Genomic DNA, 72,089 nt, shown 5'->3' on the forward strand with positions numbered 1-72,089 from the left:
TACTTGTCAATTTACGAATCAAGATAGAATTAATTTTAAAAATTATTTTACCCTTAAATCAAATCAATTCTTTTTTAAAGTACAAATACAGTAACGTCCACAAATGTTCCTGCATTAATGATCTTTGTTACTGATGGATAAACATACATAGAGTGTATTAAAAAGTAAAAATAGGTTAATTAGTAAAAACACCCTTCTTATTTATGATTTCTTAATTTGGTAGAACATAGAGATTGTGAATACACTAGAGATAGCAACATCAAAAAGTAAATTTATTATGAGAATTTGTAGCCATTCATTTAACTTTTAACATCAAAATTATGGTTCAAATATAAATGGTGACCGTTTAGGGCTAGCAAAACAATAACGACTTCTCTTGCTATGAGCTTAGATAAATACTTTTAACTGTTGACAACAGCAGAATACACTGTTCTCTTTCCAATTGAACAAAATTGCCTTCCATCTACAGGAGAAAAAGAGGTAAGGCCACACCATGTATATACATCTCAACAAGAGGCTATTCTTTCTATGCTACAAAGGTCCTAAATAATCAGCTACAAAACTATCGCCAATACTCTCAGATTTCCGAGCTCTGTGCACAAGTCTTAAGTAGGGAAAACATGGAATAGTCCCACGATGAGTGTCCAGTTTGTCCGGTCCTGCCAAGTGCTGTATATGTGCCCTGATATCTCCGTATTTCGGGCTAGGAAGGGAAGAATGCTGCAAGGTGCTCATTACCTTTCAAAACAAGAAGGCCTCAGAAGGCAAAATCTCTGCGCTACACACCCTTGAGGAAGATGCTTCTATAGATTCACAATTAAGTTCAGAGATATTGCCGTAAGCTTTCACCACTCATCGATTCCATCTCCTTGAGAATTTCTTGTGCAAGAGACTTGACAGGAAGCTCAACATCTTCAAGCAGCTCCCCAAGGAAGGGAATGGTCTCGGCCAATAAGACCAGATATTCTTCTTTCAGATTCTCCACCATATACTTGACAATTCTCAAACCCAGAATTCGAGAGCGCAACTTCTCACTACGAGTTTGCATCAGCACCTGTATAGATAGTGTGAGCAGTCAAAATCTCTTTATTGAAAAACTACATGGTTTTTGAAGCACATCAAAAGAGCAAATGAATGATCTAAGTGGGAAGAGATACAGGTAGGGTAGAAGGCGTGTAAATTGATTAACGCCAAAAAATAAACAACTACAACTTCATGCATTTATCCAATTTGGCAAGGTCACAACTAGTAATGAATCAGGTGCAAATTGCAATGAAGAGGAGAATTTGATGATTAAACAGAATTGAGAAACTATACCTAAAATCTTGCCAGGATGAGCAGGCAGACTCAAATTCATTTGGTAACTCCCACAACATAGAAGCATGGGTTTACCTTGCCCTTCATATTGTATTTAGTATTATTCTCAAATGCAAAAAATGAACTAACCAAATGAAAAATAAGAATTTGGATGCCATTAGTTCAAACAAATTGCATAGAAGAAAAAACTGTATCTTATAGCGGCCCAACTGACATGATACAACCCACTTAGCTCAGCAGAGTTCATTAAAAGAAGTACCGAATTGATCTTAGATATCGGCTGGAGAGGACAACAAGAAATCATACACAGAATCTATAGTTCGTCTCATTCTCCTCAACAGAGAGATTCCGGGGGAGTCATTATGGTAGGAGTTTATACAGATAAATATACATGAAACATATTTAATCCCAGGAATTTATCCACTGTGATCATAAAACTGAAAATAGATAATAGTAAGCAATAAACGTTGTAAAAGTAAATTTAGTAGTCACCTCATGGTTTAGTGGCTTCCAGAGGAGGTCAGAACCAGCAGTTACAGCCATCCGACCAACACATGCAACTAATAAATCATCAACTTCTTCCACTGATGGCACATTGGGGTATTGCATCAGCGCAACTGGTGGGTCTGTTACAAGCTGCAACACTATCGGTTTTAAAAGAACCTAATGAAACACAGAATGTCAGTCGAATAAGGGAACTACAAAACAGTTGGAAATTCTTATGGCACTTTCATCTGTACAGCTACAAGAACCTTACTTCTGCTCATACAACCTTTATTGAGTACAACACACTTTTTACACCTTATATGACCAATCACATTTTCAATTTTTGCTTGTATGCAGAGCAACTTGCATCCAGCAAAATCATAAATCAAAATTAAGACAAACAATGTTGGAAGAAACAAATAACCACTGACATCACCCAACTAAAGTACCTACTCTGACATTTACGATAAACCTCTGTTTCAGTTAAATTTGTAACAAACAGGAGATACTCATGAATCCCCCAGCCACCCTAACCCACATACCTTTGTCAAAAAAAAAAAAAAGAGTTGTAGAACTTTAACAGAACATATCCCCAAGTTTGCATATCAAGATTCATTGTTGAGTAAGAAAAAATAACAAGATATGCTATAGGATATGTTAAGATATGATGTATTTAACTGCATAATTTAACTTAGCTTATTAGGCATAAAAATGATTATGTGTCGGTTTTGTATGCAACCCCAGCATCTATTCCTGAACACTATTAATGAAGTCCACAAGAATTCTTCGTTATACTTCTTTTTGGATGACTGAGAAATACATCCAGAACCAACCTAGCTTTCGAAACTCAGGGATAACGGACCCGCTCAATACCTTCTCCGTTTAAATACTAGACTTACCTCGCATGCACAGGGCTCGAAGGTGCGATTCAAGTCACGAGTCCCTCAACCTTTGCTACTTCAACTAAACCCATGGGAGAATTCTTCTTCTATACTTTTTCGCATAGTACCAAAACCCCTACAGTCTTGGAAGAGACTAAAAAATAGCTTCTGCAAAGCATAAAACTAGCTTCTTCTTTTTTCCTTTCTTTTCAAGCAACCTAATGTCGCTTATCTCTTCGGCGACCATATGGGCTCCATTTTATGATTATTCACGTGTTTTCTTATCCAGTGACCGGAGACATCCCTCTCTACAACGACCTACTCTTTGCTCTCTAGAGCGACCAACACCTTCCTCTACACCTGGAACGTTTGGTCATTGTTCCACCAATTCAAGCTACAATGATCATTTATTGCTGGGATTTTCAACACTATACCTCTTTTTTGGGTGACAGAGGTCAGATTATAGATTTTGGTCCAACAATGTAGATATATTGGACATCTATTTCAAAAAAATGTATATATGTTGGACATTTTGAGGCAATAATAGATCTTGGATGGCAATTCTGATTGGTCAATAGCAATCGATTTCAATGCTATTTCTTTTTTTGTTTTATATGAGTATGCTTGAGTAGTGCAAGAAGCACAATCTTCTATTGTGCAGTTGGTCACTTGAAAAAATTCAACAGAGTTTTCATTTTAGTGATTCTACTCTATTTCGACACACTATTTTTATGTTTAAAAATAAGCAAACTCAAATGAGATTTCTCACATTGAGTTTGAGACACATGTTGAATGATAGAGAAGAAAGAGGAAAGAGCTAATATCTCAACAAAAGACAAATTTAAGAGTTATTACAGCAAAAGCCACCAGCCTTGCATCTATTGCCATAAATATTTCCAACTATTCAAACTACAACAGCGAATAATTTCAAGAAATTCAAACTAAAAAGAACAAGGACAAAAAATATTACGAGAATTCACAAATGAAAAGAGTAACACGTAGTATGTTTGATTACCTAAAAACTTGCAAATTATAGAAAAGTTTAGGACGACTGAAATTGGTAAATGAAGTTTTTTTGAAGATAGGATTTTAAGATTTGAATATATAATTCAACGATAGAACGGATTAATTGTTAATGTTTGCAGGTTCCAATTTGATTGTTAAGGGTCACAGATCATCAGATCTATTGCAGAAATCTAATCCAAATGGATCTTTGCTTAGTTGGAAGAGTTTCTTCTTTTTGAAGGAGAAGTCCAGGGATCAAGTCTTGTTGCCATTTGTAGTTTGATGACACTAAAAGTTTAAAAACCAAGATATGGTCAGGGAGTTGGTGTCATCACTGTCTATTTATCTTATATTATATTCTGCATATTATTTACCTTCATACAAGTGATTTTTTTCAGAGACCAAAGCAGCGTTGGATGACACCGCTTGTATTTACATGCGTCAACCCCCGCCCTACACACCTGACTAAATCCTCATAAAACAAAGTAATCATGCGACAAGCCAGATTGAAGGCACTGTTTTTCATTCTGTCATAGAAAGTCGATCTGGGTGTATTAAGCAAGCAGCTGACAATTAAGACTGAGCAATCCATACTCCCAATAATAAGTGAAGCTAGCTTACAAACACAAAACCAAGGGATAATCTATCAACATTAGTGGCATTCATGTGTTGAATAAGGACGTACTTTGCAATAGAAAACAAACTTATTCATTGAGGTCCCCCCTACATAAACGTATAGGCAGAAAATGAAACAGATGGAAAATGGTAAGAGAAGAATATCACATATTATCAAGAATGAAAAACAACTTGTTTTACCGATCGAACAGTAAACGAATAATGATAAGCTTCTCAAATATGCAAATTAATAGAGAAAAGGCATAGGGAGTACAACTTGCCTGAAAATTTGCTGAGTCTAGAAACTTCAGTGTCCCAGTGTCATACAGGAAAGATTTATGCAGGGAGGACAAAATCAAAGCTCTCAGATGCCACAAACCAATGGACAAACCACGATCGGTATCCTTCTTCTTGCTGTTGCTTTCCTGAAGCTTCACCTTTTTCTTCTTGTGCTTTAGAGCTGATCCTGCATCTTCAGCATCCATGAGATGTCTCACACAGCCATCAAGCAAGTGCTTGAAATTTGGTACAAACAACGACCTGAGGTGAAACATAAACATTAATATTCTAGTTCTCTCTGAAATATTCCAACAAATAAGCATCACTTTAAGAGTCCGTTTGGATTGACTTAAAAAAAGTAACTTTTAAAAAGTAACTTTTTAAAGTGCTGGAACTTATTTTAAAAATAAGTAGTTATGTGTTTGGATAAAAGTGTTGCAATTGGAAAAAAAGTTGTTGATGTGTTTGGCAAATAAGTGCTGGTAAACATTTTTTTTTATCAAAATGTATGAAATACCCTTTAAGCTGTTAACATGATAAAAAGTTGATTAATTTAAGGTTTTTATACTTAAAAAAAAAATTAAAACAAAATTAATTTATGTTTTACATTCATAAGTAATAATATTTTTCTATCATTCACATATTTCTTTACCACCTTATAAGAGGAATATAAATTCATATTTCAGAAATAATAATAATAAAATAATAATAATAATAAATAATAATAATAATAGTAATAGTAATAATAATAGTAATAGTAATAGTAATAGTAATAGTAATAATAATAATAATATTTATAATAACAATAATAATAATAAACATAATAATAATAATAATAATAAACATAATAATAATAATAATATAATAATAATAATAAAATAATAATAATAATAATAGTAATAGCAATAATAATAATAATAATAATTATTATTATTATAATTATAATAATTATTATAATAATAATAATAATAAAATAATAATAATAAATAATAATAATAATAGTAATAATAATAATAATAATAGTTATAATAATTATTATAATAATAATACACATAATAATAAGAATTATTATTATTATAATAATAAACATAATAATCATATAATAATTTAATAATAATAATAATTAATAATAGTAATAGTAATAATAATAATAATAATAATAGTAATAGTAATAATAATATAATAATAATATAATAATAATAATAATTCAATATGGGCAATTTGGAAATTGTATAAAAGAATTAAGGGCAAAAAGGTAATATACTTAGTCAACATAAAAGGGCTTTTAAGTTAAAAAAAAAAAAAAGCTCCCCTCCCCTAGCTTTTAGCTTTTGGCTTAAAATAAGTCATTTTTGACTTAAAATAAGTCACTTTGATAATTGCCAAACACTCTAATAAGTCAAAAACTGGCTTTTAAGCCAGTTTGACCAGCTTAAAAGCCCATCCAAACAGGCTCTAAGAGTATGGTTGCAATAATCTCAAACTTCTCCTAGAAAATAAGCATTAGTTTTATAAGAGTGCAGTTGCAATAATCTTTTTTTTTTCCCGAGATAGTTGCTCAACCAGAAAAAACTCACATAGGATCCAGGATGATATAATAAACAAGGAGTTCCACGCCTATTGGTGCCTCAGAGAGGGAAAGACTAGCGCAATGAAAGAAAGGAAAAGAAACACAGAAGAGTGTAGAGTCATAAAAACAACTTTAGCATGGATGAATGCCTAACAATGGCAGAGTTCTCCTGGCATCCTAAGCTTGTGGTGGGCGGTCAAAAAACAAACTGAACCTTGTAGCCCGTCAGCTAAAACTACTATTTCAGGTATCAGTCTCAGTTTGTAGAACACCTCTTATAATGAGTTGCTGAAATTTCTGAGCCTACTACCGAAGTCTAAGCAAAAGCACCACCTTCACCTATCAAAAGTGCTTGGGTGGGAGGGGGGGGAATAGGATTAGGTGGTATGCCAAATGCCTCCACTGAATGATACAGTGTCGCTCAGTATCTGGTCCCGGATATTTCAACCATTCCAAGTTTTTATCCACATGAGATCTACAACAACTCGCAAAATTGTACTGGCTGTGTCTCATAACTAAATCAAATCACAAGACTAAGTAAAAATGGATTTGGAAAAGAAAAAAAAGATGCTGATGACTCACCTTTGGCTGTCAGCTAGACTGTTAACCAAGCCATAGAAGGCAATAGATCGATCTATACTTTTGGTCCCTACATTTTCATTTTCTTCAACGATCGACTCTGACCATTCAATACTCCTCATGAAAAGAGGTTTGAACATTTTCTCTGTAAGTTTCATGGTAAGCGCCACCACTGTATTGATGACATTCTTCTCGACAGCATCAACATTTTTAACAGCAGCAGGGTGCTGACGACGCAGGTCAAGACCTTGTAAGCATACGTCAAAAATTCTTACATGATACGCACCAACCGATGATCTATCCATAGCAGCCACAAGGTTTTGTATCATTTCAAAAGCAACCGATACACTAGAATCCCCACAAGTAATTGCATCAGAATATACCCTCAGCAATGGAGAAAGTAAAAGACGAACCTGCTCAATCAAGGAGTAGAAGGAGTTCAAAGTACTGCACATATAAATCATACCATACAAAGATATGCACTAGATGAAACTTACAGGGACTCTTTCAGCGATTAGCTTTCGTACAGAATCAGCTTTCAGCTTCAGTTTTAGTTCTGACGTGGAAGTGTACTGAGGCTTCAATAACATAAGTTCCAAAATATCACCAAGATATGGATTTAAAAAGCCACCAAGCTTGTTTACAACTGCCTCTAGGGCGAGCAAAATAGACATCAAGACAGAATCATTCTGAATTGATGAAACTGTGGGAGCATCACCATCAGTTGGTTTGGTTTCTGCTGTTACAGTTGACAAATCATTGTGAGATTGCCTAATCATGCCTTCCATGACAAAAGGTAGCTGAGGGAGCGCCTTTGGTCCTAGCACATTAATCAAGGCACCAGCTGTACGAAGGCAACTAGAAGAGAGGGCAGAATTGTCCGTACAGATGCTTTTACTAACAGAATCTAAGCATGCACTAAATACTGAATTATCTGAAGGAAACCTGTTTGCTAAAACTTCCAGCGTTGACACTGCTGCCAGTTTCAAAGAACTACTTGATTCACTCTGTGAGTTTACTAATTTTAATATCTCAAGACACAAAGTGTCCAGTGATTGCAAAGAATTCTCGTCCAGATGAAACCACGAAATTCTTGAACTCAAAGCTGGACCCCTCTTTTCATGCTTTAAGCCAACAAACCCAGTATCCTTCACTGTCTCAGACAAAGTTCCAAGAGCCTGTTTATAAAAGACAAAAACAGTATCACCACAATAAAACTGAAGTAACACCAAAATAGCTTAACAGGAAAAATTCCAACAAGATCTCTTTCATATGCCACATGCTTACACATTTTTTTCAAAGAATGAGAGTGCATCGACTAGACAATTTCCAACAGGAAATAGGCCCAAATGCTGAAATTGTTTTAAATTTAGTCGCATACAGAAAGAAAAAAAATTGAGAAGTGTAAAACTAACAGCTTTATCAAATGCACCTTGAAAGACGTGTGAGGTGCTTAAGCTCCCAAAGATAGCAGGTGTCACAAGTGTAAATAACTTTCTGAATAACAATGGCAAGGATAAGTGTCTACATTACCTTTCTTCTCACACATTTATCTACATGACCCAGCAATTGAACAATTGCTTTGAAGTATACAGAGGGTGTAAGTCGTTTCGTAACAGCACTTAAAACAGTATTCATATATTCCTTTAGCTCCTTCCGGAAAACAGAAAGAACACCTATCTGCTTTCTTTTGGAGTCAACAAGTTGGAGATGACGAACAATTTCCTTCATGATTACCCCAACTGTCAGCTGCACCAGCAATAGAATTAAATGGGTTAAAGAAAAGAATTATGCAAATGCACAAGAAAAAACAGCAGCAAAAGTCGTCATGCCATTTAAATGATCAATTCTCAGTATTAAAGGCATTTTATCTCTGTATAAGTTGAGTCACTGCAATCATACATCTATAGAAAGCTAGAATTTAGTCGTCATTTCAGAAGTTTGGTTTAAAAGACAAATCTTGAAGGACCCAATTAGGGAAAAGAAACTCAAGAGTATTATTAGGTTAGAACATCAGGCATGGTGTCATGCAAAGATAATCTCCAACTATGGAAAGCAACAAAAGGAGCAGTTCGTGTATGTCACAATAACAAACAGAAAAAGACAAGTAACTGCAAGTATTTATATTACTATACAGCCAAGCACAAGCAAGAAATATTGTGATTTTGTAGAAAAGCTTTAAAGGCACTCCTAAAATTTCTGGATTACTCCATGTTTTGCTGGATATTAGATCAAGATCGCAAATGAAATTCGAAAAACTTATCATAGGATGGTAAGCAAGATCATAAAACAATTATCTGCATATGAACCCAAAATATATTATTACAAGGATACCAAAGAAAAGAGAAGGCTGTTGGACAGAATAAAATATCCATTTGCATACAAACCCGAAAAAGTTTGATGTAAGAATACAAGAAGAGGATCATTCCTCACTACTTCATAAATAAATAAAATAAAAAAAAAGAGGATCATTCCTCACATTATGAAGCACTCATGCACTATTCATCTTTCAAGTGATCAGGATAACTATCATACATTTACTAAACAGTAGTTCAAAAGAAATGACAACGCATACAAACCTGAATGTTGTCTGAATCTTCCCCTGAATCAAGCTTAAAAGCAATTTCAGGATCTTGGAGTTTGTTTGAGATGAAATGCATTGCAACTAGCTGCTCCATGAAGAGTGTTGCATCACTGTCGCTAACTACTATTTGCTGAAGAAGAAGCAAAATTGAGGGAAGCCATACTGTACACGAATATTTTTCCAACAAATCTACAGCGAATAAATATTCCCACTGCGTAGTTATGAGGGAAATTGAGTAACTGAAAGATGGATCACTTCTGTCACACAAGGAGGAGCAGTTTCTCGCAACTAGCGAACGAAATAGGAGGTAGAGCAATGATCCTAAACTAACACTTTCACCCAGATGCCTGCAAGAGAATCGTATTAAAGAAAAATGATGCAGCCAGAGAACATATTACAGCTCAAAATTTGAATTCTATACCTCAAAACGTGCACAATCATTGAAATCCTCTGGTGTTCAGAGACCTGAGGCAGAATACTTACAAAGATCTGGAGAAGTAAAGATTTACAGCATCAGTACAAAGTTCCATGAGTTATGGCATCTATTAGTGGATGATGTCCGTATTTTTTATTTTATTATTGTAAGGGGGATGCTGCCCATATTACCTGAAGCAACGCGTCTGCACTGTCAGTTTTAGACAACCAACATGGTACAACCGCAGATATGAGGTCCTCATATATATGTTGAAAATTGCTGTCCCACTGTAGAAAGAGAACTTAAAGATGTAAAATCTCTCGGTAGAGATGACATAAATATACACACTCAATACCATAAATGCAGTGTTCAATTTTTAAATTGTTGGAACTTCTAGTTTCAACATGCAGACTGGTATGTGACTTGTGTGACATGGTGTTCAATTATCATTAGTCAAATTTGACGCATAAATTCAAAACAGTTATCGCAACACAGGAGTACTGAAAAACAAAGAGCGGCAAAAGGAAAAGGAAAAAAATTCATATGCTCAAAGAAAGACCTGAGTGACAGCAGATTCCCCAATGACAACAAGAATTTCCAAGATATGGTCTAAAACTTCATCTGGCTTAGCTCTGGAAATAGCAGATAACAATGAGAAAATTTGATTGCGTGTGACCATATTGCTTGCAGAACGGGCACACTTAATGAGGAGCTCCACATCAAAGTTCATAGAATTTTTATCCTGACAAAATGCATAAGTAAATGTGGATAAGGAAACCCAAAATAACTCAGTATATTTAAACAAAAAGGCCCCCTAATAAAACCTCAGATGTGACACTAGCAGTAATGTCTTCCAAGATAAGGAGCAACTCTTGTTGGATGTGAACAGCGGCATCAGCAATGATTTGAGAGTTTCCAGATGAAGAATGATAATGTAAATCACTCTGGTTGGCAGCCACATGAATCCACTCATTATCAATGAAGGCATTTTGAAGAAGCTTGAACAAGGGACAAATGAGAGAACCTCTACAAAATGATTAATTGATATCATCAATAGTCAAAAAACAAGGGTATCTATAGGCATAGGTTAGTCATATTGCTGCACTAATCGTGGACAAGTCAATAAGATGGTAGCATGACAAGTCCAACTGACCTGTTTTCCATGTCTTTTTTCAACAGCAACACATCAAGCAGAGAACCAACAAAAGCAACAATGTTTCCACCTCCCGGAATAATATCAAGGCAAACATCACGATTATTGCAGGCACTTCTTTTCTTTCTTTTCTTTTCTTGCTTTGACCCATTTGACCAAACTTTCTGCTCACAAATGAAACCAAGTATCCGACTAACAATCGAGCAAGTGATCTGGAAGAAAAATTAAGTCAGTCACCACTAGCTTTATTTGGAGGAATGACTCCCTTGTCCAAGAACAGCATTGTGTGCTATTCCTCCCCACTAAAAGAGCGATTTAGAGAGTACAAGGATTTTTTTTTAAATCCAGATATTTATACCATTGAGGTTCACCAGGTCAGTAAAGCAATGTGGATTTTCTTTTACCATAAGACAATGATTTTATGTATTTATAAAATATTTTCAAATTTAAGCAAGAATACTTGAGCCCCATAATGGGACACTGAATCAAGAAAATCAACCTGAGAAAGAAAAACAGAACCAAACACCGACAATCAAATAAACTGGACTGAGTACCAAAAACCGAACCAATTGAGTGAACACAGTCCAATACATTCACAATCTAGAAAGAGCAGTGTTATTAAAAGCAAAAAGCGCAAAAAAGCTCTAAGGTCCGTGGGGGCTTTAAGTGCAAAGCGCAAATAAAGCGTGGGATTTAATGAAAAAAGGCGCAAAGGGAGAAAAAAAAAAATGTGTATGTTTAGTCCAAGACTAATAATTATAAACATGAATGAATATATGACCAAAGAAATTGAAAAAAATTTATGATAAAGTGAAATATCAATTGTTAAGTGTCACTTCTTCATAAGAGGCTCATTGACAAGGAAAAGTTTGTCTTAGAACTTTGATGACGACACTGAAGCGCACATAAAGCGAGGCGAAGCACTCAACACGTTTTGAGCCTCACTTTAGGGCTTAAGCGCGCTTAAAGCGCTCCTTTGGTAACACTGAGAAAGAGATGTGACTTTGTTTCACTACCTCCCTAGCACATGATACACAACTTAGGGCGTATGGACTTGTATGGTTTTCTCAACTGCAATTGGTAATTAGTGTTGAACATAAGCTAGAGCGTAAAGACAATATGAAAGCCTTAAATTTTTGCAAGTTCCAGATCAAAGCGAAATGCACTCTAGCATTATTGGAATGATCTGCACGTGAACACACGGACAGATTCCAAAGTCTATTGTTTATTACTGCAAGGTTTCTCACCTATGTGTTTTGGATACAACCAACTAACTTGTCACGTATGTGCTTCAGATTAGATATAGACACAGAGCACAAAGTGAGTATGTGTGTAGGCAAAAGAACGATTTATAACTCAGAGAACACTCTAGATACAATTTTGCTCATTTCAATGAGCTATATTAGTTTCACATAGACTTCTTATAACAAATACATGTAAATTGGTGCTAGATGTTCTGGAACTTGGAACATGCTTAGACAGTGAATAATCACTGCATATCAGATGAGAAGAAAGTTAGGAACATACATTAATGCGAAGCAAGGCCTCTCTTGTGGCTTTTTGTATATCCCCGTTGGCACTGCGAAACAAGAGCACAAGATGCCGAAAGACAAGATCCTGAAAGTTCAAACCATGATCAATGACATTCACAAATACAAGTTTTCAAGAAAAATACTTAGTTAAAAGAAGAAATTCAAGTTCATGCACTCTACTCACAAAAAGAAGAATGAGAATAGCAGCAAAGTAATCAAAGAAGTCTAGATAACATTCATATAAAAAAAAAAAAAGAAGTTCAGATAGTATGAAGAGTGAAGCATCCAATTATTAAGAAATTGATAATAGAGATACATTGTCCTGTCAGGCATCCACGCACCACCTACGTATTAAAGAATTTAGTAGTAGCAGAAGCAGAAAAAAAAAGCTAACACAGCATGAGAAGCAAGAAGACAAGACAGCATAAAATAGGAAAACCTATGACAAGAATATTTTTATCATTAAGCAATTGAGAATAGAACCTATGGAATTGAGGATAGAATTTATGGGTGACAGAGAACTTTCTACCGCTTAAACGTTTATTCGCTCTTTTCCACAAGAACAAGAGAATGCCAGAAATCAACTTTTTCTATAGCCTTCTTATCCTGATCTAAAGGAAGCTGACTTGAAGAGGCCAACTACATGCTATAGACACTAAGAAAATGGTGCTGCATTATAAAGCTTATGTTGGCAGCTCAGTGGACCTACAGAAACAGAAAGAAGTTTAACCTAAGCAGGCTTACAATGCAGTTACCACATGTAAGCCTTTAAAATACTCTCTAGACTCTATGAAAGTTCCCATATTGTATACATGGCATAAATTTTCCCTGAATCCAAGCTCAGGAAGCTCAAGTACTTTATCAGGTATACATCAGGTACATGGACACACAGAAACAGATAACCGAAACAACAGACTTCATATATGCAAAATAGCCAAATGAAATATATATATATATATATATATATATATATATATATAGAGAGAGAGAGAGAGAGAGAGTAGCCAATTATTAGAAAATGTATAATTAAGGAAGTATTGGAGTATTATTATCACGTCAATCAGCTCTTGTTTATTCTTGTTAACATCAAAGTCCTTTAGCTCAGCTATGTCAAAAATCCACTATAAAATAAGTGAGGAGAAAAACTGCTTCAGATCAATCTTTGCACATTGAGCAAGGTAATAAATGCCCAGTCATTAACCTGAGTCTCAGTCTTCAGACTTGCATAGAAGGAATTGCTAAGATCCCCAAGGACAGTCATACAAGGCTTCAGAATAGCAGGGTCTCCGGACAACACATCACTGACCTAGGACCAGAAAGTATGGCATATTATCAGTACATTTCTCAGAAGGTTATGATTCATCATAGTATTGAAATTTATATTGGTACATGTTCAAAAGGTGGGAGGGTACAGAATGAAGGCCAACTAACCTGCAAGGCTTTTAATACAGGGTCCAAGACCTCAAGGTCACCAATAGTTGTAGTAGAAGGCTTTATACACAACTATGAACAATGACAATCCAAGTCAAATTATTGAGAAGCTTAGATAAACATAATAAGAACTAATATAAGGGAATTACATATTTTATAATTTTACCTCCAGTAGAATACAAAGAATGGTGACTTCAACGTGTGACAACTTATGGCATGATTTGTCAAACCCAATATGATACTTCTGGCGTCTATCAAGAAGATCAAGCATTAATGATTCAATACCATTAACACGTAGAACCGTATGCCCCACGCCTTTGAGCAACGACAAAATCTTTAGCTGTATACAAATTTTGACAGTTCAACAAAGGTCAAACAAAAACAAACATTGCATGTATAAATATATCAAGAAGGCCAACCTTTGCATATGCAGAAAATATAAGGGCAGAATCTATCAAGGAAGCCAGGATTTCTTCTTTAGTTGTCTGATCAAATCTGTGAAAGCAAATTTAAGTAACCTCCATTATGCCAACATATTTCAAAAACAATGAAGACTGTACATAAGATGATGTTGACATCTGATATATCTGCAAGAATAACAATCCTTTCAACAAGCCTCGCATCAAATAACATTACTTATCCTAGATTACCTAGCAGAAAAGATTGAAAAATAATAAGAAACCTCGCCTAGCACCGAAAAAGAGACTAGAAATGACATTTTCCATGTCAACAATACCAAAGGGATATTAAATGAATGGAATTGGAATATGGCTGGAATATAATGAAATAAATCTAGCAAGGTGGAAATTACCCAGAAGTGGGAGACTGACTTTGATAAATTTTGTCCTTGATGCCCTCCCAACTTATATGATGTCGGTGTTTCCAATTCCTCAGAGGGTCATCAACAAATCAGACAAAATCAGAAGAAAGTATTTGTCGAATGCAGTCTAAGAGCAGAGAGAGATGGATAATTGTCCCTGCTAGCATTTGGTGGGCAATATGGAAGGAGAGGTATTCCAGATGTTTTGATAGTATAGAAAACAGTATGCAAAAAGTCAAACTTAATTGCCTGTTGCTACTGTGTTTTTGGTGTAATCAGTTATACTCCAATGACACTATCTCCCTAACTGATGTACTAGACTCAATTTAGGATCAGATAGCTAGATTTGATGAACTTATTGTAAAGATGGCTAAGTACTGCCTGTGTACTGTTGTAGTAATATACAAAGTTAACTATTTCAAAAAGAAAATGAAATAGAGACATTTTGAGGTTCTCTCTAAAATGAGGGATGCAGGGGAGCCACTACGAAGAAGTTCCGGGAGTTGCGAAGGAAACTGCGAGCTCATATTTTTCAAGGGTTGAGAACGGGAAATGAACTCTATGAGATTGAATCTCAAGGAAGAAGCGGGAAGGAAAGGTTGGTTGCACGTTTTCTGGGAGTAACGCCTCTTTTCTCTCTCCCCCAAGGACTCAGTCTCTCGGGTATCTATCAACATATAGAGATCTTGCCTCAGTTGCTGCACAGTGTGATCTTCTTCAATCTCCAACTTCGTATGGTAGAACAATTGCCTGATATGGTTCAAGAATTGTTTCTTTATGTATACAAGTTTACCATCTCAGGCTCTGGTATCAGCAGGTGGGGCTTTCCTTTGAAGAGGATTCACTCTATTTTCCTTCTTGTCCTGGAGTTTGACTACTGGATATCAACAAAAGCACTTGACCGAGTTCTCTTTGCTTAGATACTGCTCATAGGCTTTTATTTAATAATAAGAAAGAAACATCAAATAGAAGAGCTCTGATCATCGGATCAAAGTCTTTGGCATACTCAACTAAGTTACAGTAACCCACTCCCCAACCGCAGGTCGCAACAGACCAAAAAATAAATATGGAGCAAAGAATGCAACATTTACTAAAAAAAATGATGGGTGCTATTGGAGCACAGTGCAAACCTCTTTCCAACATTGTGTTGCACTAAGAGAGAATCGTTGGAGTTGCCTAGCAATGATGAAAACAATGATGAGAGGACATTTTTATCTGATATTAGCAATCTCTTCTGCTGAACCATTAAGCCCAATATTTCTCCCAGGAAATGAACCCAGACAGCAGGAGGACCTGTCATTTTGCAGAATGTTAAAGCCATATGGAAGAGAAAGACATCACTGGAGAACCTTCTTCTTCATGGGGGATTTTATTTTGTTGATGTGGGAAAAAATCCCCGTACAGGAGTAGTATACAAGAAGTAAACAAGAGTTAACTGACTTCTGCCAGAGAGGAATACCATTTTTAGATCTGGATAAATCAACGCGTGACCACAAGGATAGAAGTCCTTCAATGGTATTCATTGCTGCTGTGCGCACATCCTACATACAGAAAAAAAAAGTACTTTGCTTTTAAATGTGAAACAGAACACCATCTAAAGAAAAAGGCATATTTCCATTTTCTTTCGATAAAAAGAAAAGCTAAAATGTGTTTCTCTTAACAAAACAGAGAAACACGAAAATTTTCTAAGAGAACAGTCTGAGTTGTTTTGCTAAAACGTTCTAAATTTAAGAAGTAAATGCAAAACCTGGTTATCACTTGATAGCGGAACAAGGATCGAGGGAAATTCAGCCAAGAGTTGAAATGAAAGACTCTCGTCCGGACGAGCACAAAGAGATGTGAAAATTTGAAGACTTCCAATAAGGAGAGCAGCAGAAACACCTGTGGGATCAAAACATCCAAAAATATAGTAAACAGTAACCCAAATCCTCAAGAAAGATCATAAAGGAGCAGTGAATAAAAAATTCCGGATAGTTGACTACACCAGAATGGACATCTTCACCAAATCCATAAACATCACAAAATCATCACTGCATCACAACTATCTACTAATTAAGCAACTGACAGGGGCTCCTTTTCTCAAACAAACCTTCCAGAAATTCAGTTCAAATTTCATCAGACCTCCCACTGTTGGCAAAATTAGGATGTACAATCACATTCTACAGTTATCCCAGACTGAATCTTTGCCTTTCATCCATTTTGTTTCCTTGATGTGCAGAGTTCAGAATTAACCTTGCGAGACCATATAAGATGCACAAAGTTTATCCTTTATAAACCTGGAAGGCTAGTCCGGTATGAATATACTCTTCAGTGCAACATCTCCCCAATTTCTTATCTAGAGAACTCCCTAAAAAGAATTGACAAGTTTCTTTTCTTTTGTTAGGTTGATTTTACTTTATCAATTTAATACAAAGTTTAATATGGAAGGGATTAGGGTTCTTGGGCAATGCAAGGAAAAGTTAACACAGAAATCATATTTAGCTGAGAAAAGGAGATATAATGGATCGATTCCCCACAGAGACAAATTGATAATTCTCCTCCAGAGAACTTGTACGAACTTCAGATCTTTTATCAACACATCACTAGCTTCACACCTAGCCTTAATTTAACACATTGTAGAACAGGTTGAATGTAATTTCAACATGCTTGTATTCCAGAGATGCTTTTAGATACTAATGTTCTTTATGAGATTGCATAGAGACCATTTCATTTGAGCAGAAAAGCTTGCAATTCAAATGCCTTAATCTCAAATGAAACTACCAATCAGAAATGAAAGTAATGTGCAAACTTGAACCAAGAAGTGTCACCATTACTGAACACTCTAGTTTTAGCAGTAACGGTCAGGTCAGTTGTCTATCCAGAAATTGATAAGCTAAACATCAAAACATGAGTCTTTTAAGATATGATGAACAACTACTGTAGGAAAGGAACTTTATTAATAGTTAACTAAGGGGAGGAATATTAAGGTAAAATTTGTAATAGCAAGATGGTTAAGAGAATGAACAAGAATTTAAAGGAAACAGTTTCTAAACATCCCTCAGTAAAGAACTTCAAAAAAAGTAAATTCACAAAACAATGTCACTATGCAGGAAAACGGCAATTATTAACAGCACATTTAAGAAAGATGCTTTTCCAGTAATTGATATTCTCGAGGGTCAAGATATTACTGCTTAAGAAAAGACAGATGCACAAAAAAATGAGTTGGTAATAACAACACTAATACAGAACGATGAAGAAGTTAAAAGGCACTGTCTCAAAACCTTCATCAGTAAAGAACTCTGAGAGGAAGTGTGATGTCTGGAGCTTGCATTTTGCAACAACATTAGACAGATGTTTCTTGAAGACATGGTTCGTACGGGATACAAGAAAGACAAACAGATCCCGAAAGCAGCATAACCAGTTCTCATTCTTATCCTGCAAACAAGACAGGAAACACATCAGGTGACGAAAAAGCAAAAAAAAATATAGATGTCAAAATAAGAAAATGGATCACCAACCAAAGGTTCTGTTTCAGCTGCTATTTTACTAAATGACCCAAGCAGCCTCCAAAACAAGCAAGTCAGAATTTCACCATTGACTTCTTTCGGGTTGGTAGCAAGCATATGCTTAATGAGTATACTAATGTCTCCCTCCCATAATCCTGGGTTGAACTGTAATTAATGAAGGAAGATATTAGTAAAAGGTGGTGCCAAAAAACAACAATAACCTACTGCTGTCAATGGCAGAAAACTACATATCAGCCACCTCTTCTGAAATATTCCCAGCAGACTCGAGCAACTCCCATTCCATTCGGAGAATCGGAAAGCAAATGCCAAAGAACGTTGAAAATTGACCACCTCCTAACAAAGGGGAGGAGCCAAAAGTAAACATAACATTTTCCAAAATAACGTTGCAGTAATCTATCATTAGAGCTGTAAAATCAAAGAGCAAAAGTATCTTTTCAACTTATTCTAATCCTTTGACCAATATTAGTTAGCTTCTACTCTTTCTGAGTTCTAAATTTGAATCAGTAGCTGATCCAGAAATTCTAATAAGGAGATTAAAAGATGCAAGAATACAACACTAGGAATATGAACCTGTGACTTGAAGTAATTAATGAACACCCTTCACCACTACATGATTATATTAAGGAGATTCGACAATGTATATACATACAAGCAAAATTTTGTTTTTACCCTACTTGCACAGTATTACTTCCCAACAAGGGGGACTCAATTGAACTCCCTAATTAACTTTAGCTCCATCACAGATTGGAATAATCAAAATTTTGTTAAAGAATTGGCTTTAAAAAAGCAGCCAATTGGAACGTGAATCCTCGGGTACCAATACTTGGTTCAAAATGTTAAACTCAAGAACGGAGATTCGAGCATTGCAATTTGAAATCTTACAATGAAAAGGGTAGTATCAAAAACAAGATTCTAAAGAGAGAAAAAAAGAGACTGTTGAGAACAGAAGTTGGCCTCTTTTCTTAGGTTTCTGGATATTCAAAATTGTTGAATCAGTGATGCGATGCATGAGGTAGGCGTGGAAGTGAGGCAAATACACAGACTATCCCCAATAGAGAGAATTTCAAGTATCTTGGGTCTGCAAATACACAGAAGTGGGACACCATTGATGATGTCACACATCGCATTGGTGCGGCATAGATGAAGTGGAGGTAGCTCCGAAGTCTTGTGTGATAAAAAGGTACCACCTAAACTTAAAGGTAAGTTCTATAGTGTGGATGCGCAGGCATTCCGTGAGGAGGTGAGAGAGATTGGATATAGGGGGTATGAGGAGAGGTAGAGGTAGGCCGAAAAAGTATTTAGGGAGAAGTGATTAGACAGGACATGTCACAGCATCATATTACCGAGAACGTGACTTTAGATAGGAAGGTGTGGAGGTCATGTATTAAGGTAGAAGGTTAGTAGGTAGTGGAGTGCTATCTTACTTTTGGAAGGTTTAGGCTTGTTGATGTTTGTAGTAGTACTAGACTACTAGTCCTATTCTTGTTACTTCTTTTTTTTATAATTATCACCATATATTGTTTGTTGTGTTTTGATTATCACATTATTTTACTATTGTTGGATTTCACTGGGTATGTTGTTGATTTTGATAAGGTGTTGTTAGCTTGTTTTAAAGAAAGGCCTTACCATTATTTTAAAGATCTTCAAACTTCAACCAAGATTGCCACGACTTGATTCAGTTGCAAGTGTAATTAAATAACCCAGTACACTAAGAATCTATTTTTCATTTTGCCACATTTGGTGATTCTTTTTTTGATAAAGGTAACATTTGCATATCAATCATCAGCTCAAAGCTGGTATCCAAAAATTTACATCATATCCTCCCTCCACACTTGTGTGTCTGGGTGATTCTAGAAAAGCAAAAAACAATAATGACTCACATCCTTTTCTGTATTCAAGAAATCTCCGAGGGCCCATTATCCACCATGTTTCTAACCATGTGACACTGACCCTCAGCGATTTCTCAGTTATCAAAAAAAGAATAATCAAGTCTGAACATTTTACTAAAACCAAAGCAAGTCATTCTAGGTCAAATATTAGTACATATAAATCGAACAATTTTTTTGACAAAATATATAAATCAAACAATTTCTATGAGTCCTTTGGGATATCTTAAAAGCTAAGACATGAGTTAACAGAGATTAATAGGCACTGCAAATTTGGTGTTAATTTTTCACTTGTTTAAAGCATCAAGGAAGGCCCGACCTAGAACACTAGGGTAGAAAAACGGGAATAGAGTGGAAGCACCAGAGCATCAAACCAGCCATTCAATTACCTGTTTCCAGCAGTGTGAAAGATTGCAACAACACCAACAAGAACAAAGTTTTTGACAGTTTCAAGGTTTTGCAGCATTCTACCAGCCAAGGCAAATGTTCCTCGGGATGTACTAACAATGCTTTTGCTAGCACATTAATGTTCTCCACGTTGATTGAGGATATTTTTCCAGAATCTAGTTTCTAAATATAAATTAAAAATGCAAGATTAGTTCAATGATCATTCATTTTTTGACAAAATTAAATAAGAACAAATGACGCACCACCCCCCCCCCCCACCCAAAGGAGGGCATCCGTCAACCTCCTCTGCCCCCCGAGTAAAAGAAAAAAAGAGAACTGTTTAAAAGTGTAAATGGAATAGGCTTCTGCAAACATTTATTTCCTAACTCTGTACAAGCAAGTCCCAAAGTTGATTTCTGGTAACATTATGTTACACTAAGACATGCACACACATATTTTTACATTTGAACATAAGGAAAAGATATAAACTGAAAGACCTATTACAAAATTATATAGCAGATGGAATTTGTGATGACTAGACTACAATCTCAGATTCTACAGAACAATAACAGTGGCAGTTAAATCACTATACGCGAAAAATGGAGCAAATTGGGAACTCAGATTTAAAAGACCTATTTAACGTTTCAAAATTAAAAATGAAGACAGGCAATTGTGTCCTTTATCTGAATTCTGATGAACTGTTATACGACAATAATGAAGAGATGCTCAGCAATATGATACAAACCATTACCTTATCCAGTAGAGAAACACTGACCAGATTCTCGTAGAAAGGCCACTTAATTTGCTTGGCCATTTCAAGAGCTTTCAGATTTAATCTTTGGGTCTGTATTAAACATCAGAAAAGAATAAGATAATGAGAAAGCTAAACTTGAGAGCTCGGTGACTAAAAGGAAACAACTGAAACTTTTTGATGTAACCTTCAGAATTATCATAATAAAGGGAAAAATTAATGCCGCCACCATCTTCACATGTTCACCCTCATCTGGCAAACCCGCTGCAGCATGCTGGAGGCAAGACAGAGCGATGTCAACAGCTAGAGAGGCACCATGAGATGCACCTGTAATTTGAAGAGTTAATATAAACATATGTCCAATTCAGGACAAAATTCACCAAATGCAAAAGTTAAGATACCTGATGATAATAACTTAATGCATCTTTGGAGCACATTCCTGAATGCATCAATACGAAGTGGAGCACTTATTATTTCGGGCAATGCCTCTAGGTTTAAAGCAGCCTGAACAACAGTTATATCTTCATCACAGAGCCGGCGTAGTATAGCATCTTGAATGGTGCCAAATCTCTGAATGGAAGAGCAGATATTAGAAATGAAGTCTGAAGAGACTTTATCAATAGAATAATTCAATGCACCTCATAAAAATAGATTCATGCAGAATAGACGAGCACCAAATTATAGAGAAGCTAGCATACCAATTCAATTAAACCTCCAAACTACAATTATTTGAAAAGAGACAGCTGCATGCAACAATCAAATAATATTGCAAAGTCACATCCCAGTAAAACTATTAGAGCATCCTTCCCTCAACCATTCCAGGTGGGGCCAAGTAACACATACAACTAAAAATCCAGGTCAGAGCTTCCCAAACACAGTACAGCAGCATTTTCCTCCCCATTTAGATGCAAAGACAAATTTTGGAATGCGCTAAACATCCCAACAGAGGAAATTAACATTCAGCAATCAGAATTTTTAGGAGCGTGCTTGAAGATTTTTCAGTCTCAAAAAAATACTAGGAGCATGCTTGATGTTCAACAAGATATATAAACAGATGAATAAGAAATCATCAACAATCACAACAACAGTAGCTAAAATTAAACAGTGATGGCATTGTCCTTAACATACTAGCTCATTTCACTTATGGTAAAAACAGCCCAAGGATAAAGTTCTCACAGTTTCGGATGTCAATTACTCATGTTGATAGTCAGATAGGAGTATTAAAAACCGAAGGACTATACTCGGTGTTTAGGTAATTCAGAATACAGCTTGATCGCCATAAATCTAAAGCTCTGCAGACACCATCAACAAAGAAGTATTGAGTTCTCACATCGGTTATTAGAGATGGGAAGATCTCTTTATAGGATCAAGATCTTGGCTATCCTTACCTTTTTGAGCTGCCTTTGAAGGTTGAGTTAGGCTAAAGGTCCATTACTTATCATTGTATTACAGAATCAGACTCATCTTAACTCTTGGTTTACACTTTACCCAATGTTGGGCCCTCATACTAAGTTTTTCACACTCCACATGTCCATTCTTGGGCGGGCGTGTGTGGTTGTCAAAGTCTCACATAGGTTGTGAGCAAGGTTATTTGATCTCCTTATATGGTCTTTGGCAATACTCACATCATGAGCTAATTTTTAGGGTTGGTTGAGCAGAAATTTCTCATCATAGTATCAAAGCCAGGCACATTCCAATCCTTGGTTTTACCCAATGTTGAGCCCTCATAGTATGTCATCTATGCTCTAGTAGGCCCGAGTGAGGGGTGTGTTGAGTTCCCCACATCAACTATTTAGGAACAGAATAGGTCTCTTTAAATGGTTGTAAGCAATGCTCACTTCATGAGCAGTTTTTAGGGTTGAATCAAGGCTCAAGGTCTATCTTTTATTCGAGAGTAATAATACTAATTTTGCTTATGATCTAACAAAGTATATCATATCAAGATTAAATTCTCTCCGGATGAAGGTCAAAAAACAGATAAAAACAACTAGTTGGGTAAGGGAAAACAGCACATCTAGATTAAAGGAACGAAGGAATACCTGAGAATCAGCTGCTTCAACATTCAACATACCACGCACATCCAGGCCCAAAAGAGCAGATCGACGAACCTCTGCCTGCAAAAAAAACACATGTAAATGTGTAAATAATAGTTTGTACCATACTTAACTGGATTTGATCTCAGAAGTTCATTAAAACGACAAGTACAAAGCACAGACTCGTGATCTACTCTTTAAAATATCATTTACAAAGTACAAACACATGATCATCTTTCTTTCTTTTTTTGAGAATAGATCTCTTCTTTAAAACAATATTTTATTTTATTGTATTTTTGATGACCATGGTGTCCGGACCAACTTTGGCGCACCTTGACTAATTCCTCGAGATATATGTCACCTCCCGCCAGCAAAATGTACAAGGTAGGTACCTCTGTCCACCAAGGCTAGTACTTTTTATCTCTACTGGGATTTGAACTTGAGACCTTGTGGTTCTCAACCCACTTCATTGACTACCAGGTCACACCCTTGGGTGCTATTCTTTAAAACAACATTTTTTCCCAATAACAAAATTGATCTATATTTTATCATAAGATATCTAATCTTTATTACAAAAATCACTGCGCTTCTTCCAAATGTCAATATCACTTCTTAGTTGAAGAATTAATTTGTATTGGTGAAATTTCTTGTCAGAAGATGGACAACTTCATTTTCTGGTTAACTCGTTAACTCAAAATGCCAACAGCAATGCATCTTAGCTGCTATCCTTCAGTCTGTTTTGTCTTTTTGTAACAATGGGGTCAAATATGCCCAAATTCTGATCCATTTAGTGGAAAAGATCATATTACTACCAACCATATGCTACTGCTTTGAAGATTGCTCCAAATCATCATTATCAGGGGAAAAACAAAGTTGCTCCCCAATGATACTCATGCCTTTCGCCCATTTGAAGATGTGAAGTGTAAAATATCTTATTAGTTCTTTTTTAATTGGCAAACTATCCTCTTTTTTTTACTTCTAAGAAAAATATAAGAGAGAAGTAGCCAGCCCAAAGGATGAAGCCATCAGGATAGAAATATATAATATGGGAAGGTAAACAAAGATACCTTTGGATGTTCCATGGCAAACCAAACTTTTGAATTAGATATTTCATGTGAAAGATCTAAATTACAGTTCAACATCCTGATAACTATTTCATAGTCATTTTTGGACCGCAGTTTAATATCCTGCACGCAAAGAAAAAAAGATATTTTACATCAATGATTAAACTAAACAATTACCCCATAATAAGAAAAGATCAAAAACCACACAGAATATGGAGAGACAAGCAAGATAAACAAACCTCAATATATCTGTTGACAGCTTCACGTGACTCGAACAGATATTTCTTAAGGAGAGAAACCAATATCTGATTGCACCGGCTCCCTAATAATTATAAGCATAGAATGACATGAAAAAAGAAATACGGGTTAGCAAAAGCAGAACAAGAAATATTATTCAACAATCTATAGGAAGTGAGATGCTTATTCAGACATGCAGTTAAAGAACACCAGGAGTCTTCCAGGGTGAGCAGAGTAGTAGTGTAACACAGTTACTTGCATGTTTCTTCCCGCAATACCCCGTTAACCACTACAAATTAAAAGTTAAAACAATCATCCCCTAAAAGAATGGGAGCTAATTTAATTTCATATCCAGTCTGCCACATACCCCCACCCCCCACCCCCACCCCGCAAACTCTTTTCCTTCTTTTCTTTGAACCCAAGTACTCTTTTCCCTTTTATCAACATTTAATTGAATTTACATTAAGCAGACGCTTGGACAGTGTGTGCCTACTCAACTAGTTTTAGCATTTATGACATTTATGCACGTCAGGTTGGCGAAATCAATGAAAATATTTCAAATGCAATAGGATGGAATAGATGATGTGTATGCTAATCTTAAAACAAAGCAAACCTGCAGCTGCTGAATCATTGTCCTTCAATATCCGCAAAGATGTGTTAAGCAGCTTTGAGACTATACGAGCAACAAAGCCCTTTAAAGGAACCATCTCTACTATAGACAACAGAGTTCCATGGCAAAGATCATCGGAACAACTACAAAACATAAAAATTAAAGTCAGAGGGTCTAGCAAACAGTAAAACGTCAGAGCAGGTAAAGCAGCCATTCCCACCTGTATTCAACAAGAGAGTCCAAAAACAAGGCCAGAAATTTCTCTGTGTTGAACTCCTCTACCAATTCACTTAGAAGTCCCGAAATATCCCTTTAGACAAACAGCCAGAAACAGGATTCAGAGGAATATTACAAATTTCAACTTAGGCAACAAACGGTTTACTATGTGGTGGTACATGAGCAGGGCACAACATTACACCTGATGTCCTTGAGGATATCAACGATCTTCTTGGGGATAATTTCAACAGATTGCAACTGCATAAAGTGTCATTAAACCGGAGTACGAAGTTAGAGACATAGATAACAATTGCTAGAACACTTACAAAATTAAACCAGCACGCTAATAGTCAACATTGTAAAAAAGAAGGATATGTTCCTGTGCCATTCCTCATGCAATCAGATAAACAACTTGCCTTTTATATAAAGGTAACAGCGATCAATTAAACAACTACTAGCACTCTATCTGGAAAATGGGCAGACAGACAGACACCACGACACATACAGATGAGGAGACATAATAGGCTTAACATCAAGTTGACATTTAAAAAAAATTAAGCATTCAGTAATCTAGATAAATATCCATTTCTCTAACTATTGCCACCAGAAAGGCCCTAGTAATTCACTGGATTGCATCCAAGCAAAGAATGAAATTTGAGAGCATAAAGACCATCATCTTGGGAATCCTATTCCTAATTGATCCTCAAGACTTTACTTCTAAAGTATTGACTCCCTTGCATATAATGTGTCCATAGTTTTATCATAATGAAGGTCCAAGATAAATGTGCACACAACAAACTATTAGTAACTTATACCATAAACAAAGTAGATACAGCTAAGTTCCTCTTTTGCCTTCATCTTAAATCTCAATTGGTTCTATCCAAAGCTCTCATTATTAACCATGCATCTTACATAAAATTCTGAATATCTTTATACTAGAAGACAAAGAAACTCCCCAACAAGCTATGTTGAGAACTAATCCTGTTAAACATTGTTGTTCCAGATTCCATGATTTCCTAGTTTTTTTATGTAGAAAGGGATAATCAGATGACCGACACACAAAGTTCCTTTTTTTAGTTAAATGTAATCATCTATCAACAACAAAAAGGTGTCTAAGAGAATACAGCAATAGACTAATTAAAAAAATCACTGTTACCCCTAGAACCAAACAATTAAACAGATAAATATGCTTTCAACAGTTCCCACTTTAAAATCATACAATAATAAGTTCTCTGCTAACCACCACTTTGCTACTCGACTTTTGAGGCTAAGCTTTTACAGACTGTTGATAGTAATTAAAAAAAAAAAAACATAATTCACAAACACTCTTGAAGCTCACCTAATATTATCCATATCCATTTAGATATCTAGCTGTATATATACAAGCAGTTATTTGTGGGTTGATTCTTTAGCATCAGCTACCATAAGAACAATACCACTTTTAAGGTAGCTAAGTGATAACGAGGAAAATATACAACACTATCAGAATAATAGTGTAAGAAATCCGTCTTCTAAGTCCACAAAGCTTTCCACTAGAAGTCTAGAACACAACATAATTTGCATATTTAGTACGCGTTTGGCCATAGGATTGGGAGTATGATTAAGCGATTTTATTTCAAATCAACGTATGCTTAAAAATATGCATAAAATTCCAACTTCAATTTTAAATCATGATTTCAAATCTCAAAAATTCTCCAAATAGTAGGATTCAGAACTAGAAATTGTGATTTCAATTTTTTAAATATATAAGACTGGAACATAAGTTTATATTTACAAAAAAGACCCATAATTTTAAATTTTGCAAGAAAAAAATAGACTCATGTTCGATGGGAAGAGATCGTAAATACCATGTGGGAGGAGATTTTATGAAAGAATAAGAATAGTTAGTTTAAGAAAGGAAGAAAGACTTTTGAAACTTGTGCTCTAAAATAAATTATAGATATTTGTGTAGCTAGAAATCATTTCCTAGAAGGTAAAAAATAGGTATTTTAAAGTTATATTGCTACTAAATATAAAAATGTGTCATTCTTTTTGGGACTAACTAAAAAGGAAAGTAAGTCATATAAAAAGGGACAGAGGGAGTATAATTGTTGATTTAATGAACCAATGAATCTTAGAAAAATTATGTGTATTTGAAAGTTTGTAATAACATGTAATTGCAAATATTTATTTATAAAAGGACCATGGAAATATGTGATTTATTATTTCAACGTTTTAGGATATTTTGATACCTTGTTTATGAACAATTATTTGCTCATTTGGTAAGATTGTATATGAGTTGGGGAAGTTTTGACAGTTTTCACAAATTATGGGATTTTCATGTTATAAGAAAAATGCAACTTAAGAAATCCAAATGCATGTCCAAACAAAACTTCACCTTCAAATCAACTTGTATCATGTCCAAAGGACCCTTAGTATAGACCCCAGGATAAAATATATCAAAAAGAACCACATAATACATTTTTCTAACCCAAACTAGAGGGAAGAAATGCTGAAAATACTCTCTACCAAAGTGAATGGAACACAACAATACCTGGACAAGAGTGACTAGGGTCATCAAAGACATACGGCACCACTGCAAGTCAGTAGAATCTCTTGCATCTGCTCGAGCAACTTCAGCAAGGGAACGGATCAAGCTTTTGACAACCTTAGGGGACAGAGTTACCTTATCAGCTAGCAGGCTAACGATCATCAGAGCACCAGCCTACAAAAAGCCAAAATCCCATTCACATGATCAATGAATGATATGGCTTGAAGACTCTAGAATGTCTGAATGTAAGAAATTCCACCGATACAAAATGTGCCACGCATTTAATCAAGTAGGCAAAAAAGAACACTACAGGGGAAGACTTAGAAATGTAAGTTAACGTGAATGGAATAAGAAAAAACACATAAAATGTGACTGTATTTCCACATCTCAGTCACCACATGCATAGATCTCTGTTTTGGTAGCACTAAAAATCAAACAGGACAAAGGTTCATGACAGCCTCCAGATTTGCACAGTACAAGTCAAGCCAACCTCTTACTCTGGAGTATCAAACAGTGATCGACATATTTAGACTAAGGAGGACTTGGTGACAAGAGGCAAAATAAAAAGAATGTCAAGCAGCATTATAACATAAAATAGTTATCGCATACGAAGCCACTAAGCTAACCTTTTGATCGGTTCCTCCACTGGAGCCTGGTTGAAGTCCAAATTCCACAAAAGGCAGGACTCTCCTCACTGCATCACTGTCTATCGTAGTGAGTGATCCTAAGACCTCAAATATTACAGCTGTACAAAAGCCAGATACAGGCCTTGATGGCTCAACCTTCTTTGAAGCTGTCACCTATAATTTTCCATTCAAAATTTGTAATACATCAAAAAAAAAAAAAAAAAATCAACAAGACAATCAGGTATACACACAATGGATAGGTGCATACATAGTTGCACAAACACTCTAAGATCCCAAAGTCACGTATACTTTGTTGCACGATAATCTTCCTGGGGAGTGGTGCACCAGAAACCTTAACCCCTTCAAGAAATTTCCATTTGCTATTCCTGAAACAGGCAGAAGATGTTATATTCCTGTATCTGATATCCTAGACCACCACATGAGATATGCAAACATTAACATTCTTACCCAGTGTCTATTAGTTGCACTACTCGAACGAATACATGAGTGTCATGGTAAGGCAAGGCACATAAAATTAATTCCTCAATATTATATATGTGGATTCTGTTGAAAGAAAATTCAGATAGAGTTAGATACAGAAACAAATGCAAATAGCATGAAACAAACAGTGTGTGTAAATCAAGTGGTATAGAAATATTTAAGAAGCACCAATAAATAGTGTGTTGCATTAAATTCAACAACTGAAATTGAGCAGCTTACTTGTATCTACGAATCAAGTACTCTAATGTCTTTAGGGCCGCTGATAACTCAAAATATCCTGATAACAACTGCAAGTAGGAATAAATTGATGCGTTGATTCGTTTGTTTTCCTCAATCCCCATCAACTCTCTATCCAATTCTCTACTCCCATAACTAAACAAGTCACTTTTGTACTTCTTAAATCTTTCTTCGATACTTATTAACACCTCCAAACCTGAATGGCATATAAGAAAACACCAGAAAGTTTTATTTAGGTGATGTCCAATACAAATGAATAACAATAACAACAATCGAATTCCAGAAAAATATGAAGAGTAAATGCTTGATGAAAAAATGAATATAAAACTATTTTGCTTTGCCCTGTATATCTACATGTGTAAGATAACTTTGTCCAATACATAACTTCTTGGTAATACAGAAAATCCCAATTAGGAACTGCCAATAGTCTTCCTGGTTTCACTTCAGCCCAAAAACACTGAAGTGCGCAGCTTAACAATCAGGCATAAGTTTCGTGGCACTTGAAAGGTGGGATTTTGGAGCAATTAAATGAGACTATGCATGAGGACCAAGCAAAAAAAGTACACACCAAAACAATTCCCTGGTATCCTACTGAAAATTACAAGTAACAAGCAGCTATTTGTGAATGCTTAAAAAGGGTTGGCACCTGATTGAGCAATGTTGAGAATGGTGTCGAGCTCGACATCGGCGGCTTCTTTTGGGTCAAACAAGATTGAAGGACGAGTAAATGGTCGTTTACGCTGCTCAGTATCCGGGACTGCTAACCGCTGCAGTTGAGCAACCAGTGAAGTAGCCATCGTTAAACCTTAACTGCTAAGCTGGTTTTTTGTAACCCTGGGAGAGATGAAAGAGAGTTTAGGCGCTTTTTGTAGGCCTGAGAGGAGTGAGGAAGAAGGGAGACGACGTATTTGGGGTTTAGGGTTTTAGAATCTGAAAAAGGTCTTTTCTTTTCTTTTTTTCTCTTTTCTCTTTTCTTTTGGCTGAAAAATAACATGTGAGTAATATTTACAATTATAAGTTGTGTAGCTCAAATATCACAAAGTAAGAATAGCATAAACTGTCTATTACTATTCTCATAAATTGTCTTACGATAAATTGTGTAGCTGAAATATCACAGAATAAGGATGTATATACTATTGTTTGTTTTATATTTTCATATATAATTATTTATTTACATATTTTTGTTTACATAATAATAGAGAAAATTACACCAAATGGCCTTTCATGATATTTGTTTACCACTTTTTTGTTTTGCAACATTAATGTCCGAAATGACTAAATATGGATAAAATGGTCATAGTTGATGTAACTAATATACATTTATTATATTTCTTTTCTCCAGAAAAAACATGCACGATTCTGTCCGAATTTTTTCACCTCTTCTTAGCTTTTTGTTTTTAGCTCATCCTCTTCACCTTCGGTGGAGGTAAGCTATCTCCTTCTTCGTTGATTATTGTTGTTTTTTCATTACTTTGAATCTTCGTAGGTGATTTCTAGGTTTTATTAGGATTTAGGGTGCTTACTATGTGTATTGGGTGGATTATAGCTCGTAGGGGTATCAAAATGAGCTCAAATATAGGTAACCCGTCCAATTTGTCCAAAATTTTATGGGTTGAGCTCAAGATAATTTGAATTGGGTTCAATTTTAATTCATTACAGTCTTGAGTCATTTTAAGAGAATCTTCAATTGAGTCAATTTAATCTTCAATTTCAACTTGTTTTGACATTATTTATTTTCATTGATGTTGTGTGTGTATCGGTTGCGAGTGCAACCCATGTTTCAACAAATAAAAGAATTTTGAAATATATGTTTCAAAAAAAAAAAAAGGCTCTAAACATGGTGAATATAAGTCCAAGCGCTTAGATTGCTCTATGCAAAATCATAATCAAAGTGAAGTTGAAGTTGTAGCATGCCGAGTAAAAGGCAGTCAGAGTGTTGTGGACGACAAATAGGCAGATGATCGCCCAAGAAAGATGTGATCAAAAGGTATTTCGTGAAATTTGACTTACTATATTTTTTTATATTTTCACATTTTTTATAATTGTTAATGGTGGTTCTAGGTCTCTAAGTCTAGTGGACATTCTGTTTTGTTTCAAATTAACGTATTTTCATTACTTTAATAGCGTACATTTGATCATATGTGTATGTCTTCTTATTTTTATTTTTTTTCTTATTTTGTTGTTCCTTGTACTACTTTCGTTTTAGTATTATTTGTCAAACTATTTTAATGTTCATAAATTCTTGACATGATTCCTTTTGGTATATGTAAAATATTGGTGGTTTTTATATTCAATCGACAAACATGTATAGTGTAGGGTTTAGTATGCATACTAACATTGATTTCATGAGTGTGTTGAAGAACGCATTGAATAAAAGATAGCTCAAAATGTTTCAGTAGTGTTATTCGGCATCAACTAAACATGCATTATTGTTGAGAGTGGTTATTTTGGATAATATTAATGATTTGTCGGTTAAGATTAATGGCACCATCTTGAGGTACGGTCTTAAAGAATTTACAATTGTGACCTGTCTTAAGTGTTTTGATGACAACTAAAAGAGTGAAAATTATTGAAGAATTCAGTTCGTTATTGTATACATATAATAGAAATAGTGAAAAAGTAACAAAATCTAAGCTAGCGTTTGCCCATAGATTTCCAAGTATTCTTGGCAAATATTATTTGGGTGAAATTTCACCATGTGTTTGACCATAGTATTTGGGAAACATATTTCACTTTTTTAGAAAAATATGATTTATACCCATAAGTTTTAAAAACTATCCAAACTAACAATAAGTTTGTATTACAAGTCAATTGGATCTTCATTGCAACAAATAACAAGTAGTGTCCATGACACTAGAGCAATGTGGTAGTTTGGAGTGAGTGCAACAAGCATCATTCCATATATCGTGAAGTAGACAAAGCACATAACTTTGTTACCATGAGCCGATTGTTCATCATTTTCACAACAACCATTTTATCACTTTCATATTAACTGAATATTTCATCACTACTTTGGTGTTCACGTAATAAATTATGTAATACAACGCAACAACTACTATAGAGGGTGTTTTTGTAAAAGATAAAAATTTGGTGTAAAATTTTAATTTTTAAAAGATCCCAAATACTAGAAAAAACTAGTATTTGAAAATTTGCCAAATAATGGTAAATTGTATGAACAAATACTATTTGTTAAATTTCCCCCCAAATATTACTTGGGAAATCTATGGCCAAACGGGTCCTAAGTTGTTGCATTGCTTGATCATGATCTTTGATCCTAAATCAGAACTGATTTTGAATAGCATAGTTCTTCTAAACTTTGACAATCGTTGTCTTATCTTTATAAATTTATCATTTCTCAGCTTTCAGGTTAAAACAACTATCACTAATATAATTTACCTTCTCTCTCACTACTGCACCATAACCTATGATTCCAACCTCAAACATTTCAAATGTATATGCATTGTATACTTTTTGTATACTATCTTTATTTTCTGTAGAGAGACTAGCAACTGTAGTCCAGTTGTTGAAGACCATAAAAATTCATTTTAACGTGACACAAAGTGGGTACGAAGATATATATGGGTTTTTTCGTTTCAACTCCATATAAATCTTAACACTCGTGTTATTGTGTATTAATATAGATAGAGACTGATCAGTGAGGATATATTTCATCTCCATGAAGTTTGCTATTGTAGTTACACCAATTTTTTGTAGAAACAGCGGTAGTTAGATCTTCAAGATCACAATCAAAATTGACAACAACAACATCAATAATGTAATTGGCGTATTTATTGTTATTCTCTAATACACCTTTGTGTGAATCAAAATTGTGAAAGAATCCATTGAGATTGATGAATTAATAGACAAATTGATGAATCAAAACAGAAATTGGCTGAATCAGCTAAATTGAAGAATTGACAATGAATCACCAGAAAAATTGAGCTTTTCTCGGCGAAACTAGAGAGAAATCGTTTTTTGTGCGGTAATGGAGATAGAAATATATTTTTTTGTATAAATTATAGAAACCACATATTATAAGTACTACATAACATCCTATCCCTTCTAGTTTTCTATTTACCAAAAATCCCTTAAAAATGATGTTTGCGGGATACATAGTGTTGTGCACGGGATACATTAGATTTGATACATTCCACATAGTGGGGTTTGATGCATTTCACATAGCGGGATACATAGCGTTGTGCACGGGATACATAGCGTTTGAAACATTCCACATAGCGGAATACATATCGTTGTGCACGGGATACATGCGGGATACATAGGTAAATAAGGGATTTTTGAAATTTTTGAAATAAGTAGGGATAAATGAATATTAAGATAAGTAAAGGAGTATAGTTAAGTAATTTGTCCAATTTTTTTTCCAGGTAAATGAAACTTGACAATAATTTTTTTTGTAAACAAAGTAGTTTATTGTATAATTATCAAATTTTACCTAAATAGTATTGATAAACTTCTTATAATTTTTTGCGATTTTTTAATTTAAGGATACATGTATAATTTACATGCATTAAAAAACTAGTGCTAACATTTTTAAAAGGATAAATTAAGTAAATGCTACATAAATACAGATTAATTATAAAAATACACCCCATTACATTGATGCCCCCTAAATAATTACAATAGATGCCCCAAGTAATAATTTCGTGTAACTGATACTAAATTAGTGTGTGTATGTGTGTGTATATATATGTGTGTGTGTGGGGCAGGGGGTATCAATAAGATTTCTTCTTCAGAAATTACTCATTAGTCAATGATACTATAAGAGTATGTATATATCTATTAGAGTAAAATTATTTTTTTTTGGTATCATTAAGGTTTCTTGTCCACACGCTATACTCATTGATAAATGATACTGTAAGAGTATATATTACCAAATAGTATTTTTAATAAAAGAAAAAAAATAACAAAGAAACAAATAATAAAAATACTATCAAATGGTATCTCTAATAAAATATAAAATAAAAAAGAATAAAAAAAATTGTTACCAAATGATATCTCTAATAAAGGATAATATGAAAAAAGAATAAAAATAATAAATGAGATAATAAATAAGAAAAGAACAAAAAAAAAATATTTTAATTTCTTAAAAAGGTAAAAATATAGAAAGAGAGAAAAAAAGAAGAAGATAAACTAACAAAAAATAATATTATCAAATGGTATCTCTAATAAAGGATAATATGAAAAAAATAAAAAAATAATAAATGAGAAAAAGAATAAAAGAGAAAATAAAAATAATTAATGAGAAAGAACAAAAATAATTAATGATAAGACAAAAATAATAAATGAGAAAAAAGAACAAAAATAACTAATAATATGACAAAACTTTTGGGTTGGGGAGAATTGGGCCTAAATTTTAAAAAGGCTAGGGCGAATTTGAGCATAAAAAAATCAGCAACTTACATAAATGACTACATTTATAGGGTTGTTGAAGTTCATTAGTTATAAGTATGTTATTTACTAAAAATGGCTACATTTTATATGAATATCTAGTTGTATTTGTGTATTTTTTTTATTTGTTTTAATTATACAATGATAACATTAGAATTATAGTGCATTAAATAAGGTAATATATGGTACTATAACTGAATCCCTTTAATTATGTCCTAAAATTCTCTACTCTCCATTATTACATTAACAACTAATGATTACATAGTCAATGCGTATATTCTTGGATTCCAATTAGTTTTAATTTTTTTTCTGGATACATCGTACACAAATTTTCATTGTCGCTATTGTTCTTGTTCAAGCGTAAAGGTATTTCACATAATTTTCTTTAGTTAAATTGATTTATTGTAATTGTGAATGAATCTTATTTGTTTCGGTTTCAAATACGCGAACTTCATGACAAGCATAATTGTATCCCTAAGATTGTTCAATAGAATTGTGTTGATATATCGTTACAATTGGATAATCTAGAAAAAAAATGACAATGAACTATACTACAATATGATTATCCAAATGTATATGTATTTCACTCTATAAAAAAATAGATGTGTTGTATACGTATACATTCAAATCTATGTATTTATGTATCCGAATGCATTTATATTTCCAATTGGACAATCTATGAAAAAATATCAAGTATCCAAATGTATATGTATTCCACTGTGTTCAACATTCAAATACAATTATATGTGTGTAATCAAGAGAAGAAAATGTATTCATGTATTTGATTACCTAGTCAATGCATATACTCTTGGATTCCAATTAGTTTTTAAAAAATTGGATACATCGTACACAAATTTTCATTGTCGCTATTATACTTGTTCAAACGTAAAGGTATTTCACATAAATTTCTTTAGTTAAATTGATTTATTGTAATTGTGAATGAATCTCGTTTGTTTCGATTTCAAATACGCGAACTCCATGACAAGCATAATTGTATCTCTAAGATTGCTCAATATAATTGTATTAATATATCAATACAATTGGACAATCTAAAAAAATGACAATGAACTATACTACAATATAATTATCCAAATGTATATATATTTCACTCTATAAATAAATAGATGTGTTGTATACGTATACATTCAAATCTATGTAGTGTATTTTTGTATCCAAATGCACTTGTATTTTCAATTGGGCAATCCATAAAAAAATAACAAGTATTCAAATGTATATGTATTTCGTTGTGTTCAACATTCAAATACAATTATATGTGTGTAATCAAGAGAAGGAAATGTATTCATGTATTACCTCATTTGTATCAAAGTGAATTTTAACATAATTAAATTGTATATTTGAATGCTGGTGAAAATAATTTCTTCAAACAAAACCTATGAAAATCGAACAAACATATAAATGTATACAAATATAAACGAGAAAAAAATGCAATTAGAAAATACCCAATAAAGATGAATCACAAAAATTGTTCCTACAATCATGTAAAGGATCTTGAATTAGAAGGAAATTGGGGGAGAAATAATAAAAAGAGACATTGATACATGTATATTGAAAGAGAAAAATATTGAATAAGGTAAGCAGGGGAACATAGCACCATAAAACGTGCATATGACATTTATTAGGTGTGTAGTAATATATTTCCTATTTAATAATTATTTAAATACATATAATTTTTTTTAAAAAAAGATGACAATTCATGTTTAAGTTTGCTAATTAATATTAAAGTATATCCATATAGCTTAAAAAAATAAACTGTAGCTATATACATTCTATTCTACTATATTATAAAAGGGAGTTTAGGCCCAAGTATAATATATAATATTCAAGATTGAGACTTTTCCCAATCTTGAATATTATATATTATACTTGTGGGACTTTCAAAAGGAAGTTTATACCCAAGATTCAAGATTGGGACTTTCTTGAATATTATATATTATATTTATTATATAGTAGAACTTGGGCATAAACTCCCTTTTAAAATAATATAGAATATATATATATATATATATCACAAATGGAAAAGTCCCAATCAAGGAAGCAACATATATCATTTACAAATGACTTAAAAAACTTTAAAATATTTAAAAGCTATATAATAAAATAGGTTGACTCTCAGAATTCTATCAGGCTCACATATATTGGGACAGAAAAAATAACACATATCATTTTAATATTACCAAAAAAGTATTATAAATAATAATAATTAACAACTTAAAATATCTGAAAGACATTTTTAAAAAGGGTTAATTTTGTAATTTTATCCATATCACATAAATTAGGACAAAGTGACCAATAATGTACATTATTTCAAAGTTACAAAAAAATATTATAAATCACAATAATTAATAACTTCAAACATTTAAAAAATAAATATGAAAATTTGGATGACTCTCCAAATTTCATTTCTGTCACATAAATTGAGACAACAAAAATAACATATATTGGGTCCATTTTATTTTATTTGTCTTTTTTATTTTTATTTTTTTATATTTAAAAATTGTGTTAAAATACTATAAATCATGATAATTGACAACATAAAATATGTTTTGAAAAAAAATTCCACTGATTCTTGAAGTGAATCTATCATAAAAATACTATAAATCATGATAATTGACAACATAAAATATTTCAAAAATGTTGTATGTGGGTAGTCTTATTATGCCTTAAATAGCGTCAAAGAAAGTACATGTTTGTGATAAAAGAAACTTATTCATTTATCCACGCAAACAATCGCTTCAAAAACTCGGTTATTAGCCCAAAAATATACCATTTATATTATTGGGCCCATGCATAGCACGATATGTATATATATATATATATATCTCACAAATGGAAAAGTTCCAATCAAGGAAGCAACATATATCATTTACAAATGACTTAAAAAGCATTAAAAATTACAATAATTACCAATTTAAAATATTTAAAAGCTATATAATAAAATAGGTTGACTCTCAGAATTCTATCAGGCCCACATATATTGGGACAGAAAAAATAACACATATCATTTTAATATTACCAAAAAAGTATTATAAATAATAATAATTAACAACTTAAAATATCTGAAAGACATTTTAAAAAGGTTAATTTTGTAATTTTATCCATATCACATAAATTAGGACAAAGTGGCCAGTAATGTACATTATTTCAAAGTTACATAAAAATATTATAAATCACAATAATTAATAACTTCAAACATTTAAAAAAAAATATGAAATTTGGATGACTCTCCAAATTTCATTTCGGTCACATAAATTGAGACAACAAAAATAACATATATTGGGTCCATTTAAATTTATTTGTCTTATTTTTTATTTTATTTTTATATTTAAAAATTGCGTAAAAATACTATAAATCATGATAATTGACAACTTAAAATATGTTTTGAAAAAAAAATACAAAAAATTCCACTGATTCTTGAAGTGAATCTATCGTAATAATACTATAAATCGTGATAATTGACAACATAAAATATTTCAAAAATGTTGTATGTGGGTAGTCTCATTATGCCTTAAATAGCGTCAAAGAAAGTACAAGTTTGTGATTAAAAAAACTTATTCCTTTATCCACGCAAACAATCGCTTCAAAAACTCGGTTATTAGCCCCAAAATATACCATTTATATTATTGGATCCGTGCATAGCACGGACAACATTATCTAGTTAAATATAAAGATGACAATTCATGTTTAAGTTTGCTAATTAATATAAAAGTATATCCATACAACTTTAAAAAAATAAATTGTAGCTATATACATTAAATATAAATTGATGTTTGTTATATTATGTAATTTTTCCCAAATTTAATTTAAAGGGAAATGAAGGGAAATTTGGCCTAAGATAAAGAAGAGGTATAAACTGTAATTTATTTTGGATCAATGGATATTTGCTGAATTAATTTGAGTTGAGTTATGAAATTATAATTATTTTGTGGCCATTTACATAATTTTACCTATTAACAACCAACAATAGAACTTGCATTAAATATTCACCCAATTTTCGTAATTATTAAAGCAATTTTTTTTTTTTGATAACAGACCATCCAATAATATTGTTGATGGAGTTATAACTAAGATAACATAGCATATCAATATTAATAGTTTGGTAGAAATATGCCTACTTCTAGCTATAAATTGATCTTGTACCTAAAGTATTTCAAAATCTTGTAGTATTTTTTTATTTATTTTTGGGAAAAGGGTTAAATATGCCCCTAAACTATTCGAAAAAGTCTAGATATATCCTCCGTTTAAAGTTTGGCTCACTTGTGCCCTCGCCGTCCAACTTTTCATCTAGATATGCCCTTATGGGCGTTAGTTGGCCTGCTGGACATATCCAACTCATTTTTCATTTCTTTAAATGCTACATGGAATTGTCATGTCATTTTGATTTTACCACATGACATTTTTATGAAAATGGAAAGGGATCAATTATTCCCCTAAATATAAAATTAACGCCAAAATTTCACAAATAAATATAGTAACCTTCAATTAAACAATTTCAACAATTTTAGGGGAATAATTGATCCCTTTCCATTTTCATATAAATGTCATGTGGTAAAGTCAAAATGACATGACAATTCCATGTGATATTTAAAAAAATGGAAAATGAGCTGGATATGTCCAGCAGGCCAACTAAGGCCCATAAAGGCATATCTAGATGAAAAGTTGGACGGCGAGGGCACAAGTGAGCCAAACTTTAAACGAAGGGTATATCTAGACCTTTTCGAATAGTTTAGGGGCATATTTGACCCTTTTCCCTTTATTTTTTTTATCATAGACCATGTAAACACTTTAGGTGAGTACAATTATTATTGTTGTTGTATCAAAGTTCAAATATTACATTTGGCAATATATAATTCTAAAAAGGGAAAAAAGACAAATATATCCCCGAACTATCGTAAATGGTATGCAAATATCCTTCGTCATACTTTTGGGACATTGGTGCCCCTGCCGTCCAAAAATTATAGAGCATATATACCCTTTATACTATCGGACATGCACGTGTCATAATCTTATCCACGGATCTGACATTTATTAAATGTCGGATGGACGGATAAGATTGTGCCACGTGTCCCTCCCTATTTAGTCCTTCCGTTAGAGTGAAGGGCATATATGCTCTAGTTTTTAGACGGCAGGGGCACCAATGTCCCAAAAATATGACGGAGAGTATCTACATACCATTTACGATAGTTCGGGGTATATTTGTCCTTTTTTCCTTCTAAAAATGATTATGCATGGAACTTGATTTTCAGCTCCTTGCAACATATTGACGGTTGGCTCTCTTTTGTTTATGCATTGAAATGTTTAGCAATTCTTATATTCAAACAATACAACTTTATATGGATATATCTTTTTCACCATCGTAAGCAAAAAAATTAAGAACCAATTCACAACTTTAATCTACTTATTAATATAAATCTAGTTTATTATTGAAAGTCAACTGTAATTTCATCCCGGTCGAACTCACAAATTTACTGTAATTTTATGAACTAAACAATAAAAGTTATAAGTATAAAACTTACTCATGTTGATATTTCGGATAAACTATGAATGTTGAAGGAAAAATATTACTTACATTTGAAATCACTCATCCAACTAGCTAAAATATAAGTGGATTAGGGGGTTGACATAATATGAGCCTAATTTGCCAACACTACATGTTAGTGATGTAATTCATATATAATCTAAGTATAGAAAACAATCCCATAATAAATATACTTCACCCAAGCGTGTCTACATTTTCAAATAATAATCAAGTAAAAAATATATTTGTATACAAACAACGTAACTTTTACCAATTCACTCATTTTAATCATTTTTTAGTTTTGAGTTTATAAATAGAGATCTCTAGTATTTAAGTTTGGATATATTTCTATCGTTTCTTTAATTTTTAGAAAATAAAAAGAATAGGAATTACATTGACGAATATTCTTTTTCTTACATTTATAAATGGGTGACTAATTTTTACCCAAATCACAACACCATCAAGTCTTGTGTATTCCCTCTTATTAGTAGCCCAGAAATGGAGTGTCACGTCTCCAACTTTAGGATCCGCTTATTTATATATACTAGTTTCTTAACACGTACGTTGCACGTGATTACCAATTCATAAAATACATGTTATAGTAAATAGTATTGATTATTTTAGCGAAAATTTGAATAATAAGTTTTGCACAAAATAATATTACAGATTCTTTTGTGAATGTTGAATATGGATCGTCATATATATCTCTTATTCACGCGAACCTATGAAGATGGTCAATGAATTTTTTTATTAATGAGGATCAATCATGAAATTAGTCATATCTCACTAATATTATTTTTTTGACACGTGCGTTGCACGTGATTACCAATCAGAAAATATATGTTATAGTAAATAGTATTGCTTATGTAAGTTGGTAATATTTGCTGCATTAGTTAAGACACGTATATCCTTTCTTAATGGGTTAAAGCACGAAAGCAACAAGGAGTGTGCTGGTGAGTCCCAAGCGAAGGAAAGGACATGAGAGGCATAGAGAGGACAAGACACGACTGAGACCCCGGTAAATTTGAATCCTACTCCTAAAAGGTTTCTAAATATAAAACCACGCATTAGGATTAATTTTAGGATATTACATGCATTTCAAAAAATAGTTTAATCCTATTCCTACTAGGTTACTAAAAAAATCTACAATTGGGCCAAAAGATGTTGTTTTGCGCTAATTACATCTCATCAATTTTATAATTAATCCTAATCCTACAAGGACACATGTACTTTTTAAATTCCCAAACATAATAGGTTTAGACTCCGAATCATAATAGGTTTATAAATCAAGAATTAAACTTATAAAACCCTGTTTTGCCTTCTAATTGTTCCATCTTCATACTAAAATCCCTTGCCTTTTAATACTTGGAAATTTGTCACTAAACAAAAGTTCTTATCATTTAATTCATTATATTTTTGAAATTACGAATTCTTTAGTACGTAATTTTATACTTGCAATTCCTATCGAAAATAATAGATGGAGAAGCCGAATCTTCTCCCTATATATGCCTTTTTTATTTTCGCTTTCATTTTAGCAGTGGTATTTTATTATATAGTACAAAGCTCACACGACCCTTCTTATGAAGAACCACTATTACCACATACGAATTATTATGTGGTAGACATTCCACAAGATCATGACGTGGGAATAGAAAGAGCTCGTGATGTGACAATAGAAGGTGCTCAACTATTACCTTCTCCATTCAAGAAAATCTACTTAGCCAAGGTGAACCCGAATTAACGATGAGAAGTGGTCATATCAGTAGCAAAGGCACCAGGACGGATGGTTGATTGTAGCAATGACGTGTTACACAATTAGTACTAATTTCTCTGTAGAACTCAATTATATTTTTCTGTAATATTGAGAAAATTGAGGTCATAATATGTTTATAGTATTATCAATTTGTTTTATCTCGTATTTAAAGGTAAGTTAGTTTTGACAAACTTCATATCGAACATAATATTGTTGCTTCTTCTTCTTTGAAAAGTAAAAAATTCAAATTCGAAGTTAGGCTTCTGGATTTAAACTTCGTTCAGACTTGATTCAAACATTATATATGCTTTCCTCTTGCCATTAATTTGTGACTACCACATGTTTAGCCATAAAAATATTTGTTGCAGTGGGCTTGAATCTCTTTACTAAGAGCGAGTGCCTTAGCCTCAAGAGATCTTATTTCTTCATTTTATTTTCAATTGTAATCTTGTAATATTGTAATTTTCACTAACACAAAATTAAGGAACCGAATTCTTAATACCTGAGAAGATTAAACACTTCACAATCCATATATAGAAAGTTTCGTCTTGACAAAATTCAAGTAAAAGGAGACCCTTGCAAGAAGCCAAAATTGATACGTCAAGCGGTAAAGTCTTTAATATTCCGCCTATCGACTAGGATTTACATAGACTTTACAGAATACTTTTGATATTTCGTACTTTGATGAAGGTGATGAGTAGATGAGTTGTTTAGAAATATTTTGATCTTGAAACCATTGCGAAGCATAACTTTGAGTAACGTTTGGTTCACAAAGTTAATTATTTAAGCTCTTGCATAGAATTTTACATTGAATTGCAAGCTTCACGGACAAGCGGGAGATAATATTCATAATTATATCTTCATTCAGTTCCATAACTATTGTGTGTGTTTTTACTGTTGAAATTGGCTTTTGTTTATTTAGGTTTAGCATTCTTCTATATCAATAAAATAGATTACTAACGTTAGTTTTGTATTTCTATTTAATTTGGTTAGATTTAAATTTGACTTTAGGGTTAGGACTCCTTCACCAAAATTGTCTAGGATTCTGCCACTAATTATGATCACTTTAGGTTTAGCAGTTAATCTCAACCAGAGATTAACTAATATACACTAATGTATTTCCATCCTCAATTCTCTCATGAATGATAAAATTAGTTATTCAGCATATGAAGAATTGGTTAATTATAGACTTATAGTGCTAAAATTATTGGAAGTCATAGATTTGTTTTATAAGAATTTTTTTATTGGTTAAACTGAAAACAAAAGCGTTAAGGACCAAAATCGATTGATTTAATGTATTCAGAAATTGAAAATCGATAAATCGAACCGATAATACATAAAATCGAATCAAACCAACCGACCGATGCATATGTCTAACATGCTGAAAAAGGTTCAAACAAAGAAACAAATACGAAGTTGTGAAACTTATTATAGCATATGAATTCCTTGAAATGCTTGTTGTGACTTCACTGGTCTAATACACAATTAATTTTTGTCGAAGACCATCGATATTAGGAACAAATAAATGTCCTTGAATCCAAGACGTTATCGTATGCATCAACTGTGAATAAAGTGTATGTTGTTCATCTTTTTTCCTAAGATACTTGGAACAAATTTTTTGAAAAACTTGATAAGAAACAACAAAGTTAAAAGAGCATTTTCGAAACTAGAAAATTAAAACCAGTAGAGAAAATAGAATCAGAAACAAATTAGAAACAATATACAAAATATTTTTCTTAAAGAAGAAAATCGAGCCCACTGAATGCACAGTGTTCCCTTAAGAAAATTATTCCCCTCAAGTACCCGAGGTTAATGAAATATATCCTCCCAGAATAAAACGATTTTACTCACCGGTGTATCGGTACCTAAAATCACGGTGTCAGCGAACCACTTAACGGCAGTAAAGTACACTCAGAATACTAGATTTAGTAGTAGTAGTAGAAGAAGTCCTGAAAATTTTATTCTTTTTAAAATGAGAGGAATCCCTCAATTTATAGAAAACAAAGGGTAGTGTGAAAATGTTCTTATTGTGCCTTACCGGAAATGTCACAACCCTTTAGAAAAGTCACAATCTTTCGGAAAGGTCACAATCTTTCATAAAATTCACAACTTTTTATAAAAGTCTCAACTTTTAATAAAAGCCACAACTCTTCATAAAAGTCGCAACTCTTCATTTTCCATTTACACCTTTTAAAACCCAACAATCCCCCGCATGAATGGGGAATGACTCCAAGACAAAGAAACGGACAAGTGTGTGTACTTTACAAGCAAGAATTAATTGCATCTGGATAAGTAGGTTTCACTTTGAACTTTTCACAGTGAACATATGTCGGATATACTCGGTCAATCGGTAGATTTGATATCTTTGAACCGTCAAGCTTTGGTGTATACCTAGACAACCATATGTCACACAATCAATCATTTACCGTTTATGATTCTTACGATTGTGTTCGTTTCAGCCATGAACACCTCCTGGTTTCATGAGTGTATAGAGAGATGGGCTTTTCACAATCATTCTCTTTGAAGTGGCTTACACTTCAACTCACATAGGTGATCTCTAACCGTGTTATCGCATAGATACACTATTTGGTCAAATCTGCCAAACTTAGCAAATCATTAAAAACTTTAAGCTATATTAACTCATTAACAAGCCTTAATATTGTATCCTCGTTCCTGAGCATTGTCTTTCATCATGGGAATGGATTGAGTTGGTTGACAATTCCGAATTGTCAGTCACAACTTTGTTTTTCTCCTTGAACCTAGCTCTTGGGGTCTTCAGTCTGCTAGGTAGAATTACCGCTATGATGACTTGTCCTAAGCCGTAAACTCATTCCCATAGATGATCTTTCAACTTTCTCTGTAGTTAGGCCTTTTTGTAAGTGGATCCGACACATTATCCTTTGACTTTACATAGTCAGTTGTGATAATTCCACCAGACAATAGTTTTCTAACGGTAATATGTCTATGTCTTATATGATGAGACTTTCCGTTATACATCATGCTCCATGCCCTACCTATTGCATCTTGACTATCAAAGTGTATGCATACTGATGCCAATGGTTTGGGCCAAAAAAAGAATATCTATCAAGAAATTCCTGAGTCTTTCAACTTATTCACCGGCCTTATCTAGAGCACCTAGCTCAGAGATCATTGTAGAGATAGCGATACATGACTTTTTTGGAAGATTTCCAAGAGACTGCTTCTCTACCAAGAGTAAATACATATCCACTTGTGGATTTTTCTTCATTTGATCACGGTGATCCAATTTGCATCACTATATCCTTCCAATACTATTGGATATTGTTATAATGCAAGACATAGTTTTGAGTATGTTTTAAATATCCCAAAACTCTTTTCATTGTCATTCAATGAGTTCAATTGAGATCACTCGTAAACCGACTCAGTTCATTAATAGCACATGCTATATCTGATCGCGCACATTTCGTGATATAAATCATACTTCCCAATACTCTAGCACAATCCAATTGTGAGTCACTTTCGCCTTCACTCTATTGAAATGCACAACTCAAATTTATTGGAGTCTTGACAATATTGAAATCCAAATATTTAAACTAGTCGAGTACTTTTTCAATGCAATGAGACCGTGACAATGCTAAACATTATGGAGTTCTAAGGATTCTTACACCTAAGGTCGCATCAGCAACTCCAAGATCTTTCATATCAAACTTGCTTTCTAGCATACATTTAGTAACATTTATGTCATTAGTGTCTCTACTGATGATTACATATCATCAATATACAAACAAACATTGACCTTGTAATTTCAATGTAAACACATTTATCAGTTCCATCATTCTTAAATCCATATGCCAACATGGTTTGATCAAATTTCTTATGTCATTATTTGGGTGCTTGTTTTAGTCTATAAAGTGACTTAACAAGTTCGCACACTTGCTTTTCTTTACCAGGAACCACAAAATCCTCGGGTTGTTCCCTGTAAATTTATTCCTCCAACTCTCCATTCAAGATCATGCACGGCCGCTAGTGCTATCAACACCCTAATAGATGTTATCCTTATTTTTGGAGAGTATGTATCAAAGTAATTGAGACCTCCTTTTGTCTGTATCCTTTGACTACAAGTTTAGCCTTATATTTGTCAATAGTCCAATCAACTTTCATTTTCCATTTAAAGATCCATTTTGATTCTAAAGGTTCATTTCTTGGAGGAAGATCAATCAACATCCATTATGGTTGCTCAAAGATTGAATTAATCTCGCTATTGACACCATCTTTTCAAAAGAATGAGTCCACAGAAGATATAGAAAGTGTTACGAAATCAGGTCCGAAGGAAGTAAATGTCAAAGGACATTTACTACACCTCTGAATCTCTTTATTAAGAACATTTTCATTTTTGTTCTTTCCAAGGTCTTTTAGACCCCTCACTAGACTACTCAAGTCTAATTCTACAGTTCACAGTCTTAGGTCCTATTTAATCCTTTTAGGAATAAGAACTTGAACTTAGGCTAGACACTCTCACACTTTGAAATGTTTCAAGTTGGATTTCCTTCCTTTCATTTTTCATATGGAATAAATTGTGTCCTAAACAAACAAAACTTTTTCTTGCTTTCTTTCTGAAAAGACAAAACTTTTTGTTGTTCCCTTTTGCTGTAAGGATAGCTTCTCCACACAAGTTTTGTGGTAAACCTGAACTTATAAGTAATGTAGCCATCATTTCCTTCAAAGTTCAATTTTTTTTTGTTCTGCAATTCCATTAGCTATTGAGGCGAATAGGGCAATAGTTTGATGGATAAATCCATACTTTCCAAACATATTTCTGCAAAAGGAGATTTATACTCTCCATCCCTACCACTTCTTATCCTTTTCCCAACTGATTTTCAACTTCAATATTATATTGTCTAAGCGTTTCTATTGCTTCATCCTTACCATTCAACAAATAGACATAGTTGTTTCTAATGCATTTGTCAATGAAAGTTATGAGATACTTTTTCTCACCACTAGATGGTGTTGACTTCATATCACAAATGTCAGTGTAAATCAACTTTAAGGGATTAGAATTCCTTTTAACAGATTTATAAGAATGCTCAGCAACTTAGATTCCACACAAACTTGACATTTTTATTTATTGCACTCAAAGTTAGACAAAACTTCTAAGTTGATCAGTTTTCCTTACAAGATTTTGCAATTGATATGTCCCAAGCGTTCATGTTACAAACATTTTAACTCAAGCAAGTAAGAACAAAATAACATATTAAGTTTGAAAAGCTCTCCGTGGGGTAGCATTTTCTCACAAATATTTGTTCCTATTTCTTACAATTTTGTGTGATACAAACATTGTTTAGAGTCATTACCTTGTGAAATATCCTTTTCGCAAGGACCTTTCCACAACTTTCAATTTGATTGTTATAGAACTATCCATGAACAAAATTTCATCGGGTCCAATAAAGGCAATATAGTACAAATGCTTCTTTTACAAAACATGACAAATGACTATTCACCAATATTCATGTCTATACAAATAGTTATATTTAATAGACATATCTTTTCATGAAAAATCACAACATTTTAAGTGACACTTTTTCATAAAAGAACTCAATCATTTTGAACAAGTATACATATAATTTGGTAGTTTCATACTATTCATACCATATACTAGTAAAAGAGAAACTCAACGACCACAATATCAAATATACTCCAAGAATTTTGTGGGTCTAACATAATACAAAAGTATCATTAATTTTATATCTTGTGCTCCAAATTTAAATTAGACACTAAGTCTAATTTCATCTTTATCATAAACAAAGAACCACATTTTAAATATGATCTCAAAAATATTTTTCAAATAGTTGAAAAAAAATATTTCCACATATTTTTCCAGACTATCAAAATGTCATTGGCAGTATGAAACCTCTTTTGGAAATATTATTCTACGAAAGAATTATAGTAATTCAATTCTCTTTGACAATCTTTACATAGTGCCAAAGTACATTTCATAGAGGCACCTATTGCAAACAGAAAATTACACACTTTAAGTCATTGGTCTTTTTTCTATCACAATTAGACATACCACTTAGTATTTAGAATACTAATAATAAAGACAAAAACTTTGTACAATTTTTTTCTATTTAACAATGAAGTTTATAGAAAATCAAAAGTACAACACTGACTTATTAGATGAAGTTTTCATATTCTTCAAACCAATTGCATAGTCTTATTTAACCAGAGTAGAAAACTACAAAAGTTTTTACTCTACAAAATCAGACACAATCAAATTCACGGAGGACAAAACTACAAAAGTTTTTCTTTTCTCCAAACAGAATAAAACATATTCTTATATTATCACATAGAAATGTTTTTCTTTTCAAATAGTCTTCCAACTATAACATTTTGACATACTATTTTATCAAACAAAAAATTTAAAGGCAACACCATTTGCCAAGGAAAATTCATTCCAAAACATATGGTTTGCAGATCTTTTTCCAAAGATACACATGATAAATATCAAAAGAATTAACTTTTAGATACTATTTTCCTCCTTAGATAAATAATAAGAAGGTTACCTGGTGTAATCTTTAATCGGAATACTACCAATTTTTCTGGTACATTCTCAATTCGACCTTGCTAAACAAGGCACCAAAAGAAGTAGTTCATTAATCTTCTACTTCCATGATCTGTTTCCCTCAATCAGTAGAATACAAGCGACACCAATAGTATAATAATTTCCTTAAGATTGTTGTTCATCTTGTTTCCTAAGATACTTAGAACAAAAACTTTGAAGAATTTGATAAGAAATAACAAAATTTAAGAGCATTTTCAAAACTAGGAAATTAAAACCAGTAGAGAAAATAGAATCAGAAACAGATTAGAAACAATATACAAAATATTTTTCTTAAAGAAGAAAATCAAACCCACTGAATGCACAGTGTCCATTTAAGGAATTTATTCCCCTCAAATACCCGAGGTTAATGGAATATATCCTCCCAGGATAGAACAATTTTACTCACCGGTGTATCGGTACCTAAAATCACGGTGTCAGCGAACCACTCAATGACAGTAAAGTACACTCAAAATACTAGATTTGGTAGTAGTAATAGTAGAAGAAGAAGTCCATAAAATTTTATTCTTTTTAAAATGAGAGGAAATCCCTCAATTTATAGAAACAAAGGGCAGTGTGAAAATGTTCTTATTGTGCCTTACCGGAAAGGTCACAACCCTTTGAAAAAGTCACAATCTTTCGGAAAGGTAAGAACCTTTCATAAAAGTCGCAACATTTTATAAAAGTCGTAACTTTTCATAAAAGTCACAACATTTTATAAAAGTCGTAACTTTTCATAAAAGTCATAACTCTTCATAAAAGTCGCAACTCTTCATTTTCCATTCACACCTTTAAAACTCAACAGAGTATTCACCATTTTGCACTCCATCTCTTAGCTTCATCAATAATTTATTTTCCTACTATTTGGATTTTGTTCTCTCCACGATTTCAGATCGTGCTTGATTGATTTCGATTAATTCTTTGTTATTGGCTTCATTTAATTGAACTACAAGACTAGTAAGTAGGGGTGTGCACTATTTGGATTAAATCGAAAAATCAAACAAAATCAAATAGAATTTTAATTTGGATTGGATTTTCGGTTTCTGGTTTGGTTTTGATTAAGAATTCACTTTGTTTGGTTTTTTGGTTTGGATCCGGATTTAGAAAAATTAAAAACCAAATAACCTATATATATATATATATATATATATATATAAGTTCAAAATTAACTCGGAGTTAACCACTTTTATCCCTTTTTAGTTATTGCCTTTTATTATGATTTAGTTTATATTTTATGTTTGGACATCTATAATTGATATACTTTTAAGTATTTTCTTTTAAATTTTACTTGTGATTTACATTAGAAAGTATATTTAAGAGATTCAATATTATTACTTCTTCTTGAATATATTAAAATTGCAAATATAATTTTGATTATGTTATTAATTATTGACATAACCGAATAATCGAACCGAAAAAAGCTGCCAAACCAAATTTATTTTGATTCGGATTGGGTTACACTTTTTTTCAAAACCAAAATCCAAAAAATCGAATGCACACCCCTACTAGCAGGTCTTTGAAGGGTGTCGAGAAATAACACAATAAAAGCTTTTTTCAAAATGTAGAACTAGTGAGATTCGAACACACAAGCACTGCCTCATTCCAAGGATCTGAAAGCACTGTGTGTCCTTATGAAATTTAATCCTCTCAAGTACCCGAGGTTGTAGATTAATTCCTCCTAAGATAAAATGGATTAAACATTAAAGAAGTAGCGGTACCTCAAACTTCGATAATTTCAGCGAACTCAAAAAGCAGCAATAAGATCACACACATAGATTCAGTCAATCGATAATTTTATTTGTAAATTTTCCATTGTCGAAAAGTGAGAGAAATCATCTCTATTTATAGTCAACTATAGGTGTGAACATACATGTTCAGAAAAGACATGTTTGTTCAGAACGGTGGTGTCTTTTGGGAAAAGAAGTGTCTGTTCGGAAAGAACATGTCCCTTCTGAGCGACTTTCAAATTGTACCGCTACGCGAATTTAAAAAAATAATTGTTACGCTAATACAATTAATTTCGTTAATTAATTAACATTCCGATATAATTTTAAGAAAAATAAAATTAATTAATGAGATTGATTAAATAATTTTACCTAAAAAATTATAAATCAATCATTTGTCAAAGCCAAATCTGAGGCCGAACGACGACGTCCCGAAGGGGACCCTCTACTCAACTCTTTAAGAGCTAAATAAAGTGTTTCCTAATATAAGCACAAACATTTTCCTTTCTTCTACTAATATGAAAAAAAAGTTACTTTTCATTTTCCCTCCAAAGCAGTTCCCCATATTTTCCAATTTCTCATTCATTCTTATTTCCCATTACAACTTGCTTAAACCCAACAAAAAGTACAAAATAATTGCTAAAAGCAAAGAAAGAAAGAATGACTATTCTTCAAAATATTTAGAAATTTAAATTAAACTATTTAAAAGGTCATATTAATAAATAGATTTTTTACAATAATATCAAAGATAGTACTCGCAATATGTGTCTAACATCTTTTTTATTCAAATTATCTCTTATTTATGTAAGTAGTAATATAAATATTAGTGTGTGAAGGTAAAATATTTATGACATTAAAGAATATTATATTGTAAACAAGAAAAAATGGCAATATTAACTCTCTTTGGCATGTGCAAAATATATGAGCTATTATTAAAAAATAATATAAAACTCTCCTATCAAAAGTTGACTTTAAGATACTAATATTTCGAACCATCTTTCTTTCTACATGACATAACATACATAGTTAATTGCTAGATATTGAATAACCCTCTGTCTCTTTAAAACCTCGAAACTCTAGAGCAGTAGAGGGTATCAAATTTTTCGTTAAACAAAGTTACAATCCTAATTAAAATTTGATAGAATAAATGTAGTGTTCAGGTTGCGACCTTGTACTACTAATTTTCTTATTTAAAATTAAATATTTATAAAATGACTTGTTATTGAAAATAGGTTTTAGATTTATTGAAAATAGGTTTTAAATTTACTTGTGTAAAAAAGATCTTACCTGTCCGTGGATATTAATGAATCTCTTAAAACTAATTAATCTTTTATCAATTATTGATAGGTATGTTAATTTTCTTGAATTATGAAATTAAAGTATTTAAAATTAAAATAGACTAATTCTCACATTCTTTAACACGAAATTTTTAAAGAGATACATATTATAAAAGCACGAATATAAATGTTGAAAGATTAAACTATTATTTACTATTATCATTTCAATATTATGATTTGTAAAGATCCATATTTTCCATTGCAATTGGAAATAGCTCGTGACATTCTCAATCTCTTTCTGTATTTGTTAATATATTTAGGGGTGTGTAAAAATTAAACCGATCAATAAATTGAATCGAGAAAATGTTATTGGCTTATTGCTATTGGGTTAACAAGTTTTTAATGGTTTTATAGAAAAAAAGGGGAATTGTCGCATATAGTCACTCAAAAATAACTTAATTATGCTCCATAGCTATAGTTTGCTAATTACGATTCGTAGCTACATATTAAAAGAGGCGAACGATATTGAGAGAGGGGGGAGAGAGGCAAGCGAGAGAGGACATAGAGTGAAGAGAGGCGAAATGTATATGTATATTTGTCAAATAATTGTATATATGTAACTGGTATACATATCTATTTGTATATCTGGTGAGCAAGATTGGGAGAGGGAGGAGAGAGGCGAGCAAGAGAGGGCAAAGAGTGGAGAGAGGCTAATTGTATTTGTATATTTGTCATATAATTGTATACATATGTGTATAATTTGTATTTGTATATTTATAAGTGACGTAATTACAACTAAAATTAAGCTACGAGCTGTAATTAATTAAAACAATAGCTATGTTAGCTAATTAACTAGTATATGTTCGCTTATCCGCGTAATTTTCCCAAAAAAGAATATTGGATTATTGGTTCGGCTTTGGTATTTTAATATTGAGTATTTTAAACCGATAACCCATTAAGACTATAGTAATTTACTACTTTATCCCAACATAAATATTAAATATTAATCTCGATACCTTACTGGATACTATTTTTTCCCTTGAGCCTTCAATTCACACTTCACAGTGACTATGAATTCACAACTTTACATTATACAAAAAGTCAAAACTTAAAATAAGAACTCTATTCCTCTTAATATCTCTGTGTTACACTAGTATAATTCTTTTCATATTAGTTATTACTGTTTCACTTTTATGAGTGTTTGTAAAGTTACATTATTATCTTGCCGTGTCAAATTGTTAGAGAAGTCATATATTTATTTTATTAGCCTTTTCTTATTGGTTAAATCGAAAATTGATGTGTTAAGGACCAAAACTGATAAAAAAAAATCTCATTGATTTAATATATTTTAAAATCTAAAGTTGATAAATCAAATCGATAATACATAAAAGCGAATCGAACCAACCATGCACGCCCCTAAATATGTCTAACATGCTGAAAAAGGTTCAAACAGAGCAACAAATGTGAAGTTGTGAAACTTATGTAGCACATGAATTCCTTGAAATGCTTTGTTGTGACTTCACTGGTCTAATGCACAAAATATTTAGAACTATAAGCTTACACAATTAGGACGATATATAATATTCAAGTGGGCATTTTTCAACAACTCCAACAATTTTTTATATCTGATATTCTACTCATGTTGCTTGAAAATATACTGCAATCTCTTGTGATTTAGTGAAGACATTATAGTGCTCTCCATACAAATAGTGATGCCAAATTTTTTAAGGCAAAAACAACAATAGCTAACTCCAAATCATGGATCGAATAATTCTTTTCATGCTTCTTCAACGGGCACGAAGCATAGATAATTACCTTATTATTTTTTCACCAACACACATCCCAAGACAACTCTTAAAGCATCACAATAAATTACATAACCATCTAACCCTGGAGGTAGATCGAGTCAAAATAAAAGTTGAAGTCAACATCACCCTCAACTCTTAAAAGCTCTTTTCACACACCTCAAACCACTAAAACTTAAGTCTTTTAAGACGCTTTCGTGAGTGGTGCCTTTATAGTCGAAAATCTCTTATTTGGTAGTATTTTTAACCCGTGTGTAAAAATTGCATGTAGTAGTTATACATTATATTTAATATTATTCTTTTACAGCTTACCTAACGATCCCCTAGAGGCAGGGGCGGAGCCACGTATCCTTGCCCGAGGAGTGTCAAACAATGCCCCTTCACCAAAAAATAACACTGTATATATAGGCCAAATTATGATTTAATAAATATATACATATACAAGTACTAACACCTCTTAACACAAGGTGAAGGTTTAGTGTAGTGATTAATTAGTGTGATGCAAAGCTTCTTTGAGGTCATGTGTTTTAGCCTTTCTAGCTTCATAATTGTACCTTTTTACTGTAATCATTGACACCCCTTACTTAAAATTCTGGCTCGGCCACTGCTTGGAGGCACAATTGCTACTAGGGGATTCAATGGTTCAGTTTGGCCGATTATTTTTAAAAAGTTAGATCATGCTAATTTTTCGATTACTCTATGATGTATAAGCAAAATTAGACCTTTTGAAACCATTGGAATGGTTTCAGCTTCTCTTTAGTTTTCGTGCAGTTTAGTTAATTTTTTGTTTTTTACACGTCATCTAACGACTATCGCAATAGATAAAATTTGATAAAATTAAATACCCAAAGGTTGCAGTAACATAGAATGAAAATATATTTTTCCTTTATAATATCCTACCATGCCAATTAACATAAAAAATGTACTCGTTATATTTATCACAATCACATGATGAACCATTTTTATTATGAAGCGGCATATGAAAAATTGTTATAAGATTTAAATCGAATCTATAATTGATTGAAAAATTGTTATAAGATTTAAATCGAATCCATAATTGATTGAAAAATTGTTATAAGATTTAAATCGAATCTATAATTGATTTTGTTGAACAATTATGTTTGTGTATAGTAACATTCTTTGTAATGTGGATATTCTATTTTGGCTATAAATAATCATTATTATATTAAAAAAAGTGTTTTATTATATGTAGTTTGTCATGGAAGTTTCAAACACATCTATTTTTCAGAATTAAATAAAAATAATAATCTATAATTGAATATATAAAATAAATATTGTGAAATTCTCACCTCAAATTCTAGTAGCCTACAACTAACATTGTTAAATTGAGTATGCCTTTTGCTGCTACTTAAAACTTAAAATTTAGTAGGTAATCACGAAGAATCAAATAATGTTGAGTACTTGAGTTGTTGTAGCAACGATTATGGATTTTAAATTTGATATTGTACCCCAAATATCAAAATCCAAGACAAATATTCAATTAGGAAATATTTTCGGTGTTTTTATTTAAGTATGTTATAGATTTATATTGAAAACTTTACTTTTATTCAAAAAATAATAATCTAAAAATAGATTGATTTAGTCACCTCAACCATTTTTTTAAAAACCATTATTAAATCAAGATACAATTACACATTTTTTAATGACAAGGAAAACCTGTCATTGCTATTATTTAGGTGTGCACACGGTAAAATTTTTGCTCCTATGCAGTAACTCGCAAATCACATAGGTAATCCGCATTAGGCAAGCTAAGTGGACGAGCTCGATCCAAAAGACAAATCTTTTGCTTTCGCTGGCTAGGAATTTCAACTTGAGACCTCTAACATGAAAGCTCCAAGTCTAAATCACTTGATCATCCGAAGGTAAGATATAATTACATGCACTTTAGGACAACTCATAAAATTATGTAATTTAATCAAAATTTATAATGATTATCTGAATTGGCTCAAAGGATGAGCTTAAGGACAAAGCTTCCATGGGGACACAACCCACCCCAACTCCAAAAAATCCTAACTCGGAGTTAAGTGATAGATCTTGATGAGACGAATCCAAAGTAGCAAGAATTGTCTCAAAATTTTAGGCATAACTTTGAAAAATTACTAATTGTAACTTGCGAATGTGATTACTGTAGCAAAATTTCAAGAGCAATTTGCCAACAATTTTAAAATATTTTCCAATCAAATTATATCGTGATCATGATATCTCACATATTGGGATGATAGGTTATCGCTAATCTATCTCCCCACAAATTTTTAGAAGATTTCATCTTGTTATTTGAGAGAACTTAGTCGATGAAGTTTAACGAAATTCTAATTTGTATAATAGTATATAAAATTATATATTATTGTATATGGTATATAAATATCTTTAATAATTTTGTACAATATCGTATTTCAGGTGTAGACAGTGAAGTCAGGAATTTTACGAAGGGTGTCCAAGAATTGCATAGGTAAATAAAATTAATTTAACGCATGAGTTTACTAAAATTTTGTAAATCAAACTACATTACATTAAAGATAATTTATTTTAATTAAAAAATATTTCATAAAATTTAAAATCAAACTACATAATTATTAGCTTTGACGTTCATGTTTATATAATAGGAAGTGAACGAACAAAGGAAAAAAAAGAGAAAATCCAATCAGAATAAAATCACTTTTATGCTTCAAGATTTCACGAATTTCTGAGGACTAACAACGAGACATGAAAAATAAATAGTAGAATCGAATGAGTTTTTCTTTTAAAAAGAGATTCTATATGGAGCCTTTTTCACTTTTAGTAGCTTTAAAAAAATAAAATAGGATTTACTTATTAACTTTAAATTAAATAATTGCTTTTAAATTTTATTAAAAATTTTAATGAAAAGAAAAAAAATCAATTGACTACTAAACTTTATGTTTTCCTTAAATTTTTAAGTTGTAGATTTATAATTTAATATAATTTTAATAGATAATATTATATTATTAGGTGTAATAACAAGTGCAGCAACGGGAAATTGAACCCGCGGGCACACTGGCAATCAAGCTTTTGATGGAAAACTAAAACCAATTAGCCAAGGCTCTTTATTGTTTCAAGAGTGTCCAAAATGTGTTATCTAACCATTTAAAAAGATCATTTTACTTCTACATTTGGTGTAATTTTCCGACGAAGCGTATCCGGTTGGACATCCTAACACCCTGTTTGGATCATTGTTACCCATTGTATTGTATTGTATTGTTACCATACATATCATGTTTGTTTTGATTGTTACTTAAAATGTATTGTATTGTTAAATTTCGTTGTTACGTAACAATGGAAACCCCCATTTTATGGAACAACTGATTTGGTGTGTTCCCATTGTTACTTAATTTCTTTTTCTAATTATATTCTTACCTATATTTCATAATACTATTTTACCCTTTACCCTATATAATTTAATCCCAGTCAAACCTCCTACCCTAGAATAATTAAGGATATTTTAATAAATTTATAAATTACAATACAATACGATACAATCAAACCAAATAATAAAAATGTTATTAAACATCAGCAAACAATACAATCTAACCAAACATTGTATCTAGCCTACAATACAATACATTATGAAACAATAGGTAACAATGATCCAAACAGAGTGTAAGCCTACTATAGCTACGCCCTTTGGTGTAGGGGTGGCAGAATGAGTCAAATTTATGATCCACTCTGTTAACTTTCAGAATTCTATACTACAATCTAACAAGAAAGAAAGATTCAAAAAGAAGAAGAACTACATTGAGAGAAATCTGGATTTTACATCATATTTACTTAATACAACAATGAGCCTTCTATGCTCTTTTATAGTGAGCTAACCGACTTAACAAACTATGCCAACTGTGTCATAAATCACATGGCTGGCACATGCCACATGGATCCTAATTAATTTTGTAATTGAATTCAGAAACATTAAAATGGAAACTTAACACTTTCAAAACTAAAATTCCCCCTCAAACTGGAGGGTGAAAAACATCAAGCACACATAGTTTGGAAAGTAATAAATGATGTTGTCCAATGCCAAGTCCCTTGGTAAGAAGATTTGCCAACTGCAAGGAAGAGCAAAGGTAATGTGGTTCAATGAAACCCAACTTGACCCTTTCTCTAATGAAGTGACAATCTATTTCGATATGTTTGGTCCTTTCGTGAAACATTGGATTACTAGCTATCTGGATAGCTGCTTTACTATCTGAAAACACTTTGATTGGAACATCAATAAAGACAGGCAATTCTTTCAACAACCCAACCAACCAAACTAATTCTGCTACCACATCAACCATACTTCTATATTTAGCTTCAACTGAACTTCTACTCACAGTTTGCTGCTTCTTTGATTTCCAAAAGATAAAAAAATCTCCCCACTTAACCAAATAACCAGTGACTGACCTCCTTGTATTAGGACATGAGGCCCAGTTGAAATCACAAAAACCCTGCAACTTTGTAATAGAACCTCTTTTAAGGAATATACCAAGACCAGGAGAACTCTTAATGTACCTCACAATTCGAAGTGTAGCTTCCCAGTGAGATCTTTTGGAGTGTTGCATGAACTGACTTAACATTTGAACTCCAAAGCATATATCTGGTCTAGTGACTGTGAGGTAGATTAATTTGCCAATTAATCTTTGGAGGTCGTAACATCTTCTAAAGCAGGATCATTGGTGTCTCCACATGTTGATCATACTCCATGCTAGTGAGCTTGTGATTGAATTCAAGTAGAGTATTAATAAGCTTTGATCCACCGAGTCCAACTTCAGATAATAGCTGCAAAGCATACTTTCTTTGATTGAGTAGTATTCCTTCTTTAGATTTCATCACTTCTATGCCTAAGAAGAATCTCAATTCTCCCAGATCCTTCATGTTGAAGTTCTAATTGAGTGTGTTCTTAGCACTTTGTATCATGTGTAAATCATTCCCAGTGATTAACAAATTATCTACATACACTAAAATCACCACCATTGCATCTTATGATTTTTTGATGAACATAGAATGATCATGGATACTTTGGGTGTAGTAAGCTTTTAACAGGGCATTCGTAAGTTTAATATTCCACTACCTAGAAGCTTGTTTCAACCCATAAAGAGACTTTTCTAATTTACACACCTTAAACTCCCCTTGCCTTCGAAATCCCAAAGGCAATTCCATAAAGATATCTTCATTAAGATCACCCTCTCTGAAGGAAAGAATTAATCACATCCATTTGATAAAGATCCCAACCATGTGAGGCTGCTGTACTGATAACAGTTCTAACAGTGACCATTTTGGCCACAAGTGAAAATGTTTCATGATAATCAAGGCCCTCTCTCTCTGCGTAAAGCCTTAAGCAATAAGTCTTGCCTTATATCTTTCCACCTTACCATTAGCTTTATACTTAATTTTGTATACCCATTTAGAGCCAATAGGCTTTTCTCATGTGGCAAATCTACAATTGACCAAGTGTGGTTATCTTTGAGTGCCTTGATTTCCTACTACATGGCTGAAATCCACCCGTGATCTTGTGATGCTTCCTTGTAAGAATGAGGTTCTATATCCACTGAAATGGCAGTAAGATAACCTTGATATCTCTTAGACAAGTGATCATAGTATAAATGATCAGTAAGAGAATACAAACTAGTCTTCTTGGGTATAACATAGTCTTTGATCCATATTGGAGGTCTGGTTGTTCTTCCTGTCTTTCTAAGCCCAGTAACTGCAGGCTGAGAATGTATTAGATCAGCTGGAGAAGATGTAACATGAGAGGATACACTAGGTGTAACAGCCTGAATGTTCTCTGTGTTTTCCTGCACAATAGGTGCAACAGCCTGGATGTTCTATGTCTGAATGTTCTTTGTGTTTTCCTGCGCATTATCCATAATAGATGTCACGACCCAAGCCTAGGGCCTAGACGTGACATGGCGAATGAGGAACCCCAAACAAGCCTCTCAAACTTGTCATCACACTTCATCGGTCGCGGAAGTACATTCAACATTAATTAACGGGAAATAGGGACTAAGGGCAAACCATTTCAAAATGACATCATAGAACAAGAGTCAAGCTCATTTACAAAATACTCGTCCAACGCACACCTCTACATACATAGATAGGACGGGGCCATGACATTCTACTGGCTCCCCTCATAGTCAAAATACAATTGCAAGCTAAAGTCTCAAAACATAGGAGTAGAAAACATAACATAGCCCTCGAATCATTGAGGACTCACCAACAACTCGGATAAGCACCGTACTAGCCACGTGAATGAAGAGAAGGATCAAGAGTAACTCCGGTCCCTACATGGTGACATCATGTAGGCAAAATATGCGTTAGTACTTGGAATGTACTAAGTATGCGGGGTGCAACACAACAATAGACAAGGACACAATCGAAATACAAGAAATAGTTTCATAGGCATTATGAATAACAATATGAGGATACATGATCAAAGTGAAGTCAAAACATGTTTAAGTAACTCTATACTAATAGTAGATATCATATGTGTATACATGATCCAAACAATTTATAACCCCAACTTAGGATGGGGGATGCCGTTCACACCCGGACACCCTGGTGGCAAGGTATAAACCCCTCACATGGTTGATGTTGGTCACACCCCAAGCATCCTAGGTGGTGAGATATAAACCTCTCACATGGTTGATGTTGGTCACACCCCAAGCATCCTAGGTGGTGAGATATAAACCTCTCACATGGTTGTCCGGTTCTTTTCCCCCGGACCGGGCATGGTCATGCAACACTTTATATAGGAAATTCCCATTAGGCTCTAATGCAATCTCACGTATGGAATGAACATATACACAAGCTTAGTTTGTCATCAACACATCTTTGGAGTTCCATACATCTCATAACTCAAGCTTTAAAGCATCAATTTATCAATTCTCCATAGTTGGACATTTTGTCAAACACCTTGAAGGCATGTAATGGAATCAAAGAGCATGGGAAATAGGGTAGTAATTATGCAGCCAAACCAATGAACAACCTACAACAACACCTTTTTAACACCCACAATACCACATGAAAATCTCCTCATCCATTCCAAATTTAGGTTCAAGTTCTAGGGTCACAACATGCTCAAAACAATCACTTTTCATGTTTAAAATTCAATGTGTAGGAAATTATTACAAAGAACAAGACTAATATATGAATCTTAACTTAAACCATGAATTAGTGAATAGAATAGAGTCTAGGCACTATGGGTGGAAGGACCCATGAGTTCAACACCACATACCTTGAGTTCTTATGAAGGTCTTGAGAGTGTCTTCAATGGAAGCTTGCAACTTGGAACAAGAGTCTCTTCAATCTTGAGGAAGGTTTTGGATTAGGGTTCTTGAGAGAACTTGAGAGAAAATGTGTCTAAGTATGGGAGAGGTGTTTTGGAAATGTTTTAGAGATGAAATTTGAACTAATGCTATATAGGAAATAACATATGCCCTTTGGAAGAAAAATTCGTCCAACACTTAGAAAAAAAAAGGGGGCGGGTGAACAGTAAAAAAGGCTACTGGAAATTGCATTCCCTGCCGGACAGACTTTACGAAAATGGGCATAACTTCTTCGTCCGAACTCCGAATGAGGTGAAACGAAGTGCGTTAGGTAGATAACTCAAAGGGCTTTCCATGGATATATTATTGGCCACCCAAATAATTTGTGTGCTAGGAGATATGACCCTCCAAAGTAGACCCTCGAAAAGGCTTCACTTGGAAATTTCGGATTTTGATACGGTTGCTCTAAAATTTGGGTTAGACCCATTCCCCACTCAATTTGACCCCCTAAACAAGAATATGAAGTCGGATTTCCGAAATCATGCACGGATTTTGAGATATATGAAAATTACAATTATAGGTGTTTCCGAAGCACATTTTCGGGCATTTTTGGGGTCGTTTCAATAGAGTTATCTATATACCTCTCAGTAATGTTGGTATGCTCTTGCCCATCATTTTCTAATAGAGTATGATCCAAAACAGTGAGAGGAATTATGCCACTTTCAGCTGTTGTGTCTGCATCATGCACAAAAGTAGAGAGTAGTGGCAAATAATCTTCCTGGGAGCCCATTATTTTGAAGGGATAAACATATTCCCTGCTAAGATCTTGCCTCAAGTTTGTCACCTTTTGGAAGTCTATTTGCAAAACATAGACACCCACCTTTTGGAAGTCTGTTTGCAAAACATAGACACCCAAACACTCTGATGTGATCTAGCTTAGGAGCCTTCCCAAACAATAGCTCAAAAGGAGTTTTACCTCCTAAAATCATAGGGTAGTCTATTAATCAGGTAAACAACAGTTAAGATACAATCACCCCAAAATCTACCTGGAATATATGATTGCAGTTTCAGAGCTCTTCCCATCTCTAATATATGTCTATGTTTTCTTTCAACAACACCATTTTTTTGTGGTGTATAGGTGATCTTAGGCATATTTATATGCCTAGAATGCTAATTATTCGCGCATTTACACCTAGTTTGAATTCAAAATGTAATCGTTTGCAGTCTTATCGAGTAGTCTGCTTATTTATGAGCTAACCAACATGATTAGTTGTGTAGCTATGCTTAATGGGAGAAACGAGCACAAAAAGAGAGCAAGGAAGAAGTTGAAGAAAATGCACCAAGGCATTTATGTGTTCTCTCTGTATCGCGCAGAGGAATGCAAAATGAGGATTGCGAAATCAACCTCTAGGCAGAACATTACGTGTCCTCTCCGTGTTGCAGAGATGAGCACAATAAATCGATTTGAGGTAGAACACCTCGTGATGCTCGCGCGTCGCGCAGAAGGCAAATGGTTCTTGGAATCGGAATTTGGAAGGCATCGCGTGTCGCACGCCTGAGTACTAAATTTGGCTGTTTCAACTTTTAGTCTAAATAGGGTTTTATTTTATTTTATTAGAGGGATCTTTTTTTGGGTTTTAAAGAACGACGATTTGGAAGAACGTTTTCTTGAGTTTTAGGGTTATTTCTTAAACTCTTTTCCTTTTAATCGTTTGATGATTCATAACCATTGTATGATTGATTATTGGACTATGAGTAGCTAAATACCCTAGTTCTAGGGTTGTGGCTACATGATGATTGTAATTGATTGAATTTTTTTTGGGTTTATTATTTACTATCACATGAATATTTCTTATGTTCTTATTTTCCGTATTTCATGATTGATCACCATAGAAATAAATTTATTGTCCGAATTGACCTCGGAAGGGGAATAAGAGGATAGAACGTGGGGCATAAGGAGTTTGTTGAAATCTAAATAGCTAGGGTTGATTCATTTCTAGGATATGGATATACCTAGAGACCTCGCTTGGGTCACCGTACAAGAAGATAACTTAATTCTCGGTAGGTAATCAGTCTATCCCTGCTCAACGATGTAGTTAGAGTGTTATCTATCGTAGGCGATTAGAGGTCGGGAGACCATGATCATACATCTAACCCTGTGATTCATTGATTCGATAGTTAATAAATATCCATATAAATTATATTGATTGCATGAATCCTGATAGAAGCTGCAGCCCTGGACCTTTCCCAAATCATTGTTTGAAACTCGTGAAACTGAATCATGTTAGTTAAATTTTGTTTTAAAATTTAGAAATAGAAATAAACAACTCTTTAAATCTGGAAATACATTTGTGGTCAACTGAAAACTAGAGAAATTGATAGTTTCTAAGTGTAAGTCTATATGGGTACGATACCCGGCTCTCAAAAAGAGCCACTTCATTACTTGTACGATCACGTGCACTTACGTGCGATTAGACCGCAACAAGTTTTTGGCGCCACTGCCGGGGACTTTAGAATTAGAAAGCATTTGATTTTTTCTGATTTCTGAAGTTGAAACGCAAGTGTTGACAACTTAATCTTAGCATTCCATTGTTGTAAGTTGTTTTGAAACTCCAAACTGGACGACGATCAAGGATTGTTGTCGCCTCTCTCAGAACTTGAAAGATTCGTACACCTACATAGAAGGCATAAACGATTAGCATATCCGGTTCTCCTAGTTATAGGTGAGCAAGAATCTCCTGGACCAAAAATAGAGGAAGAAGAATCGGAGACAATGGTTGCTGAGTTGAAAGTACGAGACGTGGCAATCCAACGCCCCACCAATGTGACTTCCTGCATACAGAAACCTGAACCTGGTGGGATATTTGAACTGAAGTAGAGTATGGTGCAAATTTTGCACACGAATATGCAGTTTACTGTTCTTTCACATGCGGATCCCACAGTTCACATTCAAAACTTCCTTGAGATCAGTGATACTTACACTCCAACTAGGGTGAATAAAGATTACGTGAGGCTCACCTTATTCCCTTTCTCTCTGCTTGGGGAAGCAAAAAGATGGTTGAACTCAGAGTCTGCAAATTCAATTACCACCTGGGACAATTTGGCACAAAAATTCCTTATCAGATTTTTTCCATCTGGGAAAACAGCTAAGTTTAGGAGTGATATTTTGAGTTTTAGGCAGAAGGGTGGTGAGAACTTGTACCAAGTTTGGGACAAGTTTAAATCGATGTTGATGAGTTGCCCTCATCATCATCAATCTAATGAGGTGTTAGTCCATACCTTCATTGAAGGGTTGGAGCCTAACTCCAAGATTTTGCTTAATTCAGCTGCAGGTGAATAGGCCTTAGAGAAGACCTGATCTGAACTGTTCACCTTGCTGAACCGGATCTCTCAGGGTAATCCAGAGTGGAACGGAGGAGGAATGAAACGTGTAGTACAGAAAACTGCAGGTATGCTGGAAGTAGATGCGATGACTGCTCTAATAACACAGATTTCTGCTATGCAGAATATGATGAGTACATATTTTAGCAACATTGCATTGGTACAACAACCTGCACAGGTAAATGCAGTTCAACAACCATCGTCTTGGTGTGAGATCTGCGGAGGTAGCGATCACGGTGCAGAGGTATGTGGTGCAAACCCAAATTATGTTAATTTTGTAGGGAATTCCCAGAGATAAGGAGGCCAATAAAACTATGGAAACTCATCACCCAAGTTGGCTTAACCACCCAAACTTTTCTTGGGGTGGAAATCAGAACCAGGGCCAAGAGCAAAACCATTATAGGCCACAAGGCAATGCCAATGGTTATCAACCACAAGCGCAAATTAAGCAACCCAAGAAACTATCCGAAAACATGAGTGCGGATGAGATGTTGAAAAAGATTATGACTGATCAAGCCCAGTTAACTACTGATGTGAGAAATAAGCAGTTAGCTACACAAAATCTGGAGAAGCAATTTGGGCAGTTTTCTAGTGCCCAAAATTCATGACCACAAGAAGGTTTGCTTGGAAACACTGACCCAAATCCTAAATAGGTGAATACAGTGAGTACACACAGTGGTTTGTAATTTGAGGAGTTAGCTCCTAAGAAAAGAAACACTGAAGTTGTAAACAAAGAGAGTGAACCTAAAGAGGGTGAGCTTAAAGAGAATGAAGTAGTTGCACCGGAAGAAAGAGTGCAACCAATAGTGAAACCACCTCCTCCATTTCCTTAGAAGTTCAAGAAACAAAAGATGGACAAATGTTTTGGTAAGTTTCTCTCTCTCTTGAAACAAGTTCACATTAACTTGCCATTGGTAGATTTTTTCCAGGGTATACCTAGGTATGCGAAGTATGTGAAAGATATCGTAGCAAACAAAAGAAGGCTGACAGAGTATGAGACTGTGGCACTTACTGAAGAATGTAGCTCCAGAATTCAAAACAAGCTGCCCATTAAACTAAAAGATCCGGGTAGTTTTACTGTGCAGATTACTAAGGCAAAACATCCATGCTCGAGGGTTGTGTGATCTAGGAGCAAGTATAAACTTGATGGCAATTTCTTTGTATAAAAAGCTGGGGTTGGGTAGTCCTAAACCAACTACCATAATTTTGTAGTTGGCAGATAGATCTGTAGCTAGACCTGAGGGTGTTGTGGAAGATGTGTTAGTACAAGTGGGATCTCTAATTTTCCCAGTAGACTTTGTAGTATTGAATTTCGAGCCTGATCTTGAGATCACTTTCATCTTAGGACGACTTTTCTTAGCGACTGGTAGGGCAATGATAGATGTAGCAACAGGGCAGCTTACTATGAAAGCTCATGATAAAGTGGAGATGTTTGATGTATACAAAGCCTTAAAATTGCAGCTGTGTATGAGGAGTTGTCTACCATAACCGTGATAGATCTTGAGGCAGAAGCTAAATAGATTGCAGCTAAGGATCCTATAGATCGAGTGTTGATGGGTGATGACATATATGGGGATGCTGAGGCACATGAAATGGTGCAATTCCTTGATGTGTCATTTATGGTTACCTCTGGACAACACTGAGAGCCTCTAAATAAGGTGTTGGGTCATCCACCTAAACCCTCTATTGAAGAAGCACCAAAGTTGGAGTTGAAAACACTGCCAGCCCACCTCAGGTATGCATTTTTGGGTGAAGATGAAACTTTACCGGTTATTTTGTCTATAGCATTATCTGACGAACATGTGGAAGCCTCACTGCTCATTCTGAAGAGAAGGAAAGCAACTCTGGGGTGGCAAATGTCTGACATCCATAATATTAGTCTCGTACTGTGTATGCACAAAATATACATGAAAGAAGGGTACAAGGCAAGTGCACAACATCATCGGAGACTAAATCCATTGATGAAGGATGTTGTCAGAGTAAAAGTCATCAAGTGGCTGGATGCAGGGATTGTGTACCCAATATCTGACAGTAAATGGGTAAGTCCAGTGCAGTGTGTGCCAAGAAGGGCGGAATGTCAGTTGTGACCAATGAGAAAAATGAGTTGATCCCCACAAGAACAATGACTGGGTGGAGGATATGCATGGACTACAAAAAACTCAATGAAGCCACCAGGAAAGACCACTATCCGGTACCGTTCATTGATCAAATGTTAGATAGGTTGGCTGGCCAAGAGCATTACTGTTTCCTTGATGATTATTCAGGGTATAATCATATCGTCATTGCACCTGAGGATCAAGAGAAGACGAAATTCACTTGCCCATATGGCATGTATGCATTCAAACGCATGCCATTTGGCTTGTGCAATGCCTCAGCCACATTTCAGAGATGTGTGATGGCAATTTTCCATGATATGGTGGAAGATTTTGTTGAAGTATGCATGGACGATTTCTCGGTGTTTGGTGAGTCGTTCGAATTTTGTTTATCTAATCTTGACAGAGTTCTTACTAGGTGAAAGAATACCAATCTGGTGCTAAACTGGGAAAAGTGTCACTTTCTGGTCAGAGAAGAAATTGTGTTGGGGCACAAGATCTCCAAAAGTGGGCTAGAAGTAGACAAAGCAAAGGTGGAAGTGATTGAGAAGTTGCTATCACCAATATCAGTGAAGGGAGTGCGAAACTTCCTTGGACATGCTAGTTTTTACAAGAGGTTCATCAAGGACTTCTCTAAAACTGCAAGACCTATGTGCAACTTGCTAGAGAAAGAGATGAAATTTGTGTTTGATGAAAAATGTTTGCAAGCTTTTGAGATACTGAAATAGAAGTTGATCGAGGCTCCTATTCTTATTGCTCCAAATTGGGATCCTCCATTCGAGCTGATGTGTGATGGTAGTGATATAGTAGTTGGGGAAGTGCTTGGGCAAAGAAAGGACAAGGTGTTTCACTCCATATACTACACAAGCAAAACACTTGACGCAGCTCAATCGAACTACATAGTTACTGATAAGGAGATATTGGCATTGGTGTTCGCATTTGATAAGTTAAGGTCATACTTAGTGGGAACCAAAGTGATAGTCTACACTGATCATGCGGTCATTCGGTACTTGTTCAACAAGAAGAATGCCAAACCTAGGCTGATTAGGTGGATCCTGTTGCTACAAGAGTTTGACCTCGAAATAAGAGATAGGAAGGGAACTAAGAACCAAATAGATGATCATCTGTCCCGACTAGAGGATTCATCTCATGTGAAAAATAAAGGGCAGATTCGTGAAAAGTTTCCTGATGAGCAGTTGTTTGCTTTGGACATTGCTCAGGTGTCTTGGTATGCAGACATTGTGAATTTTCTGGTGAGTGGTTTATTTCCACGTGAGGCATCAACACATCAGAAGTAAATGTTAAAGTATGATGCACGCTTCTATACATGGGATGAGCCCTATTTGTTCAAGCAGGGTCCAGATCAGATGATGAGAATGTGTATAGCTGAGCAGGAGGTGACACAAATGTTGGAGAGTTGCCACGCATCGCCATATGGTGGACATCATGGAGGCGAAAGAACTGCGCATAAGGTATTGCAATCTGATTTCTTTTAGCCTACTCTATTTAAAGATGTTGCTTTGTTTGTGAAAGATTGCCATCAGTGTCAGAGGATGGGCACCATTTCGAAGAGGCATGAGATGCCATTGAACAACATACTAGAGGTGGAGATCTTTGATGTGTGGGGGATTGACTTCATGGAACCATTCCCATCATCCCGGGGTAATCAATACATTTTCGTCATTGTAGACTACGTGTCTAAGTGGGTGGAAGCTGTTGCATTGCCAACAAATGATGCCAAAGTGGTTGTCAAGTTCATTCGAAAGTAAATCTTCACCAGGTTTGGAACACCAAGGGAGATAATCAATGATAGAGGTAAGCACTTTTTCAATAACTCAGTTCATAATCTGTTAGCAAAGTATGGGGTGAGGCACAAAATGGCTACATCATATCATCCCTAAACTAGCGGGCAGGTAGAAGTATCAAACATGGAGGTCAAGCAGATCCTCCAAGAGACTATGAATGCCCAAAGAAGAGATTGGGCTGACAAGTTAGATGATGTCTTATGTGTATATTAGACTGCTTACAAGACACCCGATAGGGACTTATCATTATCGAATGGTGTTTGGAAAAGCTTGTCACTTACCAGTTGAGGTAGAGCACGAGGCATATTGGGCGATTAAGAAGCTAAATCTAGATGTTGAGTTAGCAGGCAGAAAGAGGATCACACAACTGCACGAGCTAGAAGAGTTTAGGCTTCACCCCTATGAAAATGCAAAGTTGTATAAAGAGAAGACCAAGAGGTGGCATGACAAGCATATTGTGTCACGCACCTTTAATCCTGGTCTGTTAGTGTTACTTTTCAATTCTAGATTGAAGTTGTTCCCAGGGAAGCTTCGGTCTAAGTGGAGTGGCCCGTATTAAGTGGTGAGAATGACCCAGCATGGTGCTGTGAAGTTAAAAAATAAGGATAATAGTTGTACTTTCCTTGTGAATGGTCAAGGAGTCAAGCATTATTTCGGAAGTGATGTGGATCGAGAGCTTAAAACACTCACATTGAATGATGAATGAGTTATGAGATGGGTCGTGTCGCGACGTTAAATCAGGCGCTACACGGGAGGCAACTGTGAACCATTGTAATAGTTAGGATTTATGTGTTTTTATTAGGTTATTCTAGTTCTTAGGAATCAGTAAAAAAAAAGATATATCAAGAAAAATACAAAAATATGCGTCATGCCACGACCAAAACTAAGGTGCTGGATGGGAGGCAACCCATCATGTTTTTGATTAATGGGTGTTGAGCTGATAATATGTACGATGAAGAAATTTCACCCAAGGCAACTCCATATAGGGAGTGCATCGCAGAGGTGGGGAAATTTTTTGCCTCGCCTGATACCATTTGAGGCAGAGGACTCCGTGTATGTGGCACGTCGCGGAGGAGGTCTATAATTTCAATTTCGATGGTAAGTTACTTTTACGTAAAAAAGAAGGCAATACCGTGCTATTCCCGTGATGCGGAGCAGGGGCCAAATATTGGCCTCGCCTGGAATTAAATTTCCAGTGGACTCCGTGCCAACCGCGCGTCGCGCCTCAGGTTGGTAAATTTAGTTTTTCATTAAATAATCGAGTTTTACCCGGTTTCGTTAGAAATTACCCAACCCCAACCCTTTTAACCCCGATTTCTTCCCCTAAATTGCCCATAATTTTCCTTTTTCACTACATTCACCATGATTTTCACCCCTTCCCTTCACCTCTGTGAATTTCTTCAAGTAGTTCCATGTCGCACAGCTACACCCTTCTTGCTCTTCTCCGTTTTTCTGAAACTCTGCGTCGCCAGGTATGTGCTCTTATTTTGTTCTTGCGATTCTGGGACAGGTTGAGATGTCTTGCCAAGGGTTGTTGGTTGCTCGATTTTCAGGGAGTTGGGAAGGGTGTTTTCTGTTGTCAATATTGTGTGTTTCGTGTTGGTCTATGTGTGTTTTGAAGTCTGAGTAGAAATACGGTGTTGCACAATTCTTGGGTTAAATTAATAGGGTATAGTATGTGGTAATGTTTGTTAATTTGTTTTTGGGTGTGGTCGATTCCTTGCGTGTATTGTGCCTTGGTTAATCATAGGTTGATGTGTTGGGCGATATTGTGGTTATAGGTGATTTTGAATTCTTGAGTAAAAATCACTTAATGTTCATTGTTGTTGTTCTAGCATGGGGTAAAGATTTGTGGGTTATGCTTGCTCGTGACAGATTGTTGTCTGAATGGTTAATGATTAATGTAAAGTTTGAAGTGAATTGAGTTAGCTTGCTTGAATTTAAAGGTAGTATGAGGGTTTGACTACCTCGACTATTGAAGGTCTAATATGTACTTAAAGATGCTCTCCTTGCAAATTGGATACCTATTGTGTCAAATTCTTGAGTAAATACTACTTTGGCGAACAAGGTGTGAAGGATTACCATTGCTAGGCGAAGTTGGCTGGGTGGTAGTGTGTACTCAGGGGTCTATATTAGTTGTGTGAAGTCTTGAGTAACACTTCCTAATTGTTTCGTGGTTGTATCTGATATTGTGATGCCTCTCTGGTTTGATGAGCTTGGTAATTACTTGAGTATGTTATTGGTAAATTTTGGGAAGTCTGAGTACCTAAGCTGAGACTACATTGAACTAAGTGTGGGGTGGTGTGCGCACACTACCCATATTTTTATCATTGTTTTGCAGTCATGTGGGCTGAACTTTGGTATATTTTGCAGGTCACCATGTCTAGCTCACAAAGACCCGACAATGAAGTGGCCACATCAAGCAATAGGAAACGTGTCCGGAGTGGGAATGTGGCACCCGCACCTGCACTTCCCAGGGGTCAAACTACGCGATTTGGGGTGAAAGTTGTCACCAAAGAAGGAAAGGCTTGGTATAAGAAGTACACCTAGGCCACTTATTTTTTTGATGTCTGTGTTGATGGGCATAGTCTGGCACGTGAGTTCCCCTAGGTCTGGAGGCGAATTAGGGAGCTTGGCATGGAGGTCATCTTTGTTGACCCGGACAAGTGCAATTTGCACATGGTTCGGGAGTTTTATGCCAACTGGGCGCCCGAGGCGCGGTCCCACTATGTGACGGTGCATGGTAAGAATGTACCCATCACTCCCACATGTATTAATGAAATATTGGGTACACCGCAGGACACCAACCCATTAGTGCTGACAGGGCTGAACATACACCCTCTATACTAGGCCATCCACCACATGCTATGCGGACCATAGTCCATGGCTCAATGGACAAAGCACAGTGGGAAAAGATATCATAAATCTCTTCCTTACGCTCACATGTTGCGGGAGACACGTGTTTGGCTGAAGGTGGTGATGAACTGTCTGATCATGGGCCTACAATACACTGATATCACGTGTGACCGAGTGTGCCTAGTTTATGCTTTGATGACTGGCATGGAGCTGAACACCAGAGCCATCATAAAATCTTCTATGCGGAAGGCTCGGGTTCACAAAGGGCACAAGTATGCATTTGGTGGTCTGATTGCCAAAATGTGTCGTGTTGCAGGTGTCCCTGAGGAGAATGTAGATTACGTGGCACCACTTTATCCAGCACCGGTGGATATCACTCGCACCAAGGGGCCTGACACTAACTTCTGCCCTACACTCACCACCGCAGAGCGCCACAGGAGAGATGAGTTAATCATGGCTAGGATGTATGGACTGGAGATGCTACGACACAAGACTGGTGGCCGACCATCCACTGATCTGGAAATAGGGGAGGTTAACAGGCGCTATCTTCTGAATGACCATGCTAAAGCATTGATTGGCATTGGTCCTGAGTTTCGAGAGTCGACTGAGAATAATATCCCGACTGATGAAGATAACTTGCGTACCGGCTCAGATGTGGAGTCCGATTTGGACGAAGAGATAGATTCTATACAGGCCGGGGCTGAGGCCGATGGGGGTGATATAATGGAAGACTGATCAAGAAGTTTCTTTTTCACCTTACCTTTAGAACTTTGTTAAGATTTTGACATGCACTGGGGACAATGCTATTGTATAAGTGTGGGGTGAGGGTGAAAAACATATTTGATCTGTACATATATTGGGTTGAACATTATTTTCTGTTTTGTCTGATTTTGGGTTCCTTTGTAGTTGTTTTCGGTTCTTTAGCCAAGGATAGTCTATTTGAACCGTACAAAAATATTTTTTTATAGGATTGAGTCTGTAGTCATAGATTGAGTCAAATTGCCCAAAGATAGATAGGATGACGACCGTCTTAAGGGCAATTTCGTCATTAAGTCATAGTTTAGTTGTGTTGAAGCTGAAAATCTCTGAAGGGAGTATGTATGAAAAGCATGGTTGAATGTATGAATGCAGTTGAATTCTTGTATATGATCTGAATGTGCAACTTAAGCTTAATTTGAACCTTCTGCGTGACATAATTGTGTGTTGTGATTGATCCATTCTTAATACAACTTGTGCCGGGAGTGGTGAGTTTTGTATGATATCCATGATTGCATCTGAGTCTAGAACTTGCCCAGGTTGTTATTGAAGTGAAATACAAGTGGTATTCTGTTTGAAAGGTGATGGTAGGCTT

The 72,089-nt window shown here is 34.3% G+C and overlaps 1 protein-coding gene across 1 annotated transcript; it reads right to left on the reverse strand.

The window, feature by feature from the left end:
• Positions 1-456: 456 nt before the first annotated feature.
• LOC125823179 (uncharacterized protein At3g06530) lies at positions 457-30,099 on the reverse strand. Its single transcript, XM_049502599.1, has 39 exons — positions 29,898-30,099; positions 29,234-29,447; positions 28,982-29,077; positions 28,782-28,899; positions 28,514-28,687; positions 27,891-28,061; positions 25,560-25,615; positions 25,362-25,451; positions 25,145-25,284; positions 24,534-24,616; positions 24,298-24,417; positions 23,237-23,311; positions 21,599-21,767; positions 21,385-21,524; positions 21,198-21,290; positions 20,449-20,629; positions 18,412-18,506; positions 18,165-18,317; positions 17,928-18,081; positions 16,415-16,548; positions 16,127-16,208; positions 15,798-15,960; positions 14,267-14,342; positions 14,014-14,187; positions 13,848-13,919; positions 13,618-13,722; positions 12,412-12,501; positions 10,885-11,096; positions 10,556-10,757; positions 10,291-10,473; positions 9,923-10,018; positions 9,738-9,805; positions 9,312-9,663; positions 8,266-8,481; positions 7,230-7,910; positions 6,736-7,145; positions 4,586-4,844; positions 1,810-1,980; positions 457-1,054 (listed from the first exon to the last, which is right to left on the reverse strand). Exons 1-39 carry the CDS (start codon positions 30,046-30,048, stop codon positions 824-826), a joined length of 6,450 nt encoding a protein of 2,149 aa, XP_049358556.1. The 5' UTR covers positions 30,049-30,099; the 3' UTR covers positions 457-823.
• Positions 30,100-72,089: the final 41,990 nt, after the last annotated feature.

The sequence above is a fragment of the Solanum verrucosum genome, unplaced genomic scaffold (genome assembly GCF_900185275.1).
Source record: "Solanum verrucosum unplaced genomic scaffold, falcon-dt-bn FXZP01000199.1, whole genome shotgun sequence".
In the NCBI taxonomy this organism is placed as follows: domain Eukaryota; kingdom Viridiplantae; phylum Streptophyta; class Magnoliopsida; order Solanales; family Solanaceae; genus Solanum; species Solanum verrucosum.

Coding starts and splice junctions, on each gene's coding strand:
- LOC125823179 (XM_049502599.1), bottom strand. CDS start 30,048: ATGGCTACTTCACTGGTTGCTCAACTGCAGCGGTTAGCAGTCCCGGAT. Junction 16,549..17,927: donor AGAGTTCTTTACTGATGAAG/GTTTTGAGACAG, acceptor TTGATCCCACAG/GTGTTTCTGCTGCTCTCCTT. Junction 10,758..10,884: donor AAAAAAGACATGGAAAACAG/GTCAGTTGGACT, acceptor ATCATTTTGTAG/AGGTTCTCTCATTTGTCCCT.